Source organism: Ptychodera flava, chromosome 2 (genome assembly GCF_041260155.1).
Source record: "Ptychodera flava strain L36383 chromosome 2, AS_Pfla_20210202, whole genome shotgun sequence".
In the NCBI taxonomy this organism is placed as follows: Eukaryota; Metazoa; Hemichordata; class Enteropneusta; family Ptychoderidae; genus Ptychodera; species Ptychodera flava.
Genome location: NC_091929.1, coordinates 27,502,570 through 27,574,658, shown reverse-complemented (window position 1 = coordinate 27,574,658; position 72,089 = coordinate 27,502,570). Strand labels below are relative to the sequence as shown.

The 72,089-nt window shown below is 38.0% G+C and overlaps 1 protein-coding gene across 1 annotated transcript; it reads right to left on the bottom strand.

Annotated features, from left to right (window-relative positions):
- Window positions 1–33,958: 33,958 nt before the first annotated feature.
- Window positions 33,959–40,113, bottom strand: LOC139147771 (melanoma-associated antigen E1-like). Its single transcript, XM_070718970.1, has 3 exons — window positions 39,958–40,113; window positions 35,484–35,696; window positions 33,959–34,890 (listed from the first exon to the last, which is right to left on the bottom strand). The coding sequence occupies exon 3, from the start codon at window positions 34,803–34,805 to the stop codon at window positions 34,029–34,031; it is 777 nt and encodes a 258-aa protein (XP_070575071.1). The 5' UTR covers window positions 34,806–34,890; window positions 35,484–35,696; window positions 39,958–40,113; the 3' UTR covers window positions 33,959–34,028.
- Window positions 40,114–72,089: the final 31,976 nt, after the last annotated feature.

Genomic DNA, 72,089 nt, shown 5'->3' with positions numbered 1-72,089 from the left:
TTCAGTTGGCAATTTCAATTGTTGTTGCAATGCAGGGTTTTCGTGCTCATTAACACCATACTCGCATACAACCGAAGACATGCTATCACCAGGTGGTTGATCTCCGTCAGGAGCATCAACAATGGGCAATTTACTCTGAATAGACATGTCGGAATCATCCACGGAGAGCTCAGATTTTGGTCTGCCTGATTCTGCCGTCGTACACTTTTCTGGACTTAAACCACACATTGTAGCTTTAAGTTCACGTATATCGCTTTAAGTTCACGTATATCGTTAGATGTAGTCAAATAAAGTCTTGACATACTGTCAATGCCCTGTTTGAGACTGTCAACGTCTAGCTTCACTTGATTCATCTGTGACAACAGTGAAGACACATCAATGTGATCAAAGTTAACAGGAGGTAATTTTGACAGGTCCTTTGCAACAAAACATGGGATATTTTCTGGTTCAATCTCATGTAAGAGAGTCAATATGTCTTGTACATTCGACTGGGATTTATTCAGACCCTGTCGACGTTTAAATCGATGTGAACTACAATCTCCACACATGTCATATAGTAACCGTTTGGCGGCTTCAATGTCACGATCATCAAATGCGTCTACACACAACTTTACGATGACTTCAAACGGCAGTATGTCCATTTTGTTCACTGCGAAGCACAGTAGTTCGTTAATTATTATATTACCGTCAGAATGAACCTTCTCATGCTGTGAGCTGGAACTTCTCAAACCCCGATGCCTGGTCATCCCACTTGATAACAAAAGGGTCGTAACACACGTCAGCACCGCCATTGTTTACTGAGGCTTCGTCTTGCACCACTGGATCAGCATGAATCGCTTTTTGTTGCATGAGGCACACAAATCCAAGTCACCTTGGCACAGAGTAACACCCTGAGATGTACCACAATCTTTACACAGCACCATTGCGGTTGCAGACGCAAAAAAATCGAGAAATATACAAAATATACAAGATTATATGGCACTGACTATTACCTTTGTTATTATACAAATGTGTGTTGACACACATATATATACATATATATAAACCGTACACTCTGTGCCCAAGTTCAGAGGTTGCCATAAAGCCATTATGTTGATAACCGGGAGGCACATTGTATACATTTTGTGTGTGTATATATATCTATATCTATATCTATATATATATATATATATATATATATATATATATATATATATATATATATATATATATATATATATATATATTCAATATTTCGAAACAAGATAGTGACATCCAAATGTTCATATAATGTTGGTCGCTAGTGGATTTACTTAAAAAAACCGTTGCGTTCACAATGGTGCACACAGCAGGGCTGTGCGTTTCACAAAAGCATAGAAGGAACGAACCCTATTAGCCCAGCCTACGATGCTGTGTGTTCTTGGCATTAGACGTTGGTGGACGGGAGGTAGTAGGCCTCTAGCGCCGCGCAGGGAATACACAGTGTCGTTTGCAGGTCAAAAAAAGTAAAAATAGTACCTAAAAAGCACCATGGCAGGGCTACGAAGGTCCCTTGCTAGCTGCAATAATTGTAGCCCACGGGCTGTGCACCGGCTTTTCTGACAAGTTGGCTGTGCAGTGACGGCCCGTAGCGGCCGACGCTGCACAGACAACACGACAGAAAAAGAACACGCACGGCCGCCCGTGAGCTGCAATTTTTGCAGCTAGACCCTGGCAAGACTGACACTAATACACAGATATTGCTGGCGCTTGTGCTATACTAGTGCGGGTTGATAACTTTGCTGTTGGACAGAATTGTCCTCGAGGGTTGTCTTTCGCCTAGTTTAAGCGATGAATTCATTGCTTCGCTTGGATAAAGTTTGTATGTGATGTCCGATAGTGAGCGTACGAGCATCAGTGCTTCACGAACGCTACAGCGTGTGGAGGGGTCGCAGTCAGAATATATATATATATATATATATATATATATATATATATATATATATATATATATATATATATATATATATATATATATATATATATATATATATAGTAGTATTTTATTGCATTATAAGGCCTCCGGCCCATATGCAAAGGAGTTACAAGTCAAAATTTACATATCAAACAGAAGTTAATAACTTAAAGTGAATTAATTAGATACAATTTGAAATTTCTCACACAGGATTGTTGACATTTAAATTACAAAGAAAATCTTTTCGAATTTGGCAAGCATTTAAAAGAAAGATGCCAATTTACGTATAGTTTCTCTCATCACGAGAGCGTGATAACTGCTGAAACTTACAAAGGTTTGGATGAATGAAAATATCTTCAGGTATATAAATTGACCTAAACTCATGATACGCAGGGCATTCCAGCAGAAAATGAAATTCGCCTTCAACTTTACCAGAATTGCACACTTCGCAACACCTTTCAGTTGAGATAATCCCATCATGTCTGCCCTTTTCTATATTAAAGGAAGGCAAGAACATCGGAAACAAGCGATTGTTTGGCGAATTTTAAAATTCAAATTTAAAATTAAATATTTTTCTGGTTCAATAGCACTTTTAAACCCTATATACATACCTTTTTCGGTCTTTTGATAATATTTCCACTCCATTGTTGTTTACAAACGTCTTTACTCTGAGTTCGAATTCGCTCAAAAATATTTCCTTGTTTCCAACTTCCTGCGCCAACCAAACAAAACCAAAACCATACGAGTACAAAATATGTTTTAAAGAAGAAACCCAGTTATGTCTACCTAATAAATCAAGTCGATAAAACATTACATACGCTTGATGTGGTAATCTTGAACGTGGTAACTCAATTAATCTTAACCAAAATTTTACACATCTTTTCAAAGAAGACACAAAAATTGGTAATCTACCACATTCACCAACTATTGCTTCGCTCTTTGTATTAGGTGGTAAACCCAATAATAACCTGCACCATTTTCTTTGCATTTGTTCGAGCTTATCAAATTTCTGAAACCCCAAATTTCTGAAGCGTATAACATGACTGGCAAGATCGTTGAATCAAATAACATACCAGATATGAACTGAAAATGCTCACGTGTTTCATTATATATTGCATTTATGTGCAAGTTTGAACCTTTGCTACATGCTTTGCTACATTTAAAGTGTTATGATCAACACAATGAATTTCACCACAGATCAATTCTAAAGGTCATTAAGTATTCAAATATGTATTAGCTGAAATAAAAATAATTAATTTCTTTGAGTACTGTCATTGTATCACAATATAGCATGTGTAATTACCTTTGGTCAAGTCCTTCAAGCTCTATATGCCAAACCGTGAAAGCTTGTTAGCTATTTATGCAAATTATGAATTAGCTGACATGAAATGCAAAATGACTTTCAATACTGTTATAACCTGGTATAATGATCAATGTACACAGCATGTTTCGCCAAATTTTATCAAGTAAATGCCAGTATATATCCCTAATTTGGAAGGTTCATTAAATATGCATATTGGGAATTGGCTGAAAAAAATGTCAAATGACTTTCAATAATCTTGTATCATAGTACCTTTAATGTACATAGCAAGTTTTGCCAACTTTGGTCAAGTCAAAACAGATAAATATCGCTAATAAATGCGGGATATCGGACCGCAGGCGGGCGAAGATTGCATTATAAGCGCGCCAACCCAAACTCACTGCATGGACATCACATTTACGAAATCGAAGTCCAAAGTCAACTACGTCATTGTTAGAATAAGAGAGGTTTTCCATCACACGGGAGCATACCACCACAAATTTTGCACAGATGGCGTTGCACTGGCATTGAAAAAGGTGCAGGGAGCATGGGAACGCGGGCAGTTTCCCTCGCTATGGGTAGGAAATGCATTGAGCAAGACACACTTCCGGGTTCGCAAAAAAACGAGGATCCCATTTACGGGGCGCTCAATATAACTATTTGCTGTGATACATAGCAGAGGCGTATATGTTGTGATGCTGAGAATAACATCAGTAAATAAATGACGGGTTTTAAAAGTTGACGTTTTTTTGCGATGAAACAGACTTCTGAAGGTAGCTCGCTTGGGAAACACGTCATCCCGGCCGCTGTCCGCTTTGACCCCAGTAATTCACACTGGTTTTGGTCGGCCCCAGGTACCCAAGTCACTTGACCCCGTCACACTTTGGCCTACATGTCCACGGAGACGATTCAACATGTTCCACAACAAAGCCAAGACAAAAATTGAAAATATCAATAAAATGGCTTCACAAAGGCTGAAATACACGATACTCGATGAAGTATGAAGTTTATGAAATGAAATCAAAATTGACAACACAAGTGTTTGTCTCGGTAATACCACTTGAAGTAAGACTTATGAATCTTCATCAGAATTGAACACATCATGATTGTACACGAGTATCAACCGTGAATGCACGTTGAGCTCGGCAGTTACACAAGCATGGTACGCTACATGCATAGCCCTACGAGTATGGCGACAGTGTCCGGCTTTGGCTACGCCGCCTACCGGAGGTGGGAGGCGGCGTAGCCAAAGCCGGACACTCTCGTCATACTCGTAGGGCTAGCTACATGCACTGCCGCGATGCCGATCGTATGCATTCCAAGGCCTATCCCGGAATTTGTTTCACAAACAACCTCAAAGGAGAGCAAACATACTTCTATGGACAATGACGAACACGTTTCTTGGCGAAGCAAAATCAAACAGTGCAGAAGTACATGAAGTAGGTCATGGCCTTGGACTCTGTGCACGAACCTGATTGGACACTTCAATACCTTTGACCCAAAGTTATTATTCATCAGCACTTCCATGCCATGAGGCTAGGTAGAGAACGTATGTACTCATTTCTGGCGATCGAGCAGCGAGGGAAACAATCAATTACCAAGGATAAAGCTAATTTGCTAAACGATATTTTATCTTGAATAGTGAGTTGAATGAGTAATAAAATATCATCCGTATTTTAATGTTCAATACGAGGTTGAAACACGGAGGGACCGTGGTTTGAAACCAGAGCTATCCAGCTGTAGCCAACCTGGACAAGCACATTTCACAGCGCCCTCAAACAGTCGATTGTTTTTACTTGTCATACGCGGCGTAACAGAAAAATTAAAACTTTCATAACTTCATTAATATCCAAGCCACGCCCACCAAAACCTTTTCAGTTCTAGCCATTTGAATTCTGAAGATGTCTACCAAATTTGACTGAAATACGTTCAGCCGTTTTTGAGAAAATGGACCAACAGACAGACAGACAGACACACAGACAGACAGACAGACAGACATCGCTGCGACATATGCTCACGTGTTCACACGTGAGCAAAAAATGTGTATGAAAAGAAAACCTCCCAACTTTTTTACTGGCGGCAAATAAAACAGACAATGCTTTGTTAGCTTGCTCTGCAAGCGTGCAGACCGCTTTGCCCCATCTATTTCTTGATGACAATATAAGCCCTAAATATTTATAATAAGTTACAACTTCTAAATATCGACCATTTAAAACCCACTTTTCTGATCGTGCTCTATGACCCCCATTCCGGAATACAATAACTTTTGTCTTATTTATATTTACACTCATCTCCCATTTTCTTCAGAATTCCCCTAAAATATTGATCAACCTCTGTAAATTTACAACAGAGTTGGCAAATATTGTGACATCGTCAGCATACAGCAATGCAAATAAATTATAAATATCCTGTGTTAACTGAATTCCAATTTCGCCAGAATTAATCAACATGACGTTCAACTCTTCAATGAAGAAAGTAAATAATACAGGACTTAACATACAACCCTGTCTCACCCCAACTGGACAGTCAAAATAATTTGAAAGCTTGGAACCAGACTTAACACACGACTTTACATTGTAGTACATAGAACTTAAGATGTTAAACATTTTACTAGAAATACCAAGATGAATAGTTTGTACAAAAGCAGAGAATGATTCACACGGTCAAATGCTTTTGAAAAATCCACAAAGAGACAATAGAATTTACCTCCCCTCACACTCAAATATTTTTGTATTATGGCATGCAAAACAAAATGTGATCAACCGTACTGTGGTCTTTACGGAACCCTGCTTGACAATCAGATCTTAATTCGTTGTGCTCAGCCCATGCAGTTAAACGCTCATTTAGAATTGAAGTGAAAATCTTACCGAAAACATTTAAAAGGGAAATTCCCCTATAGTTGCTTACGTCATTTGTGCTGCCGTTTTTAAATAGAGGAATGATAACTCCGATAGCCCATTCTTCCGGAAAATTACCGGATTCAAAATAGAATGAAATAAAGTATGTAGAAAGGGGATAATAGTATCTGCAGAAAATTTAAAAAATTCACCAGGAATACCATCGATCCCTGGTGATTTACATGACTTTAACCTTTTCAGACTTAGTGAGATTTCTTCTCTCTCGAAATACTCTTATTCAAAATATCATCTTCTTGTAAACTAACAGAAGAAGTATCAACACTCTGTAAAAACTCTTCTACGGTTTGTGTAAAATTGATTTCACCAGCCCTGTTATCAGCACACTGCTCATATAAAGATTTGAAATAATCATACCATTCTTGTAAACTTATATTATTCGTATTGTGGCGTCTACGGTTCATACATGATTTTAAAGTAGACCAAATATCTGATGACCCGTCCCTCAATTCCCTAGAGAGATTTTCTTTAACAGCATTTTGATATTCACGTTTTTTGTTGCGACACGTTTCCTTGAAAATTTTCTTTGCTGAAATGTACTCTCTCAAATCCAAATTTGAATGTGTCTTCCTGAATTCTTTTAACTTATTATACAATGCCGTTTCTGTAAAACGCAAGTATTGTCAAACCAACAAGGTTGATGGCGCTGTCTATCTTTAAATTCTGACGTCACACACTTCATGTCTTTGCCTGCTAATTTCAACGCTTCTATCAAATTAGCAATAGATGTATCTATATCAGGAAGACTATCAAAAGAATCTGAGAGGAGATTTCTTACTTAAAATGAAGAAAGATTGTTTAAAAATACATCTCTGAAATTTTCTTTCCATTTAAAACGTACAGTATTTGTTGAATTCTCTTCAGCTGCAGTCTCAACTGGCTAACATTTGCTGACTCAGCACCCAAAATTTTACATGACAATGGCATGTGGTCTGATTCAATGCGAGAGAGTACTCTGAAATCAGCCAATGCGTCAAATAGGTCAGTGGAAAAAATGACGTAATCAATTACACTTGCACCGGCATATGAATTACTAGTATAATCGCCATCCTTATCCCCACCTGTTCTACCATTCACAATGTGAATACCAGCTCTTTTACACAAATCTATTAACACTTTACCTGCTGGTATTACAGCTGAGTCCCTAGAATGACGTAACATACAGAATGTGTCTGAAACATAATCTAAATTTTCTAACATAGGAACATGTGTAGTTGAGTCATCAACAATAAAATCGTCAAGATGGCCAACTCTTGCATTAAAATCACCTGTTAGAATAACGGATTTGTCTGCGTTTACAGGGCACACGTTTCCTAAAAATTCATCAAGTTTTTCAATCTCCTCACTAGGATTATTAGGACGAAAATAACAGCAACCTAAAAGAACATTATTAACTGAAGAAAAAGGCCCTTTACGAAATTCGAGAAACACGCAATTTTCCACATCACAATGAACTCTAGTAATATTTTCAATGCATTTTTTGACATAAATAGTCACACCACCACTTGGTCTACCTCTTTTATGAAATTCTTACAGCAGGGAAAGAAAAAGAATTGTAGTCAGATAAAAAATTGACATTGTCATCCTTCAAACAAAAAGTTTCAATAAGACAAATTATGTCATAACTTTGACAAAGTGAGATAAACTCTAAATTACAAATATTTCTTTTTAGCCCTCGAATATTCCACACTAACAGTGAAATAGGACTAGAACTTTTGCAAGTTTGGCCTTGGCCATCCCCCTATCTAGGAGATAGAGATGTGTTGTACCTTACTGTGCGTTCAGAAATTTGCCCGGTGACTTCGTTCACAGTGAATACGCGCTTGCCGTCCTTGTCCTTGACAATAAGTTTGTCGTACTGCAAATGGGCTTTCAGTTCGCTATTTTTAGCCAGAAGAGAGCGACGATAATCCCATAATTTCGACCGAATATCTCGAACTCTTCTTGAAAAATCTTCGCTAATAGAGATATTACTGTTCTTTAACTTGAACGCATTGCGGAGAACTTGCTGCCTGTCTTTATAACTTGCGAACTTTGCGACGATAGGTTTGAAACCACGAACAGAAGGCGCGTTTGTGATGCGATGGACACGTTCAAAGTTAATTTTGTCGCTTTGCTGGAGTTGATTTTCAAGTACACTGTTTATTTTTTCCTCCGACTCTTCCCAGCTTTCGTTGACACGGTCTTGTGGAACGCCAAAAAACACTAAATTATCCGTCTGTTTCTATTTTCGAGGTCGTCTTTTTCCTTTTTATTTCGTTGATAGCCTTTCTCATGTCATCCATTGCCAATTTCAACGAAATATCGTCATTTGTTCCTGGTCCATCTGCATAACCAGTACATTCATGAGTTGCAGATTTGCGTTTTTCTAGTTCTGTTATTCTTTCTGATTCTTCCTGAAGATGCGCCTTTAAATCGGTTATGTCTTCTTCAATATTATCAACTCTAGTTTGTAGGAGTCCGAAGTTGTTTTTCATGACTTTTGTGTCCTCTAAAATTGCGTCCAATTTAACGTGCAGCTCAGAAATGTCCTCTTTTGAAATTGTATCCGTGCTTCTGAGTTTAGGTGGACCAGGGTTTCGTTCGACATTTCCCGCTACAACTAAGAGTCCAACTAGACATACCTTGATAGCTAGTGACATGTGGCAGTTGATGAATGGTATGCGGAGGGTGGCCATGCATCTTGGCAATTTCTGCTGACGCGACGGATCCCCGCCGGAAAAACATCCAATTTTTCGTCTATACGTCACCAAATCCGTTCCCATTTTGCACAGTTCACCTCTCTATATCTTTACCAGTATGTATGAAAACTTTCAAAGTTGTAACGCAACTTTGACAGAGAAAATATCACCTAAATTGCGGAGCGGTAAAAACTTCCACTTCACAGCGTGACTGCTTACGTAACTCCCTTTTATGTATGTATATATATATATATATATATATATATATATATATATATATATATATATATATATATATATATATATATATATATATATATACATATATATTTAAGCAATAATGCACCCCCTCCCGGCTCATAATGGACGAAAGCAAACTTTGCACGACATAATGTACGAGGCGAAGCCGAGTACATTATGGAGTGCAAAGTTTGCTTGAGTCCATTATGGGCCGGGAGGGGTGCATTATTGCTATTATTTTATAGTTTTGGCAATGCCAGTGAATTTGTAGTTGTAGAAAACGAATAAAAAAGGAAATTTTATCTGAGTTTGAAGCCAGTGAGCGTCGTCCAGCATGATCGGCCCTGACTCTGTACATATTCATGCACTCCACACTGCACAGTGCACTGCACTGAACACGCACGTTCAGCACAAAAAATGACCAGCACTTTCACGGTTCATTTTGAATTGAAAAACGATGTATTTCGAAGGAAATGAAAAGTAACTGCATCCCTACCGTCTATATCAAACTTGAAACATCACCTTTAAATATCATGCCATTCAAAAAATCGACACGGTGAAATGCCAGAGATGAAGAAAACGGAATGTTCATGCATCGACATCAGTATGATCAGCGAGCTGCATGCCATGGTATCAGCTGATCAATACGATCATTATTATGTCGCTAGTAGTACAGCATTCATTGCAAACGATATCAACAGAGTTCAACATTGTTATTCAAATGTTTATATTTCAATAATAATTGTGTCTATAAATTTAATTTTCGATGGCTCCTTGAGAAGAGCTATTTTATTTCGGCGAACGACAGAACTTGACGTAAACGGGTGCTTGAAAGGAACAGTTGACAAACATACTAGTAGAGGGTTTCGTTACCGTCGCGATATCGAGAACAAGGCAAGGTAAAATCACAGACATGGAGAAAAAAACGATGAATGAAAGTTGTCTCGGATTACAGTCAGTGCATCAGAATTAGGTGGCCGAGATGTTAGATCAACGGAGAGTCCACGGTCGTCATGATTGTTGGTAGCAGCTGACCTTGGACCGAGACTTTGAATGGCTCCGTAGTAATTTCCGTAGACACTTCCGGTCAAGGTTGATGACAGCAAGCTGCCGTTGTTGGCCCGTTTACGGCTGGTTCGAGTAGCCTTTCACGCTTGCATCGTTTACATGGCCACTGACATACATAATATGCCATGTGTCAAATCCAGTATCGTCTAGGAGTTTGCAAACGTACTGAGTTCTGTTTCACCTATACGGCAACGAAGCGAACCATGTTGTAAACAAACGTGGTAGTACAACCAGCGTATCGGACGGGGACTGCGCGCCAGCCAGACAGACGGCAAGTGCGTGCGTGAGGACTCAAAAAATGTAATAAATCGTACAGTAAGACATTATTATCAATATTGTGAACCATTGTCAAGATTTATAGTTTTATGTATTACATGGTTTATCCGATATTTCCCCTCCTTTTAAATGCGCAGTCCTTTTTTCGTTCCACTTGCTCGCTGTGGGGCCGCAATGCTGAATAATGGAAACATTATCAGTAATAATGTATGGATATGACGTCACAAAATTCACTGGTATTGACAAAGCTATAATATAAATACACACACATATATATATATATATATATATATATATATATATATATATATATATATTATATATTGTAACGAATGACAATGAACACTGCATTGATATGAACTGAACTGAACTGAATTGAAGTAGTTTGCATTAGAGCGCCCTCTACATTAACCTTGAAAGACAAGATCATTATCATGTTCTCTTGAGACAATAGAATGAGTGCCCGCCTAAACGAGTAGACCGGCCTCAACATCGATGGTACTTTGATGCCAAAATAACCCATGAATTCACCCTCCGACCCAGGAATAGAGGTGCGTATTGAAATAGTAATTGATTATAGTATTGATTGATTTATAGTTGAGTTTGTAGTTGTAGAACTTTCCGAGTTTTCTTGACTTTAATAGTTGTAGAGAGTTTCTTACATAGATTATGTTAATTTTGTCCTACAGTTTTTACGTTAACCATGTCGATGAATAAAACTGAATATTGGTAATCTGAAGAACTGTGTTGAGCCAATATATACCCGTAACAGTAAAAACTCTACCCTGTGGATTCATCGATATTCATCGAACGATGGCATCGGCAAAAAGATATCCACCCCTTTACAGTAGGTATGGACGTCAGATTAAGCTGACTGCAAGAGCCTTGGCAAATGCCAGGGAGAAGATTTCCAAGGACTTTGACCACTCATACAAACGCCTCTATGATGTAATGCAAGACACGTATGGCCTGATCGTGACAGGTGAGGACAATACACGTGTTAAAGAAAACTATGATAAGTGGCTACCACTGCTAGACAGATACTACCAGTCTGATTCAGAATTTCTTGCAATGCTGGATGAACAAGAACTTAAAGAGCTTGAGACACAGTTGGGAGTGAGACAGGGAGACATTGAAACTTTCCAGTCTTTTGTCACTGATATGTTGAAGACTGCACAAGTCAAACAAGAGCCAGATAACGCTGAACACGTTACGCCAGTGAAACAGATGAGTGCGCATTCCACGCATTCCAGCAACAGTGTTGAGAGATTGCAAGGTGTTGACATAAGGAAGTCAGACTTAGCAGATAGCGGTGCACTACCCAAAGACAAAGACCAGCTGAGCATGCAGATGAAAGAGATTGAACTTCAAATAAAGACAGCAATGTTAGAGTTTGAAGGAATGAAGGCGGAGTTGAGAAAGGAAATCAAGAAGGCTAAAAGAAGAAATACTGGACTTCCAGTATACAGCGATGATGAAACAGACCGTCAAAGTGAGTGCAGCTCAAAGTACTCTGATTCTGTTTCCTCCCGTGAGACTGTCCTATACTCTAGCCGAGACAGTGTAAACCCAAAACACACTGAGCCAAAGACTACACCGAGTAAACGTATGACGTCACCAAGTCGCCATGGAGACAGAGAGGAGTTTTCCTTTACTGCAAAGGAATTAAATAAGCTCTTGAATAATCGAAGCGATGAACTCCCAAGAAAGGAGCCAAACGTCTTCAGTGGTTCTGTGTATGATTATCCAATGTGGAAAAAATCATTTGACGCATTGATCGAGAGGAAGGTATCTGTAGCTGCCGATAGACTGTATTATCTAGGCAGGTACACTTCCGGTGAAGCAAAGGAAGCTATCAAGTGTTTGCTTTTACAAGACACAGATGAAGCGTACACCAAGGCTAAGAAGCTACTAGCTGATCGCTATGGCAACAAAATGGCCGTTGCAGAGATGTATAGAAAGAAGATCCATGACTGGCCCCCAATAAAGAACAGAGATGGTCCAGAGCTGCGGAAATTTGCTGACTACCTGCAACAATGCCAGTCAGCAATGTCAACGATGCGATACCTGAAGGTTTTCATGATCCTGCGGAGCACGAGAGAATACTGCGAAAACTCCCCAGACATATAGTTGATAGATGGGACCGCTACGTTTACAAGCAGACGAAGGGTTCCGATGTTGATCTGCACGATGATGATGGAGACAACCCGTACGGAAGTTACCCATCATTCTCCAAGCTTTGTGACTTCTTGAAGGAAGAGGCTGAAATTGTTTGCGGCCCAAAAAACCGCAGGACAGAAGACAGTACCAAGACAACAGCTGAGAAGCCAACGAAGAGTTAACAGAATGCTGCCAGAATCTCCAAACTGGCACAGAAGAGAGCAAACAGCGCCCTCAACCGAAGCAGAGTTCAACTTCTTCCAAGAACACTAACACTAGTAACAAACCTTGTGTTGTTTGCAAAGGACAACATAACATCGAGACTTGTGACGATTACCTGAAGATGACCTTAAATGACCGACAAGCTTTAGTGATGTCGAAAGGCCTGTGTATGACCTGCCTGAGATGGGGACACAGACGACGTGAATGTCGAAGTAAGAAGGTATGCGGTACTTGTGGACAAGGCCACCATACCACACTACATGATGATTCCTCCAGTGAGAAGAATCCAGACACCAACCAAGCTCGCCAGAAAACAGAGGTGAACAAGAAACCGCTGTTTCGCACTGAGTAGAGGTCAACAAAGATTATACCGGTACATGTTCCCATTCACTCATTGTGCCTGTATACCTACATCACAAGAAGACGCCGGCTACACAAACACTCGTGTATGCCCTTCTTGATCCACAATCTGACTCCTGTTTCATAACAGAAGACGCCCTGAGCAAGATGAAGGTGAAAGGTCGTGAAGTACAACTGAAGCTATCCACCATGTCGGATGATAACTTAGTGGTCTCATGCAAGAAAATCAACGATTTAGTCATCAAGGATCTGGACGCCACAACCAAAGTAAACCTGCCCAGTGTTTACACAAGGAATGTCATTCCAGCCAGCCACGACCAGATTCCAAAAGCCAGAGACACTAAGACAATGGCCGCACCTACATGAAGTTGCAGAGAAGTTGCATCCATTCAGAGATGATGTCGAGATTGGCCTTTTGATCGGGTACAACTGTGTCCGTGCCATAAAGCCGAGAAATGTTATACTTGGCGAAGACGACGCTCCCTATGCAGTCAAGACTATTCTTGGATGGGGTGTTATCGGCATCGTGAACAAGTCAATGAACTACAACGACGTACGTGCATGCAGACTTGTCAATACAGAAGAAAGAAGGTGTCACTTTGCCTTCAAAACACAGACGAAAGAACTCAGTCCAGCCCAGGTGAAGCAAATGTTCGAGCTCGACTTCAGCGAAGGGAAGATTGATGAAAAGGTATCGATTCAAGACAGACGATTCCTGACAAAGGTACGTGAAGGAATCTGCCAAAGAGATGACGGACACTTTGAAATTCCCCTTCCATTCAAACAAGATGAAGTTAAGTTACCAGATAACAGACCTTTAGCTGTTAAACGCTTGGCTAGATTGAAGAACAGACTGATGACGGATAAGCAGTATAAGTCCGATTATATTACCTTCATGAGTGACATCATAGACAAAGGGTATGCAGAAAAGGTACCCACCGATGATGAGCCACAGACAGACGGTCAACGATGGTACATTCCACATCACGGCGTGTATCACCCGAAGAAGCCAGGTAAAATACGAGTGGTATTTGACTGCAGCACCAAATATCACAGAGAGACACTGAACAGCCACCTGCTTCAAGGACCAGATCTGACAAACGAGTTGATCGGAGTTTTGTGTCGCTTCAGACAAGAACCGATGCATTCACTTGCGACATTGAATGATGTTCCACCAAGTTGGAGTTGATGTTAAACACCGTGATTACCTGAGATTTCTTTGGTATCGAGAACGGCAACCTTGATAGCGAGCCCACCGAATATAGAATGACAGTGCACCTGTTTGGAGCAACGTCCTCACCAGGCTGTGTAAACTTCGCCCTCAAGACGACAGCTGACCTTTATGAAAAGGACTACGGTAAAGATGCTGCCGAATTTGTTAGAAGAGACTTCTACGTCGACGATGGGTTGAAGTCAGTCCGAGAGCCGTCCGAGGCAATTAACCTGATTGAGAGCAGCCGACAACTGTGTGAGAGAGGCGGCTTCAAATTGCACAAGTACATATCGAACAACAAGGAAGTCATCGATAGTATTCCTCCAGCGCAACGAGCTAATGACATACAAGCCATCGACCTTCGTTGCCAGAATCTACCGATCGAGCGCACGTTGGGTGTGAAATGGTGTGTCGAGTCCGACACTTTCCAGTTTCGAGTCCAGCTGAAGGACAAACCACTGACAAGACGAGGCATCTTATCGACAGTAAGTTCGGTTTACGATCCCCTCGGACTTGTATCCCCACTTATTCTCGGAGGCAGACACATACTGCAAGAACTATGCAAGGACGGTGCCGACTGGGATGACCCGATACCAGAAAACACCATGATTAAGTGGGAAGATGGAGAAGAGACATACTTCTTCTTTCAAGCTTGAAGATACCAAGATGTTACAAGCCTAACAACTTCGGTAAATTGAAGAAAGCAGAACTACACCATTTCTCTGATGCCAGCCATTATGGTTACGGCCGATGTAGTTATCTGCAACTCATCAATGATGAAGACAGAGTTTCAAGTTCTCTCGTCATGGGAAAATCCAGAGTGGTTCCAACCAGACCAATGACAGTTCCACGATTGGAGCTTACAGCAGCTGTAATCTCAGCCAGAGTTGGCGCCTTTCTGAGCGACAACCTACAATACGAAGATGTCAGCCACACATACTACACTGATAGTAATGCGGTATTGGGCTACATCAACAATGAAGCAACGCGTTTTCACATCTTTGTAGCAAATCGAGTTCAACTGATCCGAAAACATTCGTCCCCAGACCAGTGGAGAACACGTTGATACCAAGACAAATCCAGCAGACTTGGCTTTGAGAGGCATGACTGCAGACGAGCTACTTACAAGTACTCTATGGTGGAAAGGACCGGCTTTCCTGACTTATATCGATCTGCTGCAAACAACCCAAGAAATACTGAACTCGATACTAACAATCCCAAAGTGAAGAAAGAAGCAACTGTCCTCATTTCTCAAACAAACAAAGACTATGCCGACGTACTGACAAGATTAGAGTACTTTTCCAGTTGGCATAGAGCCAAGAGAGCTATAGCAGCGTGTATGCAGTTCAGAGAGAAACTACAGAAGTGCAGCATAAAGAAACCGAAGATAAGGAGACCCTGAAGAGAATAATTGAAAGTACTATACACCAGTCGACATTGAAGCAATGCGCAAGGCAGAGCAATTCATCATAAAATTGGTGCAAAAGAAAGCTTTCGCCCAAGAGATCCTGACTCTCCCACCGAAGAGAAAGGAAGAAGACGAAGCAAAGAATCTTCGATCTCCTGTGAAGAAGACGAGCTCCCTCTATCGCCTTGATCCATATCTTGATAAAGACGGTATTGTTCCAGTTGGTGGTAGAATTCGACGAGCAAATCTTCCACGAGAAATAGCCCACCCTGTGTTGCTGCCAATACAAGAACACATCACAAAGTTAGTGATAGCTCATTACCATGAGAAGATAGGCCATCCAGGATGTGGTATGACAATGAATGAGATACGTTCGTCCGAGTATTGGATAATTGCATCCATGGCCGCCGTAAGCCCCCACATATGGAAATGTGTAAGATGCAGAAAGCTGCGGAGACCTACCCAATTACAGCAAATGTCAGACCTACTGAAAGACAGGTTAGAACCAGCTCCACCATTCACCTACAGCGCAGTGGACTATTTCGGTCCATTCTACCTGAAAGAAAAACGAAACAAAGAGAAGAGATATGATGTTCTATTCGCCTGCCTGAATTCACGTGCCATCCACATCGAAATGGCAAACACATTGAGCACCGATTCATTTCTCAATGCGTACCGTCGTTTTGTTTGTCGTCGAGGTCCAGTCCGACAGTTGCGATCCGACCAAGGAACGAACTTTGTTGGTGCCAAGGGAGAATTAGCAGCCGCACTAGCAGAGATGGATAAAGATAAGATCAGACAAGAGTTACTGAAGGATAACTGCGATTGGATAAAATTTGAAATGAACATTCCCTACTCCAGTCATATGGGAGGAGTGTGGGAAAGAATGATAAGATCAGCGAGGAACGCCCTGACAAGTCTAATGGTAAAACACGCTTATCGACTTGACGACGAGTTACTGAGAACCCTCCTCGTAGAAGCAGAAGCGATAGTCAACAGTCGCCCACTGACCTACAACGATGTGAGTTCAGCCAACTCATTAGAACCCCTATCTCCAAGTCAATTATTGACACTGAAGCCAAAGGTGGTTTTACCTCCCCCAGGCAATTTCGAGAAAGCAGATATGTATTGTCATCGTCGTTGGAGACGTGTGCAGTATCTTGCTGATGAATTTTGGAGAAGATGGAAAACAGAATTCCTACCAACCCAGCAACAGCGAAAGAAGTGGGTTGCTACCACACCAAATCTCCAGAAGGATGATATTGTCTTGGTGGTTGATGAGAAAACATCCAGATGCCAGTGGCCAATAGCACGTGTTGTGGAAACCTTTCCAGGAGAAGACGGTCTTGTGAGAAAAGTTCGACTGCGCGTTGGACAATCAACATATGATAGACCAATCCACAAACTTGTGCTACTGATGAACCGAGGCAGCCCCGTCGAGGAGCCTTGATTTGATTTGATTTGATTTGATTTGATTCGAATTTATCTGAACCTATTACTCGATAGTATAGTGAAACTTCGATAGATGTAGTAAAAAAAAATGACACACTTTACCTTTTGCTTTTCCTTATTAGTTAGGGACCATTTTGATAAGTTTAGGTAAATTGCTTCCTATTGAGGGGAGCCATGTAACGAATGACAATGAACACTGCATTGATATGAACTGAACTGAACTGAATTGAAGTAGTTTGCATTAGAGCGCCCTCTACATTAACCTTGAAAGACAAGATCATTATCATGTTCTCTTGAGACAATAGAATGAGTGCCCGCCTAAACGAGTAGACCGGCCTCAACATCGATGGTACTTTGATGCCAAAATAACCCATGAATTCACCCTCCGACCCAGGAATAGAGGTGCGTATTGAAATAGTCATTGATTATAGTGTCGATTGATTTATTGTTGAGTTTGTAGTTGTAGAACTTTCCGAGTTTTCTTGACTTTAATAGTTGTAGAGAGTTTCTTACATAGATTATGTTAATTTGGTCTTACAGTTTTTACGTTAACAATGTCGATGAATAAAACTGAATGTTGGTAATCTGAAGAACTGTGTTGAGCCAATATATACCCGCAACACACACACACACACACACACACACACACACACACCTATACGTGTCTTCATAACATAGTGAAGGCACCTGTTGCCAACCTACGTTGTGAGGACACCATGAAGGAGTGGGTTTTTGTACATATAACACATAGAAAAAAAATCTCTGACCCTTAAATAGTGGGGCACACGCTAGATATAAGCTCTAAGTGCCTTAGTTCTCTATATATTGGACCTTCGTGCATATGACGCCAGACCGAGTTGTGAGGGCATGCACTGGTCTTACTATCTATGTGAAAGCTTGTGTGTCAACCTGTTCTCTACTATCTATGTTAGGGCATGTGTGTGTCTGATCATGTCCTACTATCACAGTGACACCCTATGTTAGGGCATGTTTGTGTCTGAACATGTCCTACTATCACAGTGACACCACTAATGCAAAAGCACCTGCAAACTACAAACAAGTTAAACTAGGAAAAGCAAACGATCTATGTTTAATTATATTCCCCTCCTTTCAACTTTGTCCAATAATGACTCAGTATAACATTTTTTTAGACTCTGCATGTGCTTTTACTGGACAATATTAGTGTTAATATTGTAGACATGAAATGGTTTATCTTTGTAATTCCCCTGAATATATTTTTGCAATGTAGCGAGTTGCTAATACTTATTTCCACCAGCCTTAAATGTTGCTCCTTATTTCAAATTCACATTATGGAAAATTCTTGTACAAATATGAAATAAATTCAAAAAAGTTTAAGACTAATAGCTCTAACTTTTGACTCTTTTCCCCAGGGTTTTTATTCTGTGAATCAACTGCCGTTTGTGGTTCAAATCCATGAAGCATGATGAAATACTCTGTGTTCAGCTGTCAACACAGCCCAATGTGTACAGTCAGCAATGATATTGCGTATTTTACAAAATATGGGCATGTAGTATTTGTAGGGGATTGCCTTCAAATTTACTTAAAATTCAACGTATTACTAATCCTACGTTCTTCTGGTAACAATATGATTATATTCTCTAAATATGCATATTTTCCCTACATTTAAACATCTGTTGCCTTTTGAGAACGTATAGTTTTGGCATGCCATAAAGACAGCATCTGTGGGACCCTGAACAACCAATCGCAAAGAAATTAAACAGGCGGTTTTCATCAATAAATAACGTTTTTAGGTCGTTTGCATCTTTATATAACCCGATGGCCCGAAACCAGCGATTTTCATACCGGACCAATAACTCTTGAAAGATGCCTGCTGTGCCTAAAGACGCGGGCCAGTAACTTTCCTTATGTACAGAAGTTTACCAGAATGTTTTGCTAAGCTAAATACCTGGCAAACTTATCCAAAGATACGAAATTTATTCTTTCAGGAGATATGCAAAACGTGAAATTCGCAAATAAAAGGTGAACAGACTGATCGGTACTGCAGCAAAGCGTAAGACCTTACCTCACGTTTTCTCTCTGGAGTAGTAGCGCTATTCATATGTCCCCATTTCTTAAGCATGCGTTAGGTTTGAGATCTCGTCGTGGTCATAAAAGAGTAATTGTTTAGCGTATCTACCATGATGCATGTGTAACATGATTGGAAATAATTTGGGATAATTGGATTTTCATATTTTTCAAATTTCTCGAAAGTGTTTGGTGCCGTATAGCTGAATGTTGCAATATTGCAAATTACTCATCAAAGCAAGTGTGTAATGTAAAAAGAAAATCAGAAGAGATTACATTACTTCACCATCCAATTATCCCAAATTAGTTCCAATCGTGTTTACTGGACAACACTGTATCGAAATTAGAATTGTTTGTTCAGATCATAGACCCTCGACAAACACTATGGCCAGATATGTGAGGTGGTGAAATCTTCGATATTGGATATTTACCCACCGTTTTAGACAAGCCTAGTACCGTATAATTTAAGTTAGGGTCGGACTACATAAGTTGGGCTTGGTCCCTAGACCGCGGGGCCAAATGTACATAAAGGTAGTGTCTCCCAGATAAACATCGATTATTTGCCCGCAATTTGACAAGTATAGTATCGTCTAGTATCAAAGTTCGAGCCGCAATGATGAAGTCGGCCTAACAAGATCTGTGACGCGGCAAATCGGACATATATCGGACATTTGTCCAGAAAATCGCCGATTAACATCGGTGATTTTACATAGCCCAGACGTGCCCGAGACATGAAACGAATCATTCTAGTGACGATATTAGGATCCCAGTCGCCAATATAAATATCGAGTTAATATCTGTGATTTCACAGATCCGGCGTGTCGAGACGCAGGGCGAATCATTCAAGATTTGCCTAGTATCGTTTACTATAAGAGTTCCAAAATCGCCGATATGTATCAGCCTGAAGTAAATTATTGGCAGTTTCTCAAACCCGGCGTGCCGCAACAGAAGGCAAGTCATTCTTGTATCGTCTGGTACCGATATTAAACCCGATATATAGAATGTTATGTGTGACGGAAATATGTCGGACGTCAAATTTCGGTGCTAGAAAGTAAATGCCCGATATTTAAACATTATGCAAAGTACTGTCTTCATTGTATTTTGACCTTGATGGCCATTTGCCTTGCTCACTGTAATGATTACGCTAAGGCCTGCATTTTAAATTTGGGATTCATCTTTTACCGTGGGTTTCAACACTTCAGTATTATTTCTCTTCATTAGCTGCCCTAATTTTTTGTATTTGACGATGAGTCCCTCAAAGGGGAGAAGGCAGAATCGTTTTTTGAAGAGCCAAGTAATGTATTGACTCCATTTTTGTGTGATCCAGTGTTTGTGCTGCCAAAATTTAACCATCCCTGATCGGATTTCTGGATGCTTAGCATTACCGTGTTGGGACATATTTCAAGCCCCTTTCGCTGATTTCATATGTTTCTTTTTTAACACTGAGATCAGTTGCCCCGAGTTTTGGTTTGTATTGTCATCTTCATTCGCAGAATTAAAAAAGAAATAAGAATTAAAAGGCCAGTACTACAGTAGAGATTTTGCGTGCGTTTCGCACACTGCTCACTACAGACCCGCATGCATCCACACCAAAAGCCATGGTGACATTTGAGGCAGTTCTACAGAAGTACGTACTTGCATTAATACATATACCATATGGGAGCTAATATTGTACATGTACATTTGACAAATTTAGCTTTTAGGGAACAATATTTTAAAAACTTCGAAAAATTACTGAAGGCAAGAATTTTCACTGTCAATTCCATGTGTTCAAAATAGTTAAACCACTTTGGTGTGTGCAATAATACCCTTACTTTGTTGGTTGAACCAGATATGTTTGTGTGTATAAAAAGTCGTCACTTTGGTAGTTCACCACTTTGGTGTGTGGCAATTATGCCCTTGCTTTGTCGACTGAACCAGATATGTTTGTGTGTAAAAAAGTCGTCACTTTGGTAGTTAAACTGTTTTGGTGTGTGCAATTATGCCCTTGCTTTGTTGGGTGAACCAGATATGTTTGTGTGTATAAAAAGTCGTCACTTTGGTAGTTAACCACTTTGGTGTGTGCAATTATGCCCTTGCTTTGTTGGGTGAACCAGATATGTTTGTGTGTATAAAAAGTCGTCACTTTGATAGTTAATAAACTGCTTTTGTGTGTGCAATTATGCCCTTGCTTTGTTGGTTGAACCTGACGGGTGTTACATCCATATACAACACAACCTTAAAAATGTTGAAAAATATTTGAAATTTTCAACTCTAAAATGCGCTAGTCTTTAAAAGGGAGTTCATCAATACAGATTATGTATCAGTTCACTTGTGTCTAGTCTACTACCTTACAAGGGACTAGCAATCGAAGATTTGAACAATAAAATATTTTGACAAAATTCACAGTACCAATCTGAAGATGCGAATCTTCATATTCAAGTCACTTATTGCTGTATTGGGCCAAAGTTTCAATGATATATATATTTGTGCAGTTTCACAAGTCCTTAAAATACTAATTTGTGCCCTAAAATTATCAAATTTGGGTCACATTAGATCAAATTGAAAAAAAAAACAAGCAATTTTAAAACCAGTGCTACTATGTACTGAGGTACATGGCTTTTTGACTTGGATGGATATACAATTAAACTGCCAAACAGGACATTGAAAGGGTGCCCACTACATCCAGGTGCTTTATCGTAAAATTTGTTGGGACTGCTCCAAAGTGGCCATTATAGACGAGAGGCTGTGCTGCATAGATGGTCCTTAACACAGATTTGACTGTACATACGTGCAATTTCTAGCTTGTAAGAATAGCTTCCATTAACATGGCATTACACCAGAAGTTTTACATACCAACATTATGTCAGTACTATAGTTTTATCAGAATCAGTAACATTATCTAAACCTTTTCTGACATTTTCTATCCATGCTTTAGCACAGACAGAAATATGTTTGATGACTTTAGTTAGTTGTAGTTCAGTTGCATTGGTAACTGAATCAAAACAGAAAGGAGAACAACATTGATTGCATTTTATGAAATAGCTTTAATGACATGCTTAATTGCCATCAATGAAACAAGGAACATTACAATCAACATCGCTATACATATGGAAGCGAATGCAACAATGTCAAATACCAGTAGTTAAGCTATATTATCTTTCCTCAGATAATAAGTCATTGACAATGACACAGTCCCCACTTGTTAATGGGTACTTTAATTACAAGTACTCTTAGAGGAAAGAGTCCTCTTCATTAATTAGGTCTGTGATTAAAAATACAACGATACAAATTGGGCTTAATGGCCAAAAATGAGTTCAATGGTGGTGAAAACATAAAACCAATGTAAGCCGCCATACTAATTACAAAAGGTCATTAAAATGAATCGATTAGTACTTAATCTAAAGGATGCTGCCAAACATTTTTGCATCCTATCCTAACACTGACAGATTATCACCGGTACCATATTTCATAAATTTTGATGCAGTACTTTGGACATCCATGCTAAAAAAAACTAAAATCCACTATGTAAATGCAAACTAACAATTACTCTACATATACAAGTGATACCACTAAGTGTCATTGATTTGTATTTACAACACTATGAGATCAAAATCTCTACCAAGTGTCATCAAATTTAACACAGTATCTGTGGATATATCATTCTAATTAGGAAAGTTCATTACATATGCAATTACAAATTAACTAACTTGACACTGATAAATGTCTTTTTCATTGTTAAAGTAATGCGAGCTTAACATCTGTACCAAGTTTCATGAAATTTAATGCAGTATAATATTCACATGATACTGCTACATGCCGTTAAACAAATTGATTTGCATATGTATGACATAGGTCAATGTCCTTGTGCCATCTTTGAATGATGCTAGTGGAAATATGTCCTGAGTTATAGCTCTGTAGTGAAAAATTGTAACAAAATGGCCACCTGGCAGCCATTATATTGCATTGGACTGTGAAACCAATAGACATGCATATTTATGAAAAGCATGATAGGTCAATGTCCTTATGGTAGGTCAATGTCCTTGTACTAACTTTGAAAAAAATCTGTTGATATATTTCCAAATTATAGCTGAGGACATGACAAAATAATAACGAAATAGCCACAAGGCAGCCATATTGCATCTGACTGTGAAACAAATTGACATGCATATTTATGACATAGATCACTGTCCTTGTACCAAGTTTAAAATCCAATGATACATGTCTGAGTGAAGGACATGAAAGAATTGTAACAAAATGGCCACCATGCAGCCATATTGGATTATATTGTGAAACAAAATGACTTGCATATGTATGATATAGGTCAATGTCCTTGTACCAACTTTGAATAAAGTTGGTTGAGATGTGCCTGAGTTGTGGCTCCGTACATGAAAAAAAATTGTAACAAAATGGCCGCATGGTTGCCATATTTGATCGTATCACAAAACAAATCAAATTGGATATGCATGACAGAGGTCAATGTCCTTTTACCAACTTTAAATAGAATCGGTTGAGACTTGCTCGAGTTGTGGCTCCGTACATGAAAAAATTGTAACAAAATGGCTGCACGGAAGCCATATAGGATCATATCAAGAAAAAAATTGATGTGCATATGCATCATATAGGTCAATGTCGCTGTACAAACTTTGAAAAAATTCTGTTGAGATATATACCTGAGTTATTGCTCCTTACATGAAAAAAATCATTAAAAAATGGCCGCCATGCAGCTATATTGGATTGTATCAAAACACAATCAATGTGTATGTGCATGACATAGGTCAATGTCCTTGTACCAACATTGAATAAAATCAGTTGAAAAAATGCCTGATTTATGGCCAGTACATGAAAAAATTGTAAAAAAATGGCCGCCATGCTGCCATATTGGATCATATCATGAAACAAATTGACGTGCATATGTATTATATAGGTCAATGTCCTTGTACAAACTTTAAATAAAATGGGTTGAGATGTGCCTGAGTTATGGCTCTGTACATGAAAAAAAAATCATAACAAAATAGCTGCTATATTTGATCGTATCACAAAACAAATTGACATGCATATGTATGACATATGAAGTAATCCTTGTACCAAGTTTGAATGAAATCACTCCAGGCATCTCTGAGATATCTTCGTGAACGGACGGACGCACAGACAGACGGATGCACACATGGACGGACAGACGGACATGACCAAACCTATAAGTCTCCCCGGACAGTGTCCATGGGGACTAAAAATTAGAAAGCTAGACATGCATCAAATATATAAAGAAGGTAACATCATGGGCTACAAATAATCCTCAATATTCTGTATTGTTTTTGGTAAAGTATTGTCATCAACAGACGCAACACAGCAACTTGATTCAGATCATGAAATTGATGTACACCTGCATGTACAAATTGTAATTTATATTACGCAATCAATTTTTAAAGTAATACGCCATTTTTAAGTTGCTGTGAGCCCATGCCAAAACACAAGGAATTAAGCTTTTCGCCACTAGGGGCACTATTATTCTGACCGGAAGAGAGGGCTATTTTTCCCACTTCAATCTGTACGTACAGCATGAGCATGTAAAACAGGCATTGGTACAGATGGATGGACCTGGCTTCATTTCCTTCATGATACTGGGAGAAAAATATGGTCAAAAGTTACAGCTACTGTGGTCTAACTTTGATCTCATTCATGCTATGTCAATTTCATATTTTTCAATTGTTTGATTTATTCCACACTTGACTTTTAATTTGTCTCCATTGTCTTCGACGGAGAATTGGATACTTCTTTATACAGCAAAGAATTTCATCGCGGCCAGGACATTTTAGCGTTTTTAAATTCACATCAAAATGGTCATAGATGGCTTTATTCTCTGCTGACGACCAATCTCTCAACTTTCTTTCAGGCGACTGTCTTTGATTTAGTTCTGTAGAAAATAAAACATTTCATAAATTTTTGATAAAAAAATTCTTCATACAATATCAACCGACTTATATCAAAAAGTCATGAGCATGCATTATTGAAAGAGTCTTGCAGTTTAATTTGCCTTCAAATAGGCAAATAGTGTGAAGCTAGTGAATGTAAGTTAATGTGATAAAAGAATGCATTTTAGACTCTGGAAATTTGTCAGAATTGGTACTGTCCCATAAGGATGATGGGAAAACGAGAATGAGTCAAATGGAAGGCAGCCACAGAAACAAACCTGGTGCATAAAAGGCCTAAGAATGCGTGTAATGTACAAGGATGTCTATATGGTTTACATGATTTAAGTAGTGATTATGTTTGTATTTACATTTACATGATGAATTTGGTTTACTGTCCAATAGAACATTTCCTGTACTTCGCATTATAGATTAGACTTGTTTACATCGTACAAGAGCCATAATAAACGTCATCTACACACAGAGAGAAACTTCTCAGTGAAGTGCTTCATTTTAATCGATGACAAATTCATCACTAGGTCATTTAACACTGTGTGATGTTTGCGACAGTCTATGTGATTTCATACTCACTCTGTGGTTGTTCTGTTGAATTATCATCAAATTCAGCACTGTCTGTCACTACAGAACTAGTTAGACTGGTGGACGTGATGCTAGACGTGGCATTTTCTGTCACTGCAGATGCTGATGTCAACGCCAAATGAGGTTGGGTACAGCAAAGACCAGTGACTGTATCAATAGAACCATACTCATTATGACCATCTCCTTTTTTCTCCTCATTACCACCACCAACATCACCATCTTCATCATCTTTGTCATCATCATCATCATCATCACCAGCGTCGTCATCATCATCATCGATAAACTCTGTTACAGACGAAATGAATAATTCCGCGCCTGTTCAAGTCACTGATGTACAATGGTAGGTCAGGAAATACAAAGATTACAATATCCAGGACAATAAAATCAGGATTATTAACTAAAAGGATTAGGCAAGAGTAAATATTTTTTTTGTTTCACACCCACAAGTGCAGAAGTATTTTCAGATTTTATGAAAGACAAAGTGTATTAGAAATGTCCAGCCCTGTCTAACTTTTTCCATCCTCAAAACTTATTGTTACAAATTTGACGCTTTTTGTTAAAATCAGAATATCATGAACTATGAAAGTGAAAAGGCAATCATGATTGTCTTTGTTTTGGGTTCTATAATAAGGGACTGGTCAGTTTCTTCGGCCTGGGGGGGCCGGTGGATTATTTTTTGCCGACGTCAAAAAGTGGCTGACCCCCCTATTCCAAATTTTGAAAACAGGGTGACCCCCCTCATTTCCAAATTTCAAAAACAGGGTGACCCCCCCCCCCCCCCCCCCCCCCGGCGCCGACATAGGTAAAACAAAAGGTGGACATAAATATATATATATATATATATATATATATATATATATATATATATATATATATATATATATATATATATATATTATATATATATTATATATATATATATACGTATATATATTATATTTTACATTTTACATATATTCATATTTTAAATAGTCATTCTGTTTTAATGAAATTGTTGACATGTCAGTTGTAAGATAGGAATTTCAAAGTGTCAATCTTAAAGTTTGAATACAGTACATTTTGAATGAGCTGTATTTTGAATGAGCTGTAAATGTATTTCACACTTTCTATGCTTAACCAGATGTCCTGCACTGTTGTACAGAAATGGATGACAATCATTAATATCAAAGAGGAAAAAGCAGTGAATCAAAAACTTTGATGGGTGTTAAGACTTGCCAACCATCCAATTAAATCTCCTGAGGAGCCATAGAGAGCTTTTTTAGCCAAATCTGATGTGTACAGTGTCTGAGAGGACCTTCTCTTGTAACATTGAAACCATAAAAGCACAGCTAATAATGACAAAAACTGCCTTTTTTAACTGTTATTTTGTTCATAAAAAAGCATCTTTCTACAGAAAACCTGTGACACAAAGGAAAATAATTGCATCAATGAGAAGGAAAGATATCTTGTCATTTTTCTATCCCTAAAATAAGTCATGTATCAAATATATATTGTGAAATATTTGTGCATGTTGCTTTCTCATACTGAATTCTCATAGAGAGAACAGAAAAGTATCAGGAATTTGTCATCCTTTTCATATGAAATGCAGATTTCATAATGGTACACTTTCACTTAGCAAACATCAAGATATCTCTGATTTTTTAAAGTATTGCGCCCGAAGTGCGCGCCGAAAAATATGAACCATCCTGATATCTCTGATATATATGCCTTGTATAGTAAAGTCATGCACCTGAAGGGCATGCTGAAAAATGTCTGATATATTAAAGTAATGAGCTTGAAGAGCACGCTGAAAAATATTGAACATACAGATATCTCTGATGTATGTATGCTTGATATGTTAAAGTTGGGCGTGCTGAAAAATATGACTGATTATTAAAGTTATGCGCCCAAAGGGCGCGCCGAAAAATACAACTGAATGATGAAATTTGTGGCTGACACTAGCATTTAGGCAATGATGAGCCTGTTTGAAAATTCAAAAACACAATGACCCCCTATTGGGCATTTCAAAAACATGGTGACCCCCCTATCACCAAAGTCAAAAACAGGGTGAACCCCCCCCCCATGAATCCACCCCCCCCCCCCCAGGCTGAAGAAATTGACCAGTCCCCTAACACTTTATACAAAGCCCATGCATTTAGCTTGCATTCACAGACTGTATATTGTCAACATTGAACTGATTTAAATCTGATAGAGTGGTTGGGCTGTTCACTTCCTCGGTCATTGTTTACTTTTTGTTTTGTCTTCAGCTACTGTACCTCTTTAGTATAAAATGGGGTCCTAAAATAACAAGATTTTAGGTCTAAAATGGGCTCCAGCAAGTATCTCTCGCCACCCCCTCCCTCCCATCCCCAGACTGGGACCGGTCCTGGAGGCTAAGTGGGACCAGTCCCAGAATGAATTTTGAAGGCATCTGGGACTGGTCCTGGGAGCCAACTTGGACCAGTCCTAGAAGCCAACTGGGACCAGTCCCAGAATGCACTTTGAGCCAACTCAGAGTTCCAGTAAACAGTCCCAGTTGGGGGTTTGAGCTACCCTTACATACCTCAGATATTTCTTGACTGCGAGAGAAGTTTCGTACATTCCCTTCACCACTGCATGTTCGCTTTTCAGCGAAATGTTTCCAAGGATTAAATGTAGATGTATCAATATTTTGTGAACATGCACTCAAACCCATCAAATTAAATTCCGACCAGTGTTTAGATGGGCTCAATTTCAAAACAAAGTGTATAAGTATTAAGTAAATTGCCTACTTTTCTTGTAACATATAACATCTCGTAAACTACAGCCAGTGCATTGACGGTTATTGGGCGCCATCCCATATAGATATTACCCAACAGAAAGATTTGCACAAGTCAGTTAATTTTACTAATTGTTGGGTACAGGTGATACACTTTGACATTGTCAAATGCAATATTGTCAATATGTGGTAAAAAAGTGCATGTAGTCAACAACAAGCGGCAGCCAACGCCAACCCTTTGATATGATGTTGCGAATACATAAACACATCTCTCATAGTCAAGAAATCTGTCTGTGTGAAACACTGAAAATCCAAGGTAAATTGACCTGCACTGTAACTGGTTGAAAATACTTTGAAGAAAGATCCAATGGTCTTACCTATTAACACATTTTCTGGCTTGATATCTCTATGCAGAATATCAGCACTATGTAGTTCCTTCAACCCTGTCAAAAATTGTATGCACAACTCGACACGTCTATAGAAAGTTGGTACCAGTCTGTCACGAAATGGACACGACTTATCTTCAATTAGCTCTTTGAGATTATATTCACATAACTGACTTGCAAATATGTGAAGTCATCATCTTGTCTGTAGCAAATGTACTTTAGAACATGAGACATCTGCAAGTCTTTAACTGCATCAAAGAATTCCAATTCTGATTGCACAAATCAGTGTTTATTCTCTTGACAGCAACATACTGATCACTTATTTTTCCAACGAATACCTGTGCTCCATTGCTTCCAGTGGCTATTTTGCACTGTTTACTAAATAGCAACCATTTATCTGTCTTTGACCATCACCTTCATTCAATTTGGTAAATGCTTCTGCCCATCGACTATCCTGAAAAATAGAAATGTCATACAACTTTAATATCTGTATGGCGTTAAGACCATATCCTAAAAGATTCATTTTTATTGTGTAGAATTGTGCTAGGAGATGTTGCCTGCAGGTTCTGCATTATTGCTGTTTTACTGACTTTGAATCTGATTGAGCAAACGAATTTTGACATTTTCTTAAAAGCATTCAGACTTTTGAAACTGATTTGGTGAAAAAATGGGGCCTGTGGTTTTAAGCCACAAGGTTTTATAATTTGTATTTCAGCTCATTGTAAATGTCAATTACTGGGAGTAATTAATTGAATTGAAAATATTCAATAAAAATAATTTTTCTGGAGGCTTCAGCAAACAACATATGATCAACAGACAGCATGTCAATATCACTCACAATCTGATTTTTCATCTGTCATCTTTGTTAAATTTTATCAATTCATTAAATTAAAACATAAGGCATTGCAGTTTTTTTTCAGTTTCAATTTACTTTAAACATTAAGTAAAAGAAAACCTCTATTAACAATTCAGAGGTCAATGACAAAGCCTGGGTCCACTTTGCTACATTAAAGCTATAGTGTCTCAGACTTTTCCTAACAAGTCATTGACAATGACACAGTCCCCACTTGTACTTTAATTACAAGTCCTTTGAGAGGAAAGAGTCCTCTTCATTAATTAGGTCTGTGATTAAAAATACTGCGATACAGATGGGGCTTAATTAATGGGCCAAAAATGAGTTCCATGGTGGTGAAAACATAAAACCAATATAAGCCACCATACTAATTACAAAAGGTCATTAAAATGAATCAATTAGTACTTGATCAACAGGATGCTGCAAAACATTTTTGCACCCTATCCTAACACTGACAGATTATCACCAGTACCATATTTCATAAAGTTTGATGTAGTACTTTGGACATTCACTCTAAAAACAACAAGTCCCAAGACTGTGTCCACTGGGACTGAAACACCATTAACAAAATGAAACAAAGTCATCTGGCAGCCATATTTGATCATATTGTTGAAATATTCTATGTGCAAATAAAAGATACAGTGTGTTGTCCATGTGCCAAGTTGACATTATTCAAAACATCTACTAGCTTTAGCCATAAAATACAGGAGGCGAAATGCCCATCAGGTGCCCATCTTTGATTGTATTGTGGAAAAAAATGGGAAACTGGCAGTGAAATGCCAGTCAGGTGGCCATCTTGCATTGTATTATGGAAAACAAAATGGCCAACTGGTAGCCATATATTGGATCTATCACAACAAAAATCAACATTCTCATGTATGACTATATCTGTATGTCCTTGTACCAATTTTGAAAGAAATCTGTTGAGACATGTCTGAGTTATGGCTCAAAACACACAAAAAAATCGTACTGAAATGGCTGCTATGACAAAGATCTGTGCCCTTGTACCCAATTTGAAAGAAATCGGTTCAGATATGCCTTAGTTATGGCTTAAAACACGAAAAAATTGTAACAAAACGGCTGCCTGGTGGCCATCTTGGATCATATTACAACAAAAATCAATATGCATATGTATGACATAGATCAATGCCCTTGTACCAAATTTGAAAGAAATCAGTTGAGATATGCCTCAGTTATGGCTGAAAACACAAAAAAAATCGTAACAAAATGGCCGTCTGGCGGCCATCTTGGATCGTATCACAAAACCAATCGATGTGCATCTGTACGGGGTAGGGTACTTTCCTTGTGCAAAGTTTGAAAGAAATTGACCATGGCATGTCTGAGATATCTGCGTGAACGGATGGACTCACGGATGGACAGACGGACGGACATGACCCAATCTATAAGCCCCCTGGACTTCATCCGTGGCTAAAAACTGTGTCACTGCATCCTTTTTGCAATATGAATACGATGAGAAACTAAATTTTTATTTTTCTTGGCCTTATACGTGGGTCACAGTCTATGGAGAACTGACTTATACATTGGAGTCTATGGAGAACTGCCTTGTACATGGGAGTCTATGGAGGTGTAAACTAAAAAGTCCTCTAACACGGCCAAATTTGATCGCATTGTGAAACAAATCGACATGCATCTGTATGGGGTAGGGTACTATCATTGTGCAAAGTTTGAAAGAAATTGACCAGGGCATGTCTGAGATATCTGCGTGAACGGACGGACGGACAGACGGACATGACCCAATCTATGTCACCCCGGACTTCGTCCGTTGGGACTAAAAATCAACTTAGCCTGAAATTGAGCCATCATTTGCGCCAATTTGGACATATACCAGTACATGTAATTCCTTACATTCGATCTCATCTCATTACGATCAAAACCTGAAAATCTTACTTCGAGTGAACCTACAGAAACAAGCAAGCACTTCCAAACGCGTACAATTTTGCCGGTAACAACGATGCCTCACACAGTAAAGTCACGCTAGAGAGTCATACATGCTTGTTTGTGTTTCTTCTTCTGTGCCACTGAAATGGTACATAAATAAACAGACTCCCCAGCAAACTGAACGAGTGTACCGGTAAATGTGTTGATTGTTGCCAAGGATTTCCAGCTCAAAGGACCGTTACTTTGGACTCAGTCTCCACGCCAATAAACAATTACATTGAGACACTGTAGCTTTAACAGATGAATTCTCTGACAAGTGGTTTGATTCATAAGTTGCTCAATAGAACCAACAGAAATTTCAAATTTTCATATAACTGTAAATGATGAACACAAATCTGATATAAAAAATAGTTGGCTTCTCATTAACTTGTGACCTTACCGGTTGATTTTGGCACTTTGGTCCTTTACCGGGTGATGGCAACTCAATATTGTCCATTGTAACATCATTGGACTTGACCTCTGAACTTGGCAAGTGTGTTTTGCAATCAGGTCCTTCATCAGGTGATGGCAACTCAATATTGTCCATTGAAACTTCATTGGATTTGACCTCTGAACTTGGCAAGTGTGTTTTGCAATCAGGTCCTTCACCAGGTGATGGCAACTCAATATTGTCCATTGTAACATCATTGGATTTGACCTCTGAACTTGGCAAGTGTGTTTTAATCAGGTCCTTCTCCAGGTGATGGCAACTCAATATTGTCCATTGTAACATCATTGGACTTGACCTCTGAACTTGGCAAGTGTGTTTTGCAATCAGGTCCTTCACCAGGTGATGGCAACTCAATATTGTCCATTGTAACATCATTGGACTTGACCTCTAAACTTGGCAAGTGTGTTTTGCAATCAGGTCCCCCACCAGGTGATGGCAACTCAATATTGTCCATTGTAACATCATTGGACTTGACCTCTGAACTTGGCAAGTGTGTTTTGCAATCAGGTCCTTCATCAGGTGATGGCAACTCAGTATTGTCCATTGTAACATCATTAGACTTGACCTCTGAACTTGGCAAGTGTGTTTTGCAATCAGGTCCTTCACCAGGTGATGGCAACTCAATATTGTCCATTGTAACATCATTGGATTTGACCTCTGAACTTGGCAAGTGTGTTTTGCAATCAGGTCCTTCATCAGGTGATGGCAACTCAATATTGTCCATTGTAACATCATTGGACTTGACATCTGAACTTTGCAAGTGTGTTTTGCAATCAGGTCCTTCATCAGGTGATGGCAACTCAATATTGTCCATTGAAACTTCATTGGATTTGACCTCTGAACTTGGCAAGTGTGTTTTGCAATCAGGTCCTTCATCAGGTGATGGCAACTCAATATTGTCCATTGAAACTTCATTGGATTTGACCTCTGAACTTGGCAAGTGTGTTTTGCAATCAGGTCCTTCATCAGGTGATGGCAACTCAATATTGTCCATTGAAACTTCATTGGATTTGACCTCTGAACTTGGCAAGTGTGTTTTGCAATCAGGTCCTTCACCAGGTGATGGCAACTCAGTATTGTCCATTGTAACATCATTGGACTTGACCTCTGAACTTGGCAAGTGTGTTTTGCAATCAGGTCCTTCATCAGGTGATGGCAACTCAATATTGTCCATTGAAACTTCATTGGATTTGACCTCTGAACTTGGCAAGTGTGTTTTGCAATCAGGTCCTTCATCAGGTGATGGCAACTCAGTATTGTCCATTGTAACATCATTAGACTTGACCTCTGAACTTGGCAAGTGTGTTTTGCAATCAGGTCCTTCATCAGGTGATGGCAACTCAATATTGTCCATTGAAACTTCATTGGATTTGACCTCTGAACTTGGCAAGTGTGTTTTGCAATCAGGTCCTTCATCAGTTGATGGCAACTCAGTATTGTCCATTGTAACATCATTGGACTTGACCTCTGAACTTGGCAGGTTTGTTTTGCAATCAGGTCCTTCACCAGGTGATGGCAACTCAATATTGTCCATTGTAACATCATTGGACTTGACCTCCGAACTTGTAAAGTGTGTTTTGCAATCAGGTCCTTCACCAGGTGATGGCAACTCAGTATTGTCCATTGTAACATCATTGGACTTGACCTCTGAACTTGGCAAGTGTGTTTTGCAATCAGGTCCTTCATCAGGTGATGGCAACTCAATATTGTCCATTGAAACTTCATTGGATTTGACCTCTGAACTTGGCAAGTGTGTTTTGCAATCAGGTCCTTCATCAGGTGATGGCAACTCAGTATTGTCCATTGTAACATCATTGGATTTGACCTCTGAACTTGGAAAGTGTGTTTTGCAATCAGGTCCTTCATCAGGTGATGGCAACTCAATATTGTCCATTGAAACATCATTGGATTTGACCTCTGAACTTGGCAAGTTTTTTTTTGCAATCAGGTCCTTCATCAAGTGATGGCAACTCAGTATTGTCCATTGTAACATCATTAGACTTGACCTCTGAACTTGGCAGGTTTGTTTTGCAATCAGGTCCTTCATCAGGTGATGGCAACTCAATATTGTCCATTGAAACATCATTGGATTTGACCTCTGAACTTGGCAGGTTTGTTTTGCAATCAGGTCCTTCACCAGGTGATGGCAACTCAATATTGTCCATTGTAACATCATTGGACTTGACCTCTGAATTTGGCAGGTTTGTTTTGCAATCAGGTCCTTCACCAGGTGATGGCAACTCAATATTGTCCATTGTAACATCATTAGACTTGACCTCTGAACTTGGCAAGTGTGTTTTGCAATCAGGTCCTTCATCAGGTGATGGCAACTCAGTATTGTCCATTGTAACATCATTGGACTTGACCTCTGAACTTGGCAGGTTTGTTTTGCAATCAGGTCCTTCACCAGGTGATGGCAACTCAATATTGTCCATTGAAACATCATTGGATTTGACCTCTGAACTTGGCAAGTGTGTTTTGCAATCAGGTCCTTCATCAGTTGATTGCAACTCAATATTGTCCATTGTAACATCATTGGACTTTGACCTCTGAACTTGGCAAGAGTATTTTGCAATCAGGTTTTTCATCAGGTGATGACAACTCAATATTGTCCATTGTAACAACATTGGACTTGATCTCTGAACTTGGAAAGTATGTTTGCCAATCAGGTCCTTCATCAGGTGATTGTTTCTTTATATTCTGCAATGTTACATCATTTGAGGATTTGGCTCTTTTGGTATGAGTTCCAGCTACAGCAGATAGCTACCAAGTAAAGAACAAAATCACTGTTTTGAAGTTAAATAAGAAATACTACTGGTATGTGTATAATACTCTTATATCTGGTCGTTAATATTCCCATCTTTTTTTGCTCATAAATATTTGGTCTTTCCATTTTGGGCATGTAACACTCAAGTCATTGCAACGGCCAATCAGTTTAGAATCGAGTGAAGTAATTGACTTCTATGACATCAAAATCATGATCACATGATTATGCAGCGTAAGCAAGCCCTTTGACATGCAAATAGCTTTCTTTATTGGTTTAGCGTGATCTGGTCCGGGGTACTAGACTGTATGTCTGACAGCGAATGAGGAAAACACCATGGTACATGTAGCTGCAACCAGACTACATGTATTACTTGTTGTCTTCAGATGCCAGGGATTACATAGACCATTAAGTATGACAAGTACACTATAGAAAAAAAATTAAACAGAGCAGCAACTACTGCAGTAAGTAGGGTACACAAATCATTAGATAATTAATATCATATCATAAACATGCTCATTTCAGACAGCCTTGATAGTATTTACAGGCTAAGGGGTCATATGTGACTTGTGGGAGGGGGAATAAATATTACCTTAGGATTTTCCCATGGTAGATTATTGATTCCATAATCATAAAGAACCTCTTGTCCAGGTTTGATAAGTTTGTTGAAAACAGGCATAATGTTGGCTGTTCATGATCATTCACAATCACTTTCATCTTAGCATTCACTTCATTCTTTCTACCATGATTAACAAGTCGACCCAACATCCTCTCATGTGAACCTGGTTCCTGAGTTGCATCAATGCTGTAAATAAGAAAACAATGATGTCATACGTGTAGTATACATACACATCCATGTACCAGCTGGTGGCATATCTCACCATCTGCAAAGAGACTGTCAAGACTGACATCTAAAATGTGACTCAATTTCAATATTAGCGTATTTCCTTGTTTTACAGTTTCAACACATTTGACTCAATTTCAATATTAGCATATTTCCTTGTGTTACAGTTTCAACACATTTGACTATCATAATAAATACTTTTTTCTAAATTAGGAGATTTCGCACATCCCAAATTTGGGATATGCAATATACACCCAGAAGGAGGCGGCTGTTTCCCTCCTTACCTAGTTGTACTTGCATGGTAACTATATTATTGAATTTGACTAGCATTTGTAACCTTTTTTACTTCTAAGGGCAATGTGTTGCTCCCATTTAACAAATAAAAGTGCAACAATGTTAGCACAGGTTAAAAGTATACAGTCACCTGTAATCTAAATATGCCTATATATGGTCAAGGGGGCATTCCTTGGTATTCAAAATGCCCATGTAAGGGCGCTGATTTTAAAAAGCAGCTATCCGCTTAAACTCTGTAATTGGTTAGATTTTCTCTTTCCATGGTAACTGTTTCAAAATTGGAACAGGTGACCGTATACCTTTAAGGTGGAGCTGCATGTTGTCAACACAGTTTTTTTTCAAAGCAACATTTCTCATCAAAGATGACAAGGAAACCCCCTCATACTATATATTTTCAAAAAGCAGAGACTCTAAAGTTTAGTATGATAGAAGTAGTTTACTCGTAGAATGAAGTGGGTGTATATTTGGGGTAAAAAACCTTAATTTTGGTATTAATGATAAAAATTAATTTAAGTAAAAAACTTGACACTATTTTCTGAAATGTAATATTTCATTAGAAAGAAGAGTATATGTATAAAAAAATGACTTTTTTGTTTTGCATTAATTATCCTCATTCTAAAATGGCAAGGGTTGAAAGACTGACACTAAAACAAGTGATTAAAATCATGATTAGCAAAATTAAAATGCCTCTTATTGAAAATGTAAGATCTTTGTTGCCAAACAAAATAGTCGTTTTGTTATGTAGCCTTTAAAGAACATAATGTAAAATTTCAGAAAATTTGATCCAGCCAGAGTGGAGTTAAATTCTTTGGAATTTTTGAAATTGGGAGGAAAAAGAAGCCAGGAAATCAGGAGATTTGCATACATTTGCATAAATTGACACTTCCGTATCATGTAACTTACAACTGCTTGACAAGCTAAAGGGTGAACCCTACCAATATGTTAATCTTGGGTTAGCAAATTAATTAAAATTGAATGAATATTTGCGAAAAGTGATTTTGAGCAAAATATGCTGTGTTGGGTGCAGCGCCCCCTTAAGTGCTTTTGAAGTTTAAATTCTTAAGCAGTAGTCCATTTTGAACACAAGCTTTTAACTTTGTTGGTCAGTAGTGAAAATTACTGCAGCACAAGCTGACATTTTCCGGTAATTTGAAGGAAAGCTTACTTAAAAAAAAATACCGCAATTATATGGTGTCGCTCACATTTGATCAGAATTGGTATACATACCAGTATGCGTACCAAAGATCAACAATAAATGTTGTTTCTATCTGTTCAGTGCAGGAAAATTCTATGTTGATGTTATGACAATGATTTCTGCACAGTACAACCAGAAAAACAACAAGAAGTATTTAAACCAGAAAAACAAGAATGACGAAAGTTGGACATACTGCTACAGAGAAATAGATGTTTTGATCAAAAAAAGGCAAAAATTGTCCTAAAACACAAATATTGAAATTTCACCACATTTTTTGCAAACAGCTTCTAAGCTTGTAAAAAGATGATATGCAACATTTCGAGAAATCTATCGGCAATATAAATCCTAGGCCATATGTACATGTATGTTGTAGTTACAGAACGCAATCTTATTTGCGCTAGTGATATGGATGCACATTTGCAGAATTTCCCTTTTTCTTACCTCATTTGCACATTTTTGACGCTGACGTGTTCATTTGAACAACGCATATCTCAACCTCTGCGTCTACCTGTACACCAAATACTGATATGGTAGCTTAGGTGGTATTGGAGCTTTTGCGTGTGATGGACATTCATCTGCACATACACACCCACATACATACAGACAGACATACAGACGCCACCGACTCACCAAATAAGCTCTCTTTGGTATTTATATACATACCAACTATGAGCTTAAAAGAGAAAGACACATGCAACACATACACCAAATAAATTGATGAGGATGTAACTATTAAACAACACCTACACTGCTTTTATATGTTGAACATATCATTGAGAAATATCAATGTCTAATTGGTTTCCTGATTGCAACAAACTTAAGTGGAAGTACATGCCATGTTGACAGTAAGCACTTTTTGTTTCTGATAAAATTTAAAAGCATTTGACGTATTTGTCTTAGATAAGATATTAGTTTGTTGGTGTTAAATTTTAGTTGGTTTTAAATTTTAGATGGTGTTAAATTAATAAACGTGAGGACACACTATGCCATCTATCTATCAGTATGGCAACAAAATGGGTTCTCTTAGATAGAACAGCCAGCGTTACTCCCACCATAATTTTTTCACAATAATGTTTATTCTACCTGAGATCTTACTGCCATACAGAGAGGCTCTAAATAGAATATATAGCAATGTAAACGTTTCACTTGAAAGTTTACATTGTTGTAGAGATAATCACAATGACTGAAAACTTCATTTGAACAATCTCACATCTATAGTGCACATCCCATCTACACATCACTGAGGTAACTGCTCAAGTTTTCAGGCCTTTACTACTGACAGACAGACAGACAGAAAAAAGTGCGACCAAATTGACTACACGCAGACCTTTTCAACCAATACGAATATCCTCCCGGCCATTATATATACACATAGCTTGGGAGCATAAAAATCTCATTTCTGTCACCTGAAATGAGATTTTTATGCTCACAAGATATGTGTTATTCTGTCATCCCTAGTGACCTATATACCAAAATATGAAAGCTGTCTGGCTACAACTTTCACAAAACAAAACATTTTGCCCCAAAATTATATTACCTCATATTTGCCTACTTCAGCACAATTTCAGCATTCTCATTGAGGTCACCCCTGTGCAAATGTCAAATATCAAAGCTGTTTGAAGAATGGTTTTGAAGACTTTTTAAGATTTTTGCAACAAAAAATGACAAAAATTGTCTAAGAAATACAGTTTCATCTATTGCATCTGATTGGCGGGTATGGAGAAGACTTTTTTACCAAATATGGCATTCCCCTTCTTGATCTATTTTAAATATTTTTGAGGCATACGCATACATAAAAAGAAAAAAAATCCAGCCATTTACCCATCATGCATATACACTTCAAATATCAAGTCCATAGGTATTTTGGTCCTCAAAATATTAAATTGAGTAGACATCCCCACACACTGACATACATACATACATAATACATAAATACACACACACACAATACATACATACATACATACATACATACATACATACATACACACACATACATACATACATACATACATACATACATACATACATACATACATACATACATATATGTACATACACACATATACCCCCGGTAGATGGGTGCTTACCTATTCCAGAAGCTTCTATATAATGGTCAATTATGACTAAAAAATTCAAAAATTATGTCACTCTTTTGATGGGACCAATATTGTCTCAGTCAGTGTATAGTGTAGGGAGGCAGTCAATACAAGAAAATTATCATATCTTGAGAGATATGTTGTCATCATGTATGTTCCGCAGGTTGTCAGTTTCATGTGGTGAAACTATTTGTAAGGCTCATATTTGACTTCTGAAACTTAATTATACCCACTCTTGGATCACTGTATGCAACCTCCATGCCAAAAAGAGCAATTTTTCCAAACTTCTCCAAACAAATCACCTAGTAGAGTTCTTGTGACTGATACATTTACTCATTTCCCCTTGATATTTGGTAGTTCGGAATGCACACACTACAAGTTGATATTTTGGACTGAAAATAATTCACTGATAACAATGAACAATATTTACCATGATAAATCATACCCTATGCATGACTATCACTCCTGTGTAAGGGAAGTCAGCTTCAAAATGCTCACAATATTTTTTTTCTTAAGCAACACAACCTGAAATTTAGTAAAGGCAATGACTCAGAACTTAGCTACTTCAATACAAATTTTTGACACAATAAATACAACTTATAATTACTATAAATTAGATTGTTCATGTACATACCAGAAATCCTTATTCTTGAACTTAAAAAAAATATCGATATACACTGAACGTGTCTCTCCTTCCCTTTCGTTCCCATCTTCTCCCGATATAGTTCACCTGAATATTCCATTAAAAACTCTCCAGCTTTAATCGATATAACATCAAAGACACCTCTTCCTACAATGAAATAAAAATAGCAAAGAGTATTTCTAAAGTGCTCTACTGTAACAAAGTACTGTACTATCATGGTGTTGCTTTGTACTACATATGAACCTAGTTTACATTAATTAAGAACTATTGCAGGATATATACAGTTCATACTGGTCTGCATAACTGATAATTGACATCTTCACAGATCACAAATATGCCTGATGTCTAATCAATTCATAAATTAAGAATCATAGATTTAATCTCAGAAGTTATGGTAGGTACTGTGAGTTTTTTTAGTATTTTTATTCTTTATCAAAGTACACTTTCAATTTCAAATCCATGAAGCATGGTGAAATGCACAATGTTCAGCTTATCAACACAGCCTACATATATATATATATATATATAATATATATATATATATATATATATATATATATATATATATATATATATTATATATATATATATATATTATATATATATATATATATATATATATATATATATATATATATATAGTCGCATTGTTGTTGTTGAAAATTGAATTCAAGCTGGACAAGAATTTATTTGTAAACAATAGCAATGATCATTACCCATCCATCGGCTGTGTTGACAAGTAGAATACTTGACACTTCATCATTCCTCAGGGATTTGAACACTAAAATGATTGACTAAATGTAGAAAGGAATCTTGGATGGTGATTTTTTGTCAGATTTTTGTTTTTCTGACAATTGGGTTTCTCATAAAGACTGCTAACTTAAGAAACTTTATAGAATTTAACATTTTTAAAATGAATATTGGTACTTCTTCTACATCTGCCATTGAGAACAAAAGAAATTTGCTGTCGCTGAAAACATGTTAGGGCCGGCTGACACTTTTTTGGCAGGTTCGAGGTATCCCAACTAGCATGTTTCTGTAGCCTCTGCACATTCACTGTGGTCAGTTTCAAGGGACCCGCGAACCACCATTTCTGTCTACTGCACTAAGCACTGTAAAATAAATACCTGCAGAATCACACTCTAATTTTCATTTTCAACTAAAATCGTTTAACGAAATAAGAGGGAATATACCTAGTGATAATTTTCTTGAAAAATCCTTTAAGATTCAATGAATACACATGGGTTGAATTTCGGTCAATCTACCTATCATCTGGTAGAGGTACCAAATAATAGTATGCTACAGCCAAACTATGCCTTGCTGCCTTAAACCTTCTTTGTAATAGCAACCCATTTGCAATACTGAGCATACAAATGTACAAATTTTATGCCCTCACTTTGTTAGCATAAACCAGTTTACACAAAGACACTAACACAATGTCAACCAGTTAATGTCTTCACTTTGCTATGTAAACCAGTTTTCTAAAGAACACCAGCTGTGTTATCATTGAAACCTTCACTTTGCTATGAAAACCAGTTTACTTACAAAACTGAACGCATGTTTTAATGCCTTCACTTTGTAGCATAAACCAGTTCACATGACACATCACACAAGACAGGTCAGTTCCTGTGGTGGAGTGGGATGGGGTTGGGTTCTTCACGAAACTATCTATTTTATTCTATTTTATTTCATATTTTTCATTTATTTTATAAGTGATATTTAAAATACAGATTTTGACTCCAAAATGACTGCTTTCTTTATTATCTACTGGTCCCCATTTCTTTCAATTGCTCTACAAACTGGCTACTCACCTTTAACCTTTTGAGCGCCAAAGTCACTTTTATCACCCTTATAAAATATACCTACCAAGTCAATTTTTGTTACATTTTTGCAAAAAATGTTGATTGTTGCCAATGTAATGTTGAGTTCATTTGCTCCAAAATTATCATGAAAATTACAGAAAAGTTCATCAAAACTTGTAAAATATGTTGCAGTAAAATTTTGGTGGAAAAAAATACAGCACTCACAGGGTCTATATTGATCAAGTCAACACTACTGTCAGTTGAAATAGATAAAACAATTAACAAATAAAATAAAAGAAAATAAACAGATGCATTAAGAACCTCACCATCCCAAGGACTGACCCTGTTTACATCTACCATCACAAATCATCCTCTTCCTGCATGGGGGTGCTTGCAGTAGAGTTCCATTCTGTACACCCTATGTTATATTGTCTATTCATAAATCTGTAATGATGTATTTGATTTGTAGATCATAATGTCATACTTATCAGCAGAGTAATATATCATGATTTACATATTCAAATACCACACATGTAAAAGTGAATCTCACTCATCCAATAAGACCCTGCTTATGTGTAAGATACAACCCCCTCTCCCTCCACTAAATTATTTGATTGATTTCTGGAATGATTTAATTTATTGTTGTATAAATTATATCCGGGCAAGTGTACTGTAGGAATGGAATATTACATTTGAAACAAAATTTACTGTTTGACCCTTTTCCTTATCACCTTTGTTAAAATTTTAAATGCAACATAAAGACAAGTTTAGTGATGTTATCCACCTCTATTTTTGTGACTGAACTATCTATCTGACAGGGCAGTCAAAATTGTGTAGGTGTTGTTTGAAATGGAACAATTCTTGCTTGAATAATTTACATAATTTGCTTTAAGTGAGTGTCAATGTTTCTATTTTTGGGTTATATCTGTTTATAACACCCCCCTATCATTTTTACGTACCATAATAGAATCACCTTCATCAATGAATGATATACAATAATGTACTTACTTGTCAGTTATACTGTGAAATTTATTACATTTAATTTACCTTTTTCACGGTTGATTTCACCATGTGAATTACAAGATACAATGAAAGAAACAAGTAGACCAAAGACCCTGTGGATAACCTGTATATAGGGGACTTAATACACCAGTACAAACCTTTAGTTTCTGTTTGCTTCACACAAAACCATCCAGATCGATCCATTTTTTTTCCTAATAAAAGATCTTGCAACTTGTTCAGCAGTCTCTTTTTTATTGCCTGCTCGACTTCTCAGGTTGGATCTGTAAGCTGCCATTGTCTGGAAAAGTGATAAAATAATGATATCATGTAATACTATTCATGCGCATTGTGTTTTTACTCAATATGTGACTGTATTTCATCAAAATCTCAAATTTAGCAAGGACAAGTCACCAAAGATGACGCAGTCGCCACTTGTTAATTTGTGCTTTGAAATACATGGAGATCAGAGACAAGTGTCAAACAAATGAGTGGTAGTGCAGTGCTTTTTGATATTAGCAATAATGTGCTGCTATATTATTGATTTCATCAGGCATTTCACAAATACTGACAAATTATTGCTTTATTTTTCTTTTTGCCACAGTAATGGCTCTCAACACGAAAAAAAACCACTGCTTAGCTGTCATATTGACCTTTTGGATCCTACTGCAGAACAAATTTATGTGAATGACCGTACAGTAAAGTCAGTTTACCAGACAATGAGAACGTCATTGTGCCATGTTTAATTTGAAACTAGTTGAGGCATGTTGACTTACCCTTAGTCAGTGGGCTTAATTATGCAGTATTTCTCGCAATTCAGGATATCATGGGAAATGAACATGTTTATGTTTTTTATGAGTGTGACTGCATAAGTCGTTAGTAGTCTGGCATACACAATCACTCATGGATAAGCCATGGGTGATTGTGTATGCCAGACAAACCTGTAAAGCTTGCCGACTTTGAAGAATTATATTCATGCTGACTAAAACCATGCAAATCAAGATTTTTACAGCCAAACATTGAAACTTTGTTGATTGAATAATAAATGTGTTGAACAGTCACCACTTGAATTTTCCAAAATCTATATTTCCACTTTGTATAAATAGTGTCATTTGCTTTCCATGTGTGCCTACATCTGCCTCGCAAATGTAGTTGCACATTGACAAACCGCGAACGCCACAGTGACATCAGCTAAAAACTGAATCCAATGATGAACTGTTATAGATGTTACAATGCCCATGAGAATCCATTTACACAGCAAGGTTATAAACGTACATAACATCCGTAAGTCAGCGAGGATTTGAATTAGACAAGATGACCTATATCAATAATAAAACACTGACAACCTGATAATGCACTCACAATGCAATGATGGAACAATTTCAATAATTTGATAACTAGAAAACACTTGTGTTTGCATGCTTACCTAGAAACAATTCTGACAAGTTTTCTCTATATATGAAAGTTGGCGCTTCAATGTTCTCCACTTAAGAAATTGGTATGAAGTGGGTCTCTGTCAATGATGTAATTAAAGTCCTTTGCGCAAATTCCTTGTTTACAAGTTCAGGAGAATCACTCTGAGATTGTTCTTCTGATGAATCATACTGGGTTGGTTCTGATGAAGAATCAAACTGGGGTGGTTCCGATGTTGAGATAAACTGGGGTGGTTCCGATGTTGAATCAAACTGGGGTGTTCTGATTTTGAATCAAACTGGGGTGGTTCCAATGTTGAAGTAGACTGCAAATTTCCTGGTGACTTTCCAAGTCTTCTCTTTCTTTTTCTCCTAAGCTTACTGCGTCTCTTCACTGCTTCTTTGTTTCTCTTTCTCATACCTAAAAATTATTGTCATTAGATTCGTGGGGAATATGCAAATTTAATATCATTATTCACGTTAACATTTAGTCCTGTATCCCTTTTCCTGCCAGACAGTATCAATTCCCCATCAGCAAAGTCAGTGAAAAAGTGGCATTGCTCAGCCAAAACATGAAGTATTTCATCAACATGGCTTGGTATTTCAGGGATGTAGAAATTTTTTGTCACAGCAGGAAAATTATGGTTGATAGCTGGAAATGTCCGTAATGCGACCGTGAAGAGGTCGTGGGTGTCCCCCTCCCATGGTGCGGATTTTTTTTTTATTCTGAAGTCTCCAGAATGGCTCTCCTGGACCCATTTTAAGAATTTTTGGTCAAATCTTGCACACTTTTACATCATGTATGATGTAACAAGGTTGGACAGTCAGGCAATCTCTCTTCAGGTATTTTTATTTGTGAACATTTAACATTTATGATTTGTATATTCTCGTTTTTTCGATGTACACTGGCCACCATAAACTGGTAACTTCATCAAAGCCCAATTTTCTGTTCAATAGACACGGGTGAAAACACTTTAAATTTACTTGTAGAATTGTCCCCATATTTGTTGTATGTCGGAATTGAAGAACAGCAGCTTTTGCTGCACAAATAGAAATTATGGAGTCTGATTTTTCGCTCATTGTTGCCATCGAATACATTGCTAAACACAGCAAGGATTTCTTTCTCATCGTCGCCCTGAGATAACACGTACTGTACATTGTTGTTTGATTCACAACCCGATGACTTGACATTTCTAGTAGCGAAACTTTCACTTGTTTCACCAGTTTCACTTGAACATGGTTCACATTCAGTTGTTTTGATAATACTGGAACACGGCTGGCATTGCACAGCCATGTGGGAATTCGACTTGGTTGTTTTGGTTGCGATTTCCGGAGTAGGACTTGCACTGACACACTGCTAAAGTGCTGGCAGGTTCATCGGTAGATTTTCACTGAGAGTTTGTTTGACCTGTTTATCAGAGAATTACTTGATACTTGGCTGTTTATCACCCGATATTTACGTTCTGGGTGCAATCTCCGCAAAGTTGACATAGGCTTGTCATGCACATACAACTGGGTGACTGCACCTAGTCACAGCCAGGTATGTGACCTGAAAAGCCATCATCACGCCATGTAAACACCAGTATTTAGAATTTCATGTATTGTAGTCAAGGCATATGACCTAAAAGCCGTCATCACGCCATGTAAAAAACCAGTATTTAGAATTTCATGTATTAGAGCCAGGCATGTGACCTCAAAAGCCGTCATCACGCCATGTAAAAACCAGTATTTAGAATTTCATGTATTACAGCCAGGCATGTGACTCAAAAGCGGTCATCACGCCATGTAAAACCAGTATTTAGAATTTCATGTATTACAGCCAGGCATGTGACCTCAAAAGCCGTCATCACGCCATGTAAAAACCAGTATTTAGAATTTCATGTATTAGAGCCAGGCATGTGACCTCAAAAGCGGTCATCACGCCATTTAAAAGCAGTATTAAGAATTTCATGTATTAGAGCCAGGCATGTGACCTCAAAAGCGGTCATCACGCCATGTAAAAATCAGTATTTAGAATTTCATGTATAAGAGTCAGGCATGTGACCTAAAAAGCTGTCATCACGCCATGTAAAAACCAGTATTTAGAATTTCATGTATTTGAGCCAGGCATGTGACCTCAAAAGACGTCATCACGCCATGTAAAAACCAGTATTTAGAATTTCATGTATTACAGCCAGGCATGTGACCTCAAAAGCCGTCATCACGCCATGTAAAAGCAGTATTTAGAATTTCATGTATTACAGCCAGGCATGTGACCGCAAAAGCCGTCATCACGCCATGTAAAAAACAGTATTTAGAATTTCTTTTATTAGAGCCAGGCATGTGACCTCAAAAGCGGTCATCACGCCCTGTAAAAACCAGTATTTAGAATTTCATGTATTAGAGCCAGGCATGTGACCTCAAAAGCGGTCATCACGCCATGTAAAAACCAGTATTTAGAATTTCATGTATTAGAGCCAGGCATGTGACCTCAAAAGCCGTCATCACGCCATGTAAAAACCAGTATTTAGAATTTCATGTATTTGAGCCAGGCATGTGACCTCAAAAGCCGTCATCACGCCATGTAAAAACCAGTATTTAGAATTTCATGTATTACAGCCAGGCATGTGACCTCAAAAGCCGTCATCACGCCATGTAAAAACCAGTATTTAGAATTTCATGTATTACAGCCAGGCATGTGACCTCAAAAGCCGTCATCACGCCATGTAAAAACCAGTATTTAGAATTTCATGTATTACAGCCAGGCATGTGACCTCAAACGCCGTCATCACGCCATGTAAACACCAGTATTTAGAATTTCATGTATTAGAGTCAGGCATGTGACCTCAAAAGCCGTCATCACGCCGTGTAAATACCAGTATTTAGAATTTCATGTATTTGAGCCAGGCATGTGACCTAAATAGCCGTCATCACGCCATGTAAAAGCAGTATTTAGAATTTCATGTATTACAGCCAGCATGTGACCTCAAAAGCCGTCATCACGCCATGTAAAACCAGTATTTAGAATTTCATGTATTACAGCCAGGCATGTGACCTGAAAAGCTGTCATCACGCCATGTAAAAACCAGTATTTGCATAAAATACGCAGGATTTTGCGTTAACGGAAACACTGACAATCCGAAATGTCATTATGATTGTAGTCAAAATTCTGTTTTCAGTCACTTCATGGACATTGCACTTAGGCACAAGTACAGTTGTATCAAAAAACATACAAACAAAACACATTGAAAATTTGTATCATTTGCCGACACCTGTCCATTGTTCACTGCAGGTCCCATACAGTCGAGTTTTTTCATGTCGTCTACGCTGCTGAAGATTACATGTATTAGATCATGATAGAAATGCTTTACCATAAGTTTCTTGTTGATGAGCTTAAGTATCTGGGTGGCGAATTGCATCGTTTACCGTAAATGAGCCACAAATATCCGACCGCACTGAAAATACTCGCAACACGCAAGGTTGAAGGTTTAAGGTGGCACCGGTCTAACACTATGCTCTAACTCTATATTCTGAGTTGTTCATACTCTATTGAGTTTGAAATCGAACGCTGGTGAGTATTTTGACCCGATTTTGGCGATTTAGGCGGATGAGGTTACGTATCAAAACATGAAAACACATCCATTTTACACATTCCAGCCTATGTTTTACATCTACCGTCATTTTAAGCTAAAAAAATCTTCTTCAAATTGTGAAAACCTGTGTTGACATCGTAATATTTAAATTGTTCGCTTTAAAAGTGCTCCACAAACCCTCCTTCGAAGTGGAATGGTCCAATAGCTGAATAATATCAAAAAGTGATATGGTTGTCATCACTCCTTATAGCAACCAACTTTTTTAAGTACAGCCAGGAGGAAGCAAGGTCAATTTCAGTTGATTTCGTCGCTAATTTTAGAGTGTTCGTAAGAAAACAGTCATAACCAAAGCATGTGTATGCATGATAAAGTGCGCAACTCGTCAAAATACGGACACATCACTCGAATACGATGCGGTATCGTCCAAACTTCGTGTAATAACCCCTAAATATTATTTTTGTTGAAAATTGCATTCAGGTCCGGACTAGAATTCATTTGTCAACAAACACAATGATTATAAATAACACATGTATAGTCAGCGTGTTCATTTTTAGCTGGATACCGGCTAAATTGACCGGCTTCTTCCTTATTTTGGCGGGCTACTTTTCAGCACTGTTTCGCTCTCTAGCCCCGAAATTCTACTTTTGATAACAATATTTTGATTTTTTTGGTGGTCTTGCAAGCCGGAAATAATATTTAAGGAGTGCCGATGCGGCTATATGTAGTCTAGCAAAAAATTTACGTGGTGAACTTGTTGCTATCACTTTATAGTACCGCGATCAGCGAACGTGTCGTGATATCATGTACTATAGTATCGCGATCAGCGAACTGGGAATCACTCTCGAGGTCAACCCTTCTTCCTGATCACAGCCCGAATTATTCCGATGTTCACATCGGGTATAGCCGAACATTGGACTAACATACAAGTACATAATACCCATGAATAGCCAACCATTTCCAAATTGAGCCGACGTTGTTTCGCTCAAACGCGGAAGAGAAAGTCGACACTTGAGAGCTTTGGTATTCTGCGTAAGAAGAATAGGGCCTTGTCTGATGGGTTTGGTAGGTTTTTGATCAAATCTATAGCGATCAAAAGTTACTGAGTCTCATTTGTCATACTTTTTAAACGCCCTGTCAATCCATCCATGGTCGATCACAATGTCAATATTCAACCATGGAGGTAGAAGGTAGAAGGTCGATCACAGTGTCAAATTTCAGGTTGACCGATATCGCATTGTGTGTACTGTGTTACAAACGACTGCTGGTGCTTTGTACACATAGGGTCACTAAGGGTGTTGTACAGGTTCGCGTTCAGTGTCGTTAGTTTGGGATTTTATCAAACATGAACACTGAAATTTTGCTCTCTTTTTCAATAATATTCAACATCACCAAAAATCAATAATCAGCTGGTGGATTTGTTTTATTGTGAAATACGATGGTATCAACCGGGACTCGAACCCACAACGCACGGCACCCAATCACCTAGCGCAGAGGGCAACAGACAAACCGCTCGACTAAATCCCCAATCCTAAAAAGATTGGTTCAATAACCAAGCTAAGGATGTTACAATTTTGACTGCGCCCTCTCCACTCGCCGTAGAGTTCGTGAAGCACTCACGCTAGCACACACGCTATCATACATCTCACACAAACTATATCGAAGCGAAGCAATGAATACAACGCTTTACACCGGGCGGAAGATAGCCTCGGGGACAATTCTGTCCACCAGCAGAGCTAATCGACCCGGAAAGAGAAATACGATGGTATCAACCGGGACTCGAACCCACAACGCACGGCACCCAATCACCTAGCGCAGAGGGCAACAATTTAATAGTACAGTGAATTGAATCACAGAAAATTGTGTTCCTATAATAAGATGTATTTCAAAATGTTTGTTCAAGTCATGAGCTAAATATAATTCTACACAACAGTCTGCTGAAATTTTGCTATTATCCTTGCCAACAGAATGCAGTTGACAGGCCCGAGTGATATCAAATTAATTTTTCTGACTTTTTTTTTAAAACTTTATCCCACGAAAACATGTTGTAATTGATTGTGATAATTATTCAGTATGCTGAAATGGTTTTTCATACTGTACAAGAATGCATGAAATTACTCCATAATGTCTCAAAAGTTTACAAATTTCTTGCACACCCCCGCCCTGAAACCCTTCACATGTGTGTATGTTGAAATAGCCTTTTATACACTGTATAAGAATGCATAAAATTACTCAGAAATGTCTTCAAATTAAAAAAAAAATCCTTAACACCTGAACACTCTTATGCTGAAATGGTCTTGCATACAGTACAAGAATGTATGCAATTACTCCAAAATGTCTTCAAATTTTAAAAATTTCTTGCACACAGGGAGGGGAACCCCCTCCCTGAAACCCTCCCCTGTGTGTATGTTGTCTCATACACTGTATAAAAATTGCATAAAATTGCTCAGAAATGTCTTCAAATTAAAAAAATACTTAACACCCCCCCCCCCCCCGTGCCCAGGGAACCTGGTTACACACGGAAGCTAACCGCCTACTTTTCTAAATTTTCCACCTACTTCAAAAATTTTTGAGAACCCTGATAGTGTGTGTTGACAAGCAAATTACTTGACACTTCAGCATGACATAGGGTTTGGGGCAAGAAACTGTAGTTGATAAAAAGAACGAGAATACTGACAAAATAGCCAAAAGTTACAGTTAATTTCTCTTTAAGAATCAAACACAGTATTTGTGTAGAGGACATTATTGATCAACAATGAAACACATCCATAAAATACGACAGTGCCATTTTTTAAAATCACATCGAAAAGCAGCAAGGACTCTGTCAATTAATTATGAAATCACACACGCACAGTAATTGATTTTCTATAAAACGCATGTGCCTTCAACAAAGTCATATCACTGACAGGCTTTGAATCCCTTGCGCGCGGAAAAGTGCCATTTAAACACCAGACTTCTTTTAACTTAGCCAAGAGGTATTCTTGACAGTCATTGTGTGACAAAGTGATTTTGTATGCGAAATGGCTTTGTACATGTACGGTACATCCAGTACACACCCTTACGAAAAAGTCCTATAGGACCCAAGTGGGATTGACCGTGGTCCAATAGGAGTACCACAGGAACGGTGTAGGACCAGGCTGGTCCTATAGGAATGATGATTTTAAGTCCTATTGGACAATCCCATTGTAAATGAAATTCCAATAGGAACTTTGTGGGACCATTCTTGTCCTATGGGAACAATCCGTGAATGTCCTACAGGACAATCCTTTTGTAAATGACATTCAAATAGGATTTATCCAAATCTGTCAGAATCATTAGCTTTTGCTGTTGCTCTGACAAAATTATTCTTACCATTCTCAGAGAGCAAAATATTTTGCAAATTAATTTGCAATTAATCTTTGGACTGGTACTGAAGGAAACATGGTTTGTAAAAATATTGCATTTTGCTATTTCTAGAATTAAATGAAAAAAATATACAAGCAAGCAAAATACATAAATAAATAAACAAACACTTAAATCAATAAAATAAATCAATAAATAGGTCCAGCAATCAAGTTTACATGCTGGCTCATGCATACATATAAGTAACATGTAGTTACAATATCATCGAGTTTCCACAGACTGAAGACTATTACAACTACCAGCACTTCAAATTCATAAATGAGAATCAATATCACCTCATTATCTTAGCTATGTCTGATCAACACATATTTTGTACACCTTTTGAAAGTCCTATTAGACTGTCCTATTGGAAAACCTAAGCCCAGAATGCATTTGGGCGGCTGCAGTGCATTATGGGCTAGCATCATCAAAACAAGATGGCCACTGCAGAACAGACAAAAGGGGTCCGTTGTAGCTCTGAAAAATGACTGTGTGGCAGCATAACCGGGTGTTTTACAGCTTTTATATCACTGTAGTACAGCAAAGTTAGGTAGGACAGATTATTATATGTCAGTGTTTTCCTTTTGAAGACTGAATAGTTACGGAAATAGCCAGGTTTACAATAGTCCTTTGTCTACTTTCCTGCTCATGATACAGTGTATACCCATTGTGTGACTTCTAGTTTGTTGACTAGGCATTTCAGTCCACACAAAGAAGATAAACAGGAGTGAAGTTTAAAGCCAAGGTAGCAATGTAGTTAGTGATTGGATACATATGGTCAAAATGCATTGATATTTATGTGAGACAAAGGAGCAATGGAACAATGGGGTTGGACCTTCTGTTACATAACAAACAGGAAGTTGATATCTCAATGATTTCTACTCATGTATTGCCATCATGAAACCTGAATTCTTTCTATGCTGATAGAGCTCATTTGGCTTTTGAATTATTAAAATAATGATACTGAAAATTAAATGTTTTGTGTAACTTTTGGATACATTACATAGCAGCATCAAATTAACTTATCACCTAAAACAAGAGCCGGCCATATTAAGCTGCAACTCAAAAATTTCATGAAGGCAGACCTTAATTTCTATGTGAATATGCTTCTGTAGTCTCAGCCATAATAGTTTAATTAGATAATTGTTACACACAGTTTTGTATAACATTTTTCTGATTATAGAAATAAAGTTTCTTTGTTCAAAAGTATATCCATTGCAAGTTCTTCTATGCTCCCTAATGAACATTGAAACACCCACTATATAGCTTTTCTCTTAGCGTCTGTATGTGTTAAATGCAAATGTTATTGTTTACATTTTAATTCTAGTCCAGACCAGAATTCATTCCTCAACAATAACAATGTCTACACATGTACAGGCTGAGTTCAATGGAACGTTCTAATGTTTCAATTGGATTACCATAGGACTGTCTAATAGGACATGTCTAATGTTCCTATTGGACTACTATGGGACAGTCTCGTAGGACAGGTGTCACATTCCTATTGGACTACGGTACTATGGGACTGTCTCATAGGACAGGTGTCACATTCCTTTTGGACTACTATGGGACTGTCTCATAGGACAGGTGTCGCATTCCTATGGGACTACTATGGGACTGTCTCATAGGACAGGTGTCGCATTCCTATTGGACTACTATGGGACTGTCTAATAGGATATTGTCTCAAAATACTATTGGACAATCCTATCAGACTGATTCCTATTGGAGTCCTATAGGACTTTTTTGTAAGGGTAATGGTAGATAAGTCAACTGATGCAATGATTTGAAAGATGGAGCAGCCGTCTCGTGTCTACCACTTTCATTTCACAGGTCACGTGCTACGGTACTTCTTGAACGCCTTTATAAATTTCGACTTTTTCATGATATCTCTTATTTGCCTATTCAACATGTTGCCGTGTATCAAGATCATATCAGCTGAATCACGCATTAGTGAACGGTTGACATGCCAGCAGCAGAGTTGGCAGTGGTTGAATTGGCGCGAAAAAAGCACGCATCTATTATCATATTCGTATGAAATCCATCACTAGCAAGGCTCAAGTCACTTGGACTTGCATGTAGCAGAAGTGTAAAATTTATATTTAACGGTATCTTCGGACGATGTTGTCACAATAATCATAATGCACGGCTACTTACCTACACTAAGTGCTAAATAGCGTAGTACGGCTCGCCCCAGTAGTGGTACTCTGGTACCTTCATCGACCAGCTGGGCAATCGCGACCGTGCCATGCACCCGTCCTTGACTCAACATTCACGTCATCAGCGAGGTGGCGGCGGCGGGAGTATCAATTTTTTGCGTCATCAAAGGTCATCGATCACGCAGACATGTGGTGACCCCATAAATTGACAAACCGCCGCGCCGGGCCAACGACCATACCTGTACCTTGTACCAGTACATCATGTTCGTAGTCTTGATCTCAGCTGAAACTTGCATTGTGCGCAGTACGCGGCGCAACTGTTTGCACGGCTCGCTGGAACTTGGAAGTGTCATTTGCATAAATACATATTCAACTTCTTGCGCGCCTCAGCAGCAGCCCGAGCCGTATATATATATCCCCATGACACAACACAATTCACATGATTAAATATTACGTCTGAAATACGAGATATGCATTATCAAAACTAATTTCATTGTCACCATGACACATATCTGAGTGAATGATAATAATAATAATAATATTATTATTAATAATAATAATAATAATAATAATAATAATAATAACTTAAAATTCACGACGTAAAATTTCTCAATATTGTTAGCAAATCCCCTGTTTGTAAGTTTTGCCAGTAATTCAATGTGTGACAAGCGAGCATTCCGAGCACAGATTCGTTTATTTGATCATTTAAGACAGAAAACGAGCAACCCCGGCCTCATGCCCCAGGGTGCAGAAGCCGACCAAGCCAAGAGCTGACCTTTTGTTGAATTACCAGCCTAACCCAACCGTGTATATATTTGTAACAATGTTACAATAATACAGCAGGCAGCGCATATACCTCTTGCGGCCTTTGTCATGTAAATATAAAAATTTATCTTAGAGTAGACTGCAGGGGATCAGGCTGGCATGACCTAGAAAACAAACTTCGGTTGACTATTTGTAAGACATAAAATTATTAATAGGTATCAGAAAGTGGTTTCTGATATACTGGAATAATGTTGAATTATGTCAGAATATTTATTTTCTAGGAAGAAACGACGCATATTTTAAAAATAATGGTGATGGACATATTGTAGGTCGGTTTGTATTAATGTCATTGCGCAAGGTTTGGTTTTAGAAATAATGATCGTCATTCATATTGTTTGGATTGGAATGTTGTCAACTTCTATATCAAGTTCTAATATTTTGTGCGAAGGATTCTGGCGAAATATGACAAATTAACAGGAAAGCGCAAACTACAAATTTTAGTTGGGCGATCATGATCTAAATGCCAAGTTACACGAGGCAACACGACGAGCAACACCGTAGGCACCACATCAAGCGACGCGACTGGAACCTGAGTTAGGCAACTCGATCGGCACTTTGTGGCTAGTTTCCTTGCAAAAGATTATGGTGCGCATGCTTGAAGAGCGGACGGTGTTTCGTTGCCATGGCGGCTCATTATCAAAACGTTCTCTCTAGACTTCACAAAAATAGTAAGTCGTGGAATTAAAAGAAACTCCTACTAAATAATTTACAGATCGGACTATTTTTGAAAAATCTAGAGATGTGTCGTGATAATCAACATGTAAAAACTCCAATTAAATAATGGTACAGCTAGAATTATTTCGAATATATATATTCTTATATAGACATGTTTGTCATGTCGACATGGCTTCACGGGCATGCTGAACATAGGGTAAGGACAGAATTAACAGAAGCAGGGTGGTGTGATTCAAATATTAACTGGTTGCCTTGAAAATGGTGACGTCGACTCTCCTCCAAACTTGCATTCGAAATTGTGGCCTTCCTCTAAAGTCATGAACCTCCCGTCTTGATTTTAATGCCAGAACATACAAGTGATAATTATTATTTTCTAAGAATTATTAATAATCCAATTGGTATGACACTTTTGACAACAAAATGTCATAAAAAACTTGGATGTTAAAGTATTCGGTCGTTGTGAAAGAGAAACGTTTTCTGTTTACATACACAAAATTATATTGTCTACGTATCTGATCAAAACGGGTGTCTTTCAGATCAGAATATGTTTCCATTGTTTTGGAATGAGATTTAAAAGCCTTTTTCATTCCACAATCCGATTTGTCGTGAAATTCAGTTTTTCTAACAACACTTTGTAGGCGAAACAAAGTCGCCATAGTCATCGACGATGTCATTAATGCAGATGATATTCGAACTAATCTAGTGTGGATAAAATAGTTTTACCATTGTTCGAGATGTTGATATTGCCCCAAATAATTTGATTGCGGATATCTAGATAACTTGGATTCGGCGTATTAGAGCAACAGGAACCTGCCTTGTGCCTTTTGATATTGCGTCTAAGTATGAAAAGCAATAATTTCTGAAGTTGAAATGAAAAATTAGAAAATCAACTCCATATAAATACTTAGCCATCATAGCAAAGCTTACCAGCGAGCGATCGTTGAATCGCACAGTCTACGAATCCGTGAAGCACAGAAATGGCATCATGGAGGGCAAAGATGTCGGGCATCTTGTGCCTTCCACGTTCGTAAGTTACAATCAATGTAAGTCTTTTTATTCTGTCAGGCCAATTATTCCATAAAAACTTAAAAATTGCTTGATTGATGATAGTGATTTTACGTTCATACAGACTTAGCTTAGTCTTAGCTCTGCATGGCAGGGCTGTGTGTTACCGGCGTTACACGGCCTGTGGTGGGAGGGCCGTATAACGCCGGTAACACACAGGCCTGCCATATGCAGAGCTTACTCTTTGACCAAAGTCTCAAAACGGTCTTAAGCCTTTCAATTTTTTCTCTCAGCTAAGTAGAAGTCTTAGGCGTAAACGGTCGGAACCAAAACAAATCCCTAATATTTTTTTGGATGATGATTGCCATTTCAAATCAGCCGAGGTGTCGCGTCTATTTTTCCATAAACTGAGCCACAGTGCTTCAGATTTACTAACTTGAAGGAAAGACACTTTTCCAAAATCTGAACCGTGTGAAATTTTGTGAAATTGGGAAAACGTTTCGCAACTTTGTTTACGGCTACCGCCATTGCTACCGCCTCCACTTATCTCAGCCTTAAAATAGGCAATTTTTGTTCTCTTTAGTAGTTATTCCTCCTCAACGTGAGAATGGTCTGGCGGTGTATAGACGAAAGCCCGAGGCGCAAGCATAATGTCACTTGATACATTCGTCGTTTCGCAAAACATCTCGCATAGTGTCCGTGTCGGTCTGGCATGTCTGATGTGCTCATTGATACCGGGACACGTCACAGAGTACTACATGTAGTATACGATACATTAATTAGACAAATTAGGACAGGACATATAGGATGAAAGTACTTCGAGCCGGTAAATTAGGGATGAAATAATTTCGATTAATTGAATCGGGTTTAAGAGAATGTATTCAAATTTTTCTTTGATGTATAGGCCTAAGAGGAAAATACTTATATCACGACGACGTGGCGACCCTCGCGCATATTAGTCAGGAAGTTTTACTTCCACATTGTCTTTCGTCAGGCTGATTGTATTCTCTCTGTGTCGCCCGACCTGATCGATGCTTTAAATACGTTTAAATATCAGTCCATATATAAGGACAACAGAGAGCATTGTCTCCTCAGAAGAGATTCTTATTCAGCAGTTGATCTAATTTTGAAGCGGTTATTCACTAGTTTACCGTAGACAGAAGTAGAATTGATAGAGAGGGTCGATATTGTTTGGATTTGTCTATATATTGATTGGTTTATTGACATATCGCGCAGGGGACATATTTTCAGGTGACAGGGGAGCAAATTTTATTGCTTATTTGTCGGGCAGGGCAGATCTCGGTAGATTGTCCTCGGGACAGGGCGAGGAGAGGGGAAGCTACTTTTAAAACGGGGAGAGGGGAAGTTGAGCCATGGTGTTTCCAGAGATGGGAACACAGGGCAAGCACTTATACCTTTTAAGGGTTAACCAGACTACTTAGCCTATCGTGATTGACCCCACATCAATTTCCAAGGGAATTTTTTTACAGAGCACGGGGAAATCTACATGTTTGTTCATTAAAGGGTAAGGTAGCTTCGTGTGTGTCAGCAGGGGAAATAATTTGAGGGGAATTTTTCCCCGGCAGGGGAAATGGCAAGTTTTTTTCGCCACAGGGCAGGAGAGCTTCAGAAATTCACATTGGGGAGGGGAAACAGCCAAAATAAGTGGGAGAAAAAGTAAAAAAAAATTCTGTTGGAGGACAAATTATGAACGGCTAATGAATTACCTTCTTGACTTAAAATTAGTCTGTTCGCATTAATTATCATGCACAATATATCTTATCATAGTAAGGATCCTTGTTAAAAGTGCGTTGTTCGTTGGCCGCACCTGTATGTAGCTGTGGAAACGCAGCTATGTGTTGACAGGGTAGCATGCGTCGCTATGCGGGTCATCAAAAGGTCAACCCAGTCACGGATATGTCCGTGACGAGGTTGACCTTTTGATGACCCGCAAAAGCCTCGACGCACGCTACCCAGCCAACAGATAGCTGCATTTCCACAGCTACACCTGTATGTAGCTCATGCATGATGACACCTGTATATAGCTCATGCATGGTGTAGCTTAAAACATTTTTCAATGTATCGACATTAATTCAAAACTCTAAAGTGAGGCGAAAAGGGGGCATACTGAATGAATTTTAACGTATATACCCACGAAGTGGATAGCATGGGCCTCTTCCTCCTCAAAATAGATCAAAATACGTAGACTGTTGTAACGGAAGTTGTTTTTCTTTAACAAAAGCAATTTCGAATGGATGATTGGAAAGACACGGGGTTTGCAAAATAACCATTTATAGATGGTATTTCCAACTTAGAGATCATAATTATAGCACTAGAAAAACCTTTATTAACATTTTCCCGACTATGAAGAATTTCAATTTGACGACTACGATGTTGTGCTTTTGTCTGACACTAAATATTGGTTGAACTTCAAATCGATTTTGTGTAGCATCGTCGCGTCTGCAAATAATTACTACTTCATGTTCCATGAAAAATTTCGACGCTGAGTAACTTTTATCTCCTACCCTTTTCAGGAAAACAATATTCTTCCATGAGTTTACATCCTAATATTTTCCTTATGATATTATGAATCCATCCGAGTTTTCAACTTGACAATAATCAACAATAGTGACTGAAATCCTTACTGATATGCAATTATAGCCCATTTTAAACGTTTGACATGTGGTTGCGAAGTTTGTGGAATGATATTAATGACAAAAGTATTTCATATTAGGTTATCATTTTTATAGACTGATAAAGGCTTACACAGTGTGTCAAAGCACGTGCACCAGGCAGGCATTTTCTTGACTTGTTAGATATCCAATCACAACATCTTGAAGTGCCGGGATGTCAAAATGATGACATATTTTACATTCGGTATACATAATTTTAAAACTAAACTCATTCAAGGTTGTTTGAATTCATTCATACAGCAAGATAAAGTTGTTAGTATTTTTTAATTATAGTAAGTGAATCTTCTCATTCGAACTAATCAAGACTTTTCAAAGCATTGTTGAATTTCGTGGCTCACAGATGATGATTACAAGTCGCGTGGTAGGCCGTGGGGATATTATAAGCTTAAACTTGCAAGTTGTAGGTTTGGAAAATACTTCTTAGATATTATGAACATTATAACTGCTGAAAGTTGTTCATAAACTTCGTAAATTCTGATCACAACTCCGTGAAATGTATATTTTGAGTTCAAATGACTATCACTTGAGAAGTACTCTGTATGTTAACAATGCTATAATGGCATTCCCCACACATGCCACACAAATTCACAAGACAATGACATTGATGTGCTATGTTACACATCAAGTTCAGAAGTTTGAAGCAATGTAAATAATATAGTGTGATTATATACTTTGATGTCGTTAAATGATTAAATAAGTGAAACTATAGGCCTACGTACCAAAAAATAGGTAGATCCCTTTGTAGGTGTTTATGTTTTCTTACATATCGAAATCTGACGGGGATGATGAATAAAAGAAATGCAGGTAGCCTACATCTATTCAAAATGAAATGAGCTGATTGACTGAATAGGCTAGCTACAATATTCACAGTTTTTTTCTTTTTACTTTAAATATGGCCAGTCACAAGCCTGTTCCCGACAGTACAACGAACGGACTCACACTGTTCCGTTTACCGTCACTACCTCACGTTCAGATGCAGATACGACGCTCATGCGGAGAATCGTAAATCATCGTACCGCTTGGGCACGTAAACAAATCTTATTACTGAAAGATTCCTTTAATTTAGGCTTATACGGGGGTTTATACTCCTATCTGATAATTGTAATTTCAGGGAAAGACCCAATTTTAAACCACGAATTGTCGCGATTGGACGTCGACATCGCTACGCCGGATTGCGCGTCCTGCAACTTTCATGTCCGTTCTGGGTCAACGAACTCTCACGGTCAGTGATGGTGGCACCCCCCCCCCCCCCAACAAAACAGCGCAGTGTACATTGCATTGTAATGGGTAAAGTATGATTTTGCCGGTATAAGCAGTGAGCCAAATTTACAACATTAGGTAGGTAGGTTAGGTAGTAATAAACCTTCAGTCTGATGGATTGACTCATAATAGCCTAATGTAATTATTGGGCAACGGTACGTATTTATTGTCATCTGATGATGCCGTTCAACGAAACTGTGCTGCAAATCGGCGATACCGTGGAATAGGCTTAATGTAAAATTTGGTCATGGTTGATTTTACATTTTAATCTCGTCAGTGAAAAAATAGCCCCAAATTCTATTGGTTATTATTGAAATAGGGGCTATCCGTAAAATAGAGAGATTTCTTCGTGATTGGTTGTGAAAACATTGTATCAATTTTTCAGCAGGAGGCGGATTTCCTTGGTAAACTAATCGTATGACGCAAACGAAAGGATGTTAGGATAATAAAGCCAGAAAGATAATGTCTTCAAGTACAATGAGTAAGGATATTACAATAGTGAATCTCTATTGAACTATTGCTTTAACGTTGCCTTTATGACTTAACCCGTCGGAGGTGACGTCGTGATGTTCAACCTCTATCACAAAATCCTCGATGATCAGTCCATTCGTGGATGATTGTCAGGTCGTTAAGACAGACTTTTGCCATGATTAGTTTTTTTCCGAAAATGGTCTATCAACACATATCAACAACAAGGAGGTCTCTGATCGGCTGACAAGTGGTTAACAAATTGCAGTGCAACTTTCGTCTCATACATAGCGCAATCGGCTTGGTGTTACTGGATTCATCTTATAGCGCGCTGAATCAGAATACCGAATAACTACATTAAAGTTTAACCGCATATATAATGCACATCTGATACATCAAAAGTGACTGTACCAAAACCAATCTGAATTAATCTGTATTTGTTTAATTAAACTCAACTTACATACCGCATTATGGCGAAGATCGGGGGACTCTAGGCAAACACAGTTATCTTAATGTTTCGGTTTAATCATAAATTTTATAGGGTATTAAAGGGACAAAGTCGGCCATTTTCCTGGATTTTGTTTGATACGAGATACTACTTATATTGTTTGACATGTTGAAAGATACTGAATGAATGGGTGACCACGCATATATTCGACCCCGGTTTTAGACACGATAAATGAATTAATGGTCATGACCATTAATTCATTTTCGCGATGGTTTCATATTATGAAACAAGAATGGTTTACAGTTAAACACGATTGGAACTAATTTGGGAAAATTGGATGAGAGTAATAATTAGAAAAATGTAACGAAATCGAAATTTTTACAGCTCAAATTTTACAAAATGATAGAATAGTGTAAATTTGAATATTGTTCTCATCGAACAAAACAACGAAAACACAACGATTATTGCATCCCTCTTTCATCGGATTCATTTTCATGAAAAAGTTCATTTTTGTGTAAAATACTAAAGAAATGAGACAAAATGCTTAAAATTTCTCTACTTAACGACTTTTGAGTCAGGGCACTTTTGAAATGCCCCTGACCTTTTCGTGAATTTAAGGCTTCATAAACATTGAATTGAGTCAGGGCACATTTTAAATGACCCTGACTGACTTAACTGTAAATCAATCGAAATCTTCATTTTGGTGGGGGGAAAGTGGCAAACTGAGATTATTACTAGTGTTTCAGTAATGAAGAAACTACAGACAAACTCTCATATTTTCATTCAAATATGAATATTGTTCAAATCTTTTGAACAATATTTCATTAGATACTATCATGCACTGATTCTTACTCATTAAATTTCAACAGCATCGTAAATTTTGAATAATAAATTTTAAAGATGGTAAGCAAATATGGTGTAATATTAGACAAATTTCTAAAATTCTTGAGAAATGTTGCCAATCCAATTATCCCAATTTAGTTCCAATCGTGTTGTTAGTGGATTCTGCGAAGTAGACGGAAATTCTTATGTTCAACATTCATAATTTCCAATCAGTGCCGGGGTACTTTTTAAATTATTATTTTAATTTCATCAATATTATGCAGTGTCTTCTTTTGCAGTTTGACAGTTGTGAAATGATTCCCACATTGTCCCGGTCGACTGCATGGCTCATCGGACAGATTTGCCTCATATCGTACACATCATTCACTCCACACCAGACGTCAAATCATACATACAGAGTATCCCACAGCACACCACAGACAGCGGGCGAAATTCACGATAATCCAATGGCCCGAGACCAGCTATTTTCATGCCGGACCTAAACTCTTGAAAGATGTCCTGCTGTTCTTCCAGACGCCGGCCAGTAACTTTCACTCCCGGCTTTCACTACATGGAAAGAAGTTTACCCAAATGTTTTGCTAGGCTAAATACATGACAGCATTATTCAAAGAAACGAAATTTATTCTTTCAAGAGATTTGCAAAACGTGAGATCTGCAATTAAAAACTGAACGGACTGATCGGTACTGCATCTTGGCGAAAGATCTTACCTCATGATTTCTCGCGAGAGTAGGGGCGCTATCAATATGCTCCCCATTTTTAGGCATGTTTGCAGTGCGAGATGTCGTTGTGGTCATCACAGCGTATCGACCGTGTCGAGGTAAACTGGATTTCGAGGAAACCGCGCCACAACATTGCACTTTTATATGATATCGGATATTTATAGCTATTAGACAACACGGTATCGAAATTAGAATTGTTCGGTCAGATATGCGAGGTGGTAAAATCTCCAATATATGACATTTACGCACAGTTTTAGACAAGTCTAGTAGAGTCGGACCACGGAAATCGGGCTTGGCTAGACCGCGGCCGGGGCCAGATCTGCAAGGTACAAGTGAAATCCCCGATTTACATCGAATATTTGCCGGCGATTTGACAATTATAGGATCGTCAAGTATCGAAGTTAGGTCGGATTGAGGAAGCTTGTCAAGATCTGTAGGGTGGTAAAATCTCCGATTTACATTGAATAATTACCCACGATTTAAAAGTCGATAGAGTTGACTATTATCGATATTGGAGTCACTAGGTGTGGGTCCATAGCTGTGATGTTTTCCGACAGGATTTCTGTCATTTACGGCCTTTACGTTTTTAATCTTGCCACCGTAGACGCGCAAGAGACACAGGCAAGTCATTGTATAGTATCGATATTAGAGTCCCAGCCGATAGTAAATATCTTTGATTTCACAGATATTGCGTGTCGAGACGCGAGGCAAGTCATTCTAGAATTGTCTAGTATCGATTATTAGAGTCCCAACATCGCCGATAGGTATCGGCCTGGCATAAAATATCGGCATTTCGCAAACCCGGCGTGCCGCAACTGAAAACAAGTCATTCTTGTATCGTCTAGTATCGATATTAGACCCGTATGACAGAAATATTTTGGACGTCAAACTTCGATACTAGAAAGTAAATGTCCGATATTTAAACATTGTGCAAAACCACCCCTTCATTGTGATTTGACCTTGATGGCCATTTGCCTTGGTCACCTGTAAAGATTACATTTTGTGATTCGTCTTTTCACGTGGGTTTCGACACTTCAGTATTTTTCTCTTTATCAGTTACCCTTAGCTAGTTTCTTGTATTCCCTTCCTTGGATTCGATGATAGTCATCTTCCCTCAAAGATGAGGAGCCAGGATCGATTTTTGAAAGAGTCAACTGCTGTAATGACTCCATTTGTGTGTGATCCGGTGTTTGTGCTGCCAAACCTTATAGCCATCGCTGATCAGAGTTCTAGCTGGACGCTTAGCTTTTTCGTACCAGTTGGCACCCATTTCAAGACCACGCTTGTGCTCGTTTTCTCAATGTTAGAAATACTTGTTGTTAAAGGCTGTTTTTAAGAAATAAAATGTTTTATGTGTTGGTGCTAAACCTTTCCCTGATTTCATTTCATATGTTTTTGTTTTGTTTTGTGTTTTTTTGGGTTTTTTTTTTGCACTGAGATCAGTTGCCCGAACTTTTGGTTTGATAGCCATATTCATTTACTTTCCTGTAAATGAATTAAAAGGCACAAAATCAGCTTAATGTTAGGATGATGATGTGGTCTCTGTTTATTTTTTCGATCAAATTTTCTAGGCCCCTATACTGAGCGCGGGTGTAAAAAATCTGCACAATATTGGATTTGACCTGAGGATCGGACCGGTTGATTTTCTTTAAGGCCAGTGATTTTTTAAAGTTGCTGGTCCGCTTGACCAGTAGAGGTTGTGTGAGTTTTGCATACTGACCACATATATCACTATTTATAATCATCATATATTTATTGTTTTATTTTCAAAAGCCCCAATATGGAAATAGATATTTTTGGTCGAGAATAGTATCCTCTGGATTCCGCAGCTGAAACAAGCTGTTAATGCCTCAATGAAAGCGAGACATTACACACTTAATGTAGTATTCGTTTTCAATAAGAAATTCACCTGTCATTTTAATAATGATATCTGCCGGAATAAATAAAGTATAAATGTAACGAAACATACATGTACTAGTAAACGCGCGCTGTCTTTCATACCACTCTATGCATACAGAAGTTACAAGCAATGTGTTATACAGGTTGAGGCTGGCGTGCTGTTGCTAGGGGTTCAGTCTGTCAGCACATCGGGAAGCATCTTGTATCAAAAATATATAGTCAGATTACGTAGTAGATTAATTAAATGTGATTTGGGTCACCCGTAGCTTAGGATCACGATGCGCAACTCCTCACAAGTGGGACAGCCGCATTGCTGTTTTTATACAATTACACCAAATATGCCCTGCTTGATGTAATGTCAAATGTTCTGGAAATCCCACACTTAAAAGAAATAACTTAACCAGTATATCCAGCAAGAGCTGACAGAATTTCTGTTATAAGATTGACACAGGTTTGTTTACTTTTATTCAAGACTGAACACATGGCGCACCAAAAAATGGATATGTACTTCCTCTTTGTCTTGCATATTTTGATGTTTTGACCGATCGAAAACTGATGAGGATGAATATAATAACAATAAGGGAATGCAAATACATGGTTTCAAAAGGAAGAATGCATTAAATGATCATTAAATTTGTTCTTGAAAATAATATACGAGAAAACTACATTAAAAAAGAGGAAAATTCATATCAAAAAGTCTGATCACGTAGAATATTTGAATGAGACGTGGTTACCTATAGCTAAGGATTATGGTGCGCAACTCCCCACAAATGAACCATGTAGCAATTTTTAAACAACCATACACAATGCCCTGCTTGATGTAATGTAATATCGCTCTAGAAATGATCATATTCCAACCTAAATATGCAATAACTGACGAGGTATCCAGCAATCGGTGATATAATTTGTCATCAGAATGACACAGGTCTGTAGTCTACACACTAAGTGAGACCACGCGCGCAAACACCTGAAATGTACATACTGTGTCACACGTTGTCTACACACAAAGTGACGACTTCATGAAATTAGCTAAAATTAAATTTACATAACAATAGTTCCCAGAGCGCACAAAGTTGCAATGAAAGGAAAAGGAGGAGGGGTGGCGCTACAATCATATAATGAGTGTGTCAACCTGTGTGTTTCTCCTCAGCGAGGCTCAAGATGGCGCTCATGGTGTGTGTCCCATCAGGAACACACATGGTCAGTTTTATCGTGCAAAGTGACGACAGCCCCAAACTCACAGAAAATCATTTTGAAGACTTCGGGAACCGTTTGCCATAAAAAACGTTGTGAGGGTCGTCACTTTGTCACCCCTGTCGTCACTTTGTGTGTGCATCTTCAAGTTGACGTCCTCACTTTGTATTCACGGCAAACGCACACACACACACACACACACACACACACACACACACACACATATATATATATATATATATATATATATATATATATATATATATATATATATATATATATATATATATATATATTGGGATTTTCTTTATTATGTGTCATTTTCCAGGTTCGAGCAGTGAGTGGGGCCTCTCAAAACTTCACCAGAGGTTGCCTCCAAGCAAAGGCATGTAAGACCGGATGTGAGAAGGGGAAAGGTAATTAAGGGGCTAATCTGTTATTACTCATAAACAACATTGAAATGACATCATGTAGAGATATACAAAGTGGATAATCTTTCATAGGATATGTTAACATTACGTATTCCTCAAATAATGACGCAAGTTAATCTTCACTATTCTCAGTCCTTTGAAAGCTTCTCGTGTGTCATAAAAATGTTTTATTTGCCCTTAGATGCATCATTTCCGGGATTAGACTTTGCACTTATACTTTCATCAATTGAGAGTTTTATTAATTATTTCAGATCCCAAGACAATAATCTGTACAAGCTGCTGCAGCAAAGATCTGTGTAATGATGGAAACCCTGGAAAAAGCTCTGGAATGATGTTCACACCAACTATACCTCTGCTGGTCGGTGGTACAGTTATGGCTCTCGTCGTGTCTATGATGGCGTCAAAATGAACGTCTATATTTGCCAATCGGCTGAGATCTCAGCATTAAAAATATGTTACTTTTCTTGTCGTATACAGAAACCATGCCAACAACTACAGTAAAAGTGCATATTTTATTTTACCAGCAGATCACTTAGCTTTAGTTTGTGTTATTGTTGCATTGCATGAAAACCCTATAATACTTACCGTATGAGCATGGATTATTGCCTATATTGTAGCTGATGAGTGCATATACAGATGAATACAGTAAATAATCCATTGCTTGTATTCAGCAAGCATGTATTCATGTGGATTCATGTGAATTCACTTGTATCATTCTTTAATGCAGGCAACTCATTAGTGTGAATTTATCTGTATTATTGCGTTTTGATGCAGTACAATCGATTTCATATTTTGGACGGCCATAGAATGATGTCGTCCTCTTAATTTAAGGTAGTATGCGCTTCGAAAGTAAAAGACGTAAATTTTGCTCAAACTTTCTCTCAATCATTCTCTTTCAAAGTCAAGAATGAAAGTCAGGGCTCACCTTGCAAATTTTTGTTCTAGAGAAACAAATAACCCAAGATTTAACGGTTTGTTAAATTCAAAATCGCCGGCATCGCTGTTATAACCCTATGAAGACAGAATGAAATCTTCGAATTTCGAAAATCTAAGTCATTAAAAAGTTTTCTTTCACCAAGAGCTTTAAAATGAAACCGTACAAGTGGCACATTAAAAAAGGATTGGAGAGTCCGAATATCTGTCCCCGAGACGTGTTCTATATCTTAGGCTGTCCACTGTAACACCTATAGAATTGCCCACGCTTACCATTGATAACAGTGGACTATGGGACAACCATGGTCGAAAATAGCTTGAGGTTCCAAGACAAGAAATGATCTTCTTAAGCTAACAATTCTGTAGTAGTTAATAGGCTCAGAACGCCCGTAAAATATATATATATTTTCGGAAAGCCTAGATATAGGGGATCACTCTGGTTACCATAGTGTCACTTTTGTTTGCATAACTATCACATGACATGTTATTCGCATAACCTTTCAAAAATCGGTTTTCCCCATGGTTTGTTTCAACGCTTTGAGATATGTGACTGAAATTTGTGCGAGTGCAAGCTGTTCTAAAGATCTTCCAAACTGTGTCTCAGACTTTTTGGAAACCATCTAAACCAATTTTTATGCCAGACAAATCTCCTGAGCGTTGAATTTAACCCTAGTTGATTTCTTTAAAATGATGGTCCAAAACAAACTAAGGAAGATATAAATAATCTGAGACAGTCTTTAGAAGAACGTTGTGACTGCCTGCATTCCAGCAAGTTTGAGTAAGATATTTTAAAGTATTGAGACAAAACATAGGAAAACCCGATTTTACAAGGTTATGCAAATTAACTTGCACTGACAATTATGTAAGCAATGGTGACACTTTGGTTACAAAATTGTTTTTTTTATCTAGGCTTTCAGAAAGTGTATAATTTACGGGAGTTCTGAGCTTATTAACCACCATAGAATTGTTAGATTAAAAAGTCAATTACTTGTCTTGGAACTTTAAAGGCACGCTATAACATAATCATTTTTCATTACGAAATCAAAGATCAGAGCCTAAAATAATTTCCTTAAATATTTTGAATATTTAGACAACGTAAAAGACTATTGATCATGTTTACTCCTACTAGCTCCAAGGACAGATTTCTGCATTGCAGATGAAACGGCTAAAAGTGTTATGCAGACTGCTATAATTGATAAAAATTTTATCGGTCAGTTTAAAAAATGTTGTTCAATTACTTTAAGGAAAACAAATTTTCGTCAAAGAATTATATCTATGTTCACTGTATTTTATAGTATCTTTGTTTCCATCTAATGTGTTGAATAAAATTTATAATCAGTTGGCACGCTTAAATGGTTGTCTGTCTGATTATCTTTATAGCTTACTTACAGTACCCTAAAACGCAATATGTATTATCCTTTGCACGTCCTTCAACAACTTGCAATATGAAAATTTGAGAAATTATGAATTAAGTTTTGAATATGTTTTTCTGTGCCGGAAGAAACTTAACGGGATTTTTCAGGGTGTAATGAGCATGGCATTGTTTGAAGTGTAGGTGATACGGCGAATTTATGCAAAATGCTGTGATTGCTCAAAAGGTCACAAGTTTGTTTTCTGCACTATCGCACATCTGTCATTCAAAGACTAATATGTTCCAAATTGCTGTCATCTAATATTCAATATCAAAGGCTCGCGATATCCCAACACGCGTAGAAGCCAGTAATAAGATCTTTTGTGATGTGCAGTAGTGGATGTGATAGATTTTAAAACAGTCAAGATAAAAGAAGGCAGTGTGAAAGTTAATTGCCTTCACCATGAAACACTCCTGTGTTTACTTGTCTATACATTTACATGATAGGCCTACTACGGCGCGCCAAATGTTTCATAAATATTTATCGATTCAGTGCAAAAATAAACTGTCTTTCTCGATTGAAATAAAAATTCGGTGTCATTAAGGAAGGAAATAAGTAAGAAAAGTATAATTAAAAACAAAAGATAGAAATGTCATTTAATACTTCATTTTAACTTGAGAATATTCTTTAAAGCGTAATTAGGAAATAAACAATTGTCAACGATTTGAAAAAGTCATACAAAAATACTTATCGACATACATACACGTATAATAGTTCCTGTAAAAGGTGCAATGAGCGCTGATTTTACAAAACAAAAAAGTAAAATATGTTTATACAGTGGTACGAATACAAAATCACAAGAAAATCACTAAAAACCACTACTACCACTCGGAAAAAATATTACAAAAAATTGAAATGTGAACCACATACAGAAAATCATTATAAAAGAATCAGACAAAAAAAGCCATGCATACATAAAATTATTTATGTACTTAAGAAAATTAAAAAGCAGTACGTCTCATAAAAAAGTATTATAGAAAATCAAAAATATAATATGAGCCACCAGCCGCTTTGACAGTAAAGAGAGAAAATCAGAGAAAATCAGAGAAAAAATTCGGAAGTGATTGCTCCAGACAAAAGTGGACATCATCTACTAAAAAAAAAAAAAAAATGCCATGGACAGAGCAAAAACAAAAAACGTGTGGGCCTGTGAAAAGAAAAAACAAATGAGCACTCGCCACAGCAAAAAAAAAAAAAAAAGAAAAAGAAAAAAAAGAAAAAAAAACGAGCACTCGCCACAGAAAAAACCCACACGCGCGAAATTACTATTAATTTATTCAAAACACTCATTGTTCACGTTTCCTTCGATCGATAAATCCCCAACAGCTGGGAATCCGATCACCACGTTCTCCAATATTTGACGAAATATTAATTCAGCATTTCAGTGGTAACTTTGACATCTTGAATCCTAGCCCTGCGTACGATGCTGTGTGTTCCGCTACAGCTAATCGCCCCGCTCGGCGATTAGCTGTAGCGGAACACACAGCATCGTACGCAGGGCTAGATCAGTGTTTGTCAAGTCGGGCGCGTTCGCGTTCTACATGTAGGTCCTACTAGTGAAAACGTTGCCTCGAATCTAAACGGAGTGTTTTAGCCTGAGTATTTTTGCCTTTGCCACACTCCGTTCAGAGGCTAAACCCACGGTTACGTGTGGTTCGATACATAGCGGCCGCTGCGTGGTAGCAATTTTACTATGCATACACACGGTGGCCGCTATATCTAACCACACGTAACCGTGGGCTAGCGGCTAGCATCGTATTGTTCGGGTAGGACTCCATGGTTTGGGCACAGACTGTCTATGGTTTGGGAGAGGAGGGGCCTACACTGTACAGCGAGGGATCGCTGGTCGCCGGTGTGAACTGTACCAGCGACAGGACCGCCGGCCGCTGGCTAACAACCTCGAGTGTACATTGAGGCACGCCATGAGCGAGGGGACCGCTTGCAGCCGACGAACCACCACGAGTGTTTTGTCCACTTTGTAACTGTTTAATATAGAATGGGACGTAACTTGGACGTCCATGAGATGATATTGAAGACTAGAAGCTCAGAGTTATCGCTGAAATACCCCAAATATCTTGTCCAACATCTGAGTGTGATGATCCAAAACCCTCTGGCATTAAACTGTAACAATCATGCCGTTGAGAATTATTCAATTTACACGTTGGGCTTTTTCTGCGGGGTGTCCCACTCTTGTTTTCTTTTCTCGAACGGGCCTCTTTTTTTCTACTGTTTTTTTTTTTTTTTGGTTAACCTCGTTTTTTTTTGTTTTTTTTTTGGTAACCTCGTTTTGGGGATTTTTTTCAAGCTGACCTCGTTTTGGTTTCTTTTCAGCCTCAACGCCATGCCAGCGCGATCTCGGTCGACTTTTCAATTGTGATTCTCTTTCTTTTTTTAGTCAGACCTGATGGTGGTTCGTTTTATTTTTTGTAGTAGTGAAAGTACTATTTTTGGTTTTGTTTTTAATCATTTCAATATTTTTTGTGTGTGTGTGCTTGATTTTTTTTGCTTTTTCCCTTATAATCAGCGTTCATTGCACCTTTATATCAAATACACGTGTATGTACGTCAATAAGTATGGGAGTGTGGTATTTCCAATTTTTTGCAAACAGTTTATCTTCTCATTACGGTTTAAAGAGTATTTTACAATTATGTATTACATAACATTCTGCTCTTTTTGCAGTTATACTTTTCTCGTTTATTTTCTTCCGTAATGCCATTGAATTTTTATTTCAATCGAGAAAGACGGTTGCACGTCATCTTTATCTGTACAGACACATTCAAATATTTAATGACACATATTTTCAAATGAATGCTATTTTAATTTTACGAAAAGGTACATTAATAAAATGCAAGACGAAAGAACTTTTTTTTATTATTCATACACGTTTAAGACTTTTTTGATTTGACAGTTTATTTTTACTCTATGACGATAAATATTTTGAAACATTTGGCGCGCCGTAGGCCTACACTGATGCATATTGAGAAAACGCGGCAAAATCTTTTTTCTCCGCAAGCAACCGGGTTGTAGTTTTAAGGGGTAATTATTTGTTAGTAAAATTTGGACTGGACTATATATATATATATATATATATATATATATATATATATATATATATATATATATATATATATATATATATATATATATATTGAACATTGTATTGTAAAAGTACCCAGAACCGGACCCATTGGTATCCAATATTGCTATTCTATTGTGTCCCTTGTCACTATCTTTTGTATTATCCATTGTTATTCCTTGTTCTGCAGTTGCTGAGAGTGTGCTTTGGGAAATACATTTACATTGTAGTCTTCGATGAGGCTGAGATGAAAAATCAAATCGATTCCTGACAAGGAGATGCCCACAAAATTCTATGTCAGATGGCGTTGAAACCGTAATTGGTCATTTAGAAGATTCTCTGAAGGAGACGACGGGGAAAATGTGGTCGAGCCCCGAGAATCTGAAAGTGCAGGCGTTGCGAGAGTCTTCACTGCAAGTTTCGACGTTGATGGCGCAAAACTACGGGGAAACGCCAATTCATATAAATCCCTAAATGGGTTGTGGGTTTATACTCACATGCCCGGCAATAAAATATCAAATGTAGGCTTTTCTGAAATGTTGAATTTAATGCATTCCCCATTTGTCGCAAATGTAAGGAAAAGAATTAAGCAAAAAGTAGTAAATTCCCCATTTGTCGCAAATGGAAGGATATGGAAGGCTATTGCATGCAGGCCTTATTACAGCAAGTGTGTTAAAAACGTTGCACTGTTCAGACTTTGGTTGATAAGGAAGCTGTAACTGAGTGAAGCAGGCACAAAATAGTGATACTTCATCATCTTCCCTAAGTGAGATCAGCGTTGAAAGTAGCACCATGTATTTCGTCTTTGTTCTGCGACTTCTCGGTAGCAGTGAGAGTTGTCGAAAAAGACTGGCAAGAATATTTGAACAATGGCAAGAACAAAAGGAGTCTCGCGCACTCACACTCCTGTAGTACAATACTTAGT

What these genes read in the sequence shown, in the direction of transcription:
- LOC139147771 (XM_070718970.1), bottom strand. Translation starts at nt 34,805, where the DNA reads ATGAAGGACCTGATTGGCAAACATACTTTCCAAGTTCAGAGATCAAGT.